Consider the following 72,089-nt stretch of genomic DNA (forward strand, 5'->3'; position numbering starts at 1 on the left):
TTCATCTTTAAGATAAAAATCTTGCTTATGTATATATATTTTTAGAGTCTATTAGAGAAGAAAAGTTACATATTTATATTAGATCGTGCCTGTGCACAGTTTGAGCCGGATGACCCACAATACATTCGCGTGACTCGTGATACATATAGTCACATTGAAAAACATGAGGATTTCGATCTTTTGTGGTCAACACGACACTATGGACCTATGGTGTTACATCTGACAATTGAGAAAAGAATAGATAGCTTAATAAAGACGCTGCTTATGAACTTGAAAAGGGAGGATGTTGCAGATCTGATACAACTGTATAATTTTGTTCATCATGGTTCCAGTCTTACGACTACTGTAGAGGATGATATGGCTTTGTTAAAGGTATTCTCACTTTTTCTGTTTATTATATATATATATATATATATATATATATATATATATATATATATATATATATATATATATATATATATATATATATATATATATATATATACATACATATATATATATATATATATATATATATAGTATATTTAATAGCTTAGATTAAAGAAGACTATATTATCGGAGGGGTGCTGCGGAAAGTATGCTAAAATGTTCAGGAAAATATGATATAAATCAAGGAAATCATGAAATATTGTGAGGGGTAGTGTCCAGGTGCAATTTTTTTTTTTGTTGAACTAATTTTTCTTTTGTTCTTTTCTTTTCTGTTCATTTGTAAGATAAAGGAATTTTTCAAATTTAAAGTTCTGTTGAAAAATCAGGATGAAAAATTATTGTTCTACAATCGGCGAAACAAGAGTAACCCTACAAAAAAGGAATAAATTTTAATTGCTTACTAAAAATTTAATTTTATTTTAAAATTTTAACTAAAATTTAGTTTAGGTTTTAGTTGCTTTGCATTGGAATATTAAATTTTCACAACTATTGTTTCAAAGTATATCGTTTCAAAGTTTTGTCTTATCCTAAAAAATGATTGCTAAAATGATATTTGAGGAATAGGCCATTGTTGTCTAATCAGTTTTTACTTCAGATGTACAGAATTATAGCGTCACTAAATATATATTATCTGTCTAATCATATTTTATCGCAACAGACAGCGAAAACCACGTATCTATTTCCCCCCTACTTTACTGCATTCCATTTAGCCGGTTTGAAATACATGTTTTAGTCAAAGAATTACTGTACTGGTTGTCCTACCCCTGACATTATTTCAACTTCCACTAACAACCCATCATACTTCCTAGCAAAGAATATCGGTAACTAATAACAGTGGAAACTGGGGCTAGTGTAAACAAAAAAAAAAACTATCACCGCCATCTAGCATCTGGCGACACGTGACTTTTTTCAAGTTTCGTGATCATTTTTCTGTTAGGAACTGTGATCAAATGCTTACTACTGACCTAATTTTACCAATTAAACTAACTAAATTAATCATTCTTATTATTGCACTGAACAAAATGCCAAATTTTTCCAAACGCTAGGTGATGTTGATAGTTTTTTTGTGGACATTAGCGCCAGTTGCCACTCTTATAGGTTACCCATACTTTTTTTTAATCCCATACTCTTTGCTCCCTCTCATGAAATTACTTCACTTTTTACTCCCTACTACTTACTTTACATTCTTTCTTATGACCTCTTTCCAACCCACTCGAGGGTCCTACTTTTTGTTTACCAATAAGCACGTTTTGCAACATATCATCATTCATTCCTAACATGTGATCTAACTGTATTAGTTTTTCTTTTTTCATAACCCTAGGAATTGGAATCCTGTCATATTTTTCATATAACTTACTGTTTTGATGTACAAGCGTTCAAAGGAATACCTTTAACTATTCTAAGGCAATTCCTCTGGAAAATTTTAGCACATCCTCAGTTTTCTGAAGTGCCGATGTTTTAGAGCCATGCTTGAAAATTGTCATTACTGTACTTTCTTGTATCCTAATCTTACTCTGTGATCAATATAGCTTATTGTAATTAGTTACTGATTATTTATTAAATAAGTGGAATTACTATGCTCTTTTGAACGTCGCATGGACAGCAAAATTAATTTTTTGCGGACAATTTGAAAATTGGAAATAGTGGCCAGTCTAGTGATCTATCATTCCTTCTCAATATGCCTATATGCCTAGAACGCCTACGGCGTTTCTGTTGTATAAAAAATTATAGTTTGGATGAAAAAAAAAGAACATTAAAGTTAAAAATCTTGCTGCTCCATAGCATCTTTTAAGAAAGATTAAAAAAAACATTTTTCTAAAGGTTTTCTGAAAATTCTTAAAAATTTCTACTTTATCCTGACGCTTCTTCTTTGGATTGGTATGGAGACGCTTTTGCATAATCTCATCACCGGAATTCCAAGGTTTATAGTAATCTAATTCTGGTGTTTTTAGTAAGTTCGGTATATTTTAATCCGCAAAAGGGAGATTAAATAACTGCTATCCATTTTGGATAATACTGCTATCCATGTTTTGTGTGAGGCATAGTCATCGGATTTGTTGTAGTTTTAACTATTTATTGACAAAAATACATAAAAAATGTTTATGCACTTTGTAGTTTTTTGTACCCCCCCCCCCCCTAGAAAAAGTAGTATCTTTAAGAATGGTTCTAACAGGAAGGTTTTTACTTTATCCTGATTCTTGTTTAGTATAGAGACACTTTCGCAGAATATCATCACCGGAATCAAATTTCGGATCCTGCAGCGGGTTGCTGCAGCTTAGTTCGAATTCCGGGTTGTGTATTACTAAGGAGAGGTCAATCCCCTTCCGCCATTACATGGCAATTCATCCTGATACTACTTCTTGTTTGGATTAGTATGGAGACACTTTCGCAGAATATCATCAGCGGAATCAAGTCCGAGCCCTGCAGTGTACGCTACTATATGACAGAAATTTATAATGCTAAATAAATTCACCAAGAATTGTCTATTCAGAAACGAAGAAATCGCAGCTTATTGAGCTCTGACGCATAATAAGCAAATGATTTATTAGTTTTCAATAAGCGTTATTATATACGCAATTCGATAATTGTAATTGCCTATTGAACAGGAAAATTAATTACGGCGATATTGAGTGCTGGTTAGTCCTAAGAGTGATTTTTGTCATTCTTCTAAAAAATTTTCAGAATCTAAAAAATTTTCATAAAAAAATACATAAAATTTTTTTTTCAGAATTATTCAGAATTCTAAAGATTCATCGTGCCTTGCCTACTCCACTTTTTACATCTACACCGCATCCATCATCCTTACTTGTACCACTGCCTTGGTACGTAAGGGATATCCACTTCTCCATTTTTTGATACCTAAAAAAACTTGTTCCTTCTCTGATATTCCTAATTGATTTAATCAAGTTTTCCGATCCTATAGAATTTGGCAAAATGCAGATGTATGGTTTTTGCTGTCTACCAGTAATATGACAATACTGTTGAATGTAATGCTTAGGATTTTAAGCAGGCGCGTAGAATTTTGTGTTAGCATTGCAGTGGTAGGAAGATTATTATAGTGTTCCAAACTAGTCTATCATTGTATCATTGGAATGATTTTTCAAGCCCCCTTTAAAAGTGCATGCCTCAGTTTTACAAAATCAAATCATAATCCCAGTGGTAGTAAAAAATTTGACGAAATGCAGATGCATGATTTTCGTTATCTACCAGTTGTATGGCAATACTGTTGAATTTACGACTCAGGATATTAAGTAGACGAATAGAATTTCGTGCTAGCATTGGAGGAGGAGGAAGATGATAATATTGTTCCAAACTAGTCTATCATTGGAATAATCTTTTAGGCTTCATTACTCACAAATAGAAAAACCATTTTTATAAAATACAAACGCTGCCCTTCTTAAAAAACTGACATTTTTGCTAGCGTGCAGCATAACTCTAATACAAGAATAACTAATCAAAAAAATAGCAAACAACAAACCTGACTCTTTCAACAATATCATTTCCATAACAAATCCATACCACATCCCTCTTCCTTAAAGCTGCATTTTAAAACTGTAAGTCTAGGGTGTAAAACATCAAATCATATTCCCAGGGATAATCAAGTTCTGATGAATCGCAGTTCACTTTGGAGATCACACCAGAAGTTATAGCAACTGGTGCTTTTAACTGGACGGATCCAAAAGAAGATATCTTAACGATCATGCACACTTCGTCGACCATTGGAACAGGATCGATCAGGGGCGTAGCTCCAACCTTTTTATTGAGGAGGCAAGAGGGGTCCATATCCAGTTAGTCTAGGGGCATGAGCTTTATAATAAATTTTTTCTCCAAATTATTGGGGGGCAACTGCCCGTCCCCCACTGAATCGATGCTTCAGGGATTTAAAACTTAATTAGATAAATGGGACTAATCTTTAATAGAAGGGTTCAATGGCATTCCTAAAAAATATCCGCAATTTGAAGGCATTAAGAACAACTAGCGCGTCTGACGGTGTAGCTGCCACTTTACAATACAACGGAAACTTTCCGACTTAAATTTCCCAGGTCTTCCTCAACGTGAAGAAACTCTGTTGTTTCAAGCCTTTGCCATAAACACATTAGTTTAATCATGCTTGAAAAACGTATGATCCTGCAAATTTGATATTTACACTTTAGAACATTAGAAACAGTGGGAAAGTCAATATTGGGAACTTAGTTAAGGCTATTTGAAATGTCGTCGGAAATTTAACTGTAAATCTTCTTCCTGGAATTGCGCTTGTAAAATGGGAATGAGTGAGGAAGCCTCTTCTGGGCTATCTGGACAAAGATTCGCCAGCGTTGCCAGCTGAAAATTCTTTAATATTTTTTACATCAACAACCTGAATGACAACACAACACATTATGCACACTTCGCTTACCAGTGGAAAAGGTTCGATTACTACATAATGGGCGTTTGATTTTACAACTCGTAATGCGTTTTATTTTTGGACGATTCACCTGTATATTTATTTTCTCAACACACAATTAACAAGGTAGTTTACTAAATTACTAATTGTATTCTTTGATTTCAGGAGTATATAGAAAAGGATTCGTTAAAGAGACATCAATTAGAGTTAGCGCTCCAGAGCTACCAAGAGTATTTGAAGCAAAATCAAGAAATTGAAAAATCAAGAGTATCAGCATAACACCTCTTTAGTTTTTTTGTTTAGTATAATTAACGAAATAATGTTTATTATCAACGGTTGGATGTTTTAGTCTGTCTACTATGGTTCTATCTTTTGCCCTATTGTATCATATTTTCAGCGGAGGTTCTGGCTTCTCCTGCGGCCCGGGAAAAAGTTCAATTAGCGCCCCCCCCCCCCGTCACCTAAAAACTTTCAGGCCAAATTTTAATAAAATTTTCATTTATTAGAAAAATTTTCGTTTATTTACAAAATTGTTCATCTATTTAAATCGGACTTTCTTTCTTTTTATGGGGAAATACATAGGAATACTGAAAATTTTTAGATTCAATTTGCTTAAACTTTCTACCAGCTGCTAAATAAAAAATGAATTTCAAAAATTGCAAAATTATTATAAATATTAGAGGTACTTTTCAAGATACGAAAAAACAAAAATCAGGATGAAAATATAATAGTTCAGAAACAAATCTGTTGATATGTTTATTTAGAAATCAAGTCATTCTTACTTTGTCCGTTGATACAAGACACATAGGTCGAGGCATGCCATCCTTTAGGACCGTGGATTTCTAGGTCAACATTTTTCAGGTGTTCCTTCGGGTCAATATCATCCTTCCTGTGAGAAGGGATAATTTCTTGATTACACTTTGAAAAAAGCTTTATGCGTTGTTTCATTGCTATACAAGGAACAATAGTTACTGATGTACATCATTTTCTTTGTTTTTTTTTTGCGATGTATATCCCTATTCTTAACTTCGAAAACTTCCTTGAAATTATTCAGAATGAACGTACAGAAAAGTAATGCGTCATGTATTTTCTTTTTCTAGATTACTCTAGATTTCTAGATTACTCTTGAGATTAGCATGTAAGAAGGAATTCGTTTCGGTGGAGGGGGCCAAGTTTCAACAAACAGGAGGATCACATGAGCAATATGGGGTAATCTTGAGATTTGCAGGGGGACTTGGTCTGTAGCGTTTCCCACGTGCATGAGTGATTGCTCTGATTCAATGATTTTTTACCCATAAGGACTATTGTTAAATCGTCTCCCATTGCACCATCTCAAAGTTTATTTTTGTGTTAGTGACAAATCTTTGAAATAAGTAATCAAGTAGCTTTTTGACGAAGAAATACTACTTTGGAAAAATTATAACCGAATTTGCGAAATAAGCTAATGGTCCGTTCAGACGCATGGAAAAACTGATAAAAAAAACTAAACGGTAGGAGGGGAAGCGTGCAAACGATAGGCGCAAATATTTTTCCGAAAAAGCAGATATCATTTACTTGTGCAGGATAAAAACTAATGGTTCTGGATAAGAATCGCTAAATCTCGAACATTTGCATGCTTAACAGTTAACATGCTTTCAACTTTCAAAAATGCTTGCTCATTTGAGCTTGTAAAATACGAAAAACCAACCGGTACCATAGGGAAACTAGAAAATTCGTAGTCCACAACCGCTCAAGCTTCCCCATGCATCTGAACGGGCTATAAGAAAAGAAAGAACCCTTGTTTCAGTGATAAATAATTCTTGGAATCCTTGGTTGTCCAAAATAAAACGATATTAGTGCAATCTTGTCAAAAACGGGCCAGATATCAATTATGTCTATTTCCACCAAGCGGAATTTGAGGAATACGTCATATATTACTTGTCTCTTACCAAGGGTTTCTGTTTGGGGGTACAAAAAACATTACAAAACACGTCTAATTTTTTTTGCATTTTCGTTGCGTTTTAACGAGTTATATAAACTTTTCTTTTTTTGGGGGGGGGGGGGGGTAGGAACTTGGAACTCCTAATTCTGGATATGACCTTGCTCTTACTGTTGGGATGTAAACTATCAAAAAGGAGATGATCTCCATTTTTAAAAGCCGAGATAATTTATGCCACAAAAACGGTATTAGTTAAAAAAAATCGAAAGAAATCAAATCCAGCAGACGTTTAACCAAAATCGTCACCTAACTAAATCTAGTACCTTTCGCTTTTGCCCTGTGGCATTTTGCTATACATTAAATTTCACAAACATGTCATAAATATGCCCAGGGGATGTTCACGCACGAAGACCAAAAATATACATGATGTATAAAATTTCTTCCCCTTAGTCTTGTCAACACTAAACTTCAACCTTATTTTCACAATTTCAACATGTAATACTTGTGACGTTTACTTCTGCAAGGAAGTAGAAGTAAATAAATAGCTAAATTTAGACAAAATATACAAAAAGAAACTACAAAACGCCAAAAAATTGTTCAGTTATTTTTGTTACTTCAGTACAAGTAAGGCGAAAATCTCGGACAGGGGTAGGGGAAGGGTCAAACCAGGTTCCCGCGGGTGCTTTTTTTTTTTGTTTCTCATATTAGCCATTTTTATGATAACTAGCTGAGGGGAAAAAAATCTACATTTCAAATATTGGTTTCAATCAAATGCCGTATTTTATTTTCCCATTCTATATCAGCTTTTTGAAGACTACAAGTTCCGGGAAAACATAAATATTTATATTTAAGACACTTGATTCAATCGTTTGCCTCATTTTATGGTATTTTCTTTTAGATAGTACCCATTTTGGAGGCCAAGAGTTCAGGAAAAAACCGGCAAATGTGTTGAAACGATTTTTTAGGGTAGTGCAAGCAAAACTTTAACACTATGAATGGGAGTTTGAGGGTAGTCGCAGTCCCCACTTCCTTCTAGGCAGGGTAAGCTCTGCCTATTCTAAGTTGTTGGGTCTATCTTAACTTTTGCATTAAATCTTGCTTGATTTCTCTTTGTTTATATTATGCACGAAAATGTAGCTTTTGTTTTCTTCCATAACGGAGAAGGCCCAACCGTAAATCGTCACTTTAACTATACTGAAAAGCCATAATCTAAAAATGTAACAGTCTAACAGTCTAGTACACGCATTTAGTACTCAAATTTGAATATATTAAGCAAGAAAAGATGAAATGCCTCCGTCAAAGATATTTAAAATTCTAAAACAACAAGTCTAAAAAAATTGAGATTCTGTCAAATTTACAATCTGACAGACTGTTAAAATTATGTTCAAGGCCAAACCAAACGAAATATGTTCTAAAACGCTTTCAATACATAACTTCCACATTTTATTTAATGCACAAGCAGTAGTTTTATCTGGAGTTGGGTAGAGGGGCTGAGTCAGGGGTCTTTGGAGCACGTGCCCTCAACCCCAAAAGGTCTAAAGTTGAGCTAATTACAGGGGTGAAGGGACAAACAGTACCATGGGGGACCACAAGTTTCGTTTGTGTCCCCCTTGTTCAAACATTAATGCTGTATTCGTCCGTGGTTTAGTAAATGTGACATTCTTCTTCTCATTTACCAGGTTTGGTGTCAAGTTTCGACTATTTATATTGGTTTATTTCGACAGATTGCCTAACTTTCCCTCCTGTTTTTTGACAAATCCCTAATGTTAAAGGTTTTACTGAAACCGGAAAACAATATTTACAAAATAAAAACGCTGTATTTATGAAAAAACTGACGTTTTGGTTAGCGTGCAGCGTAAGATACTAGCCAGTTCGCCAACTCTAATACAATAATAACTAAAAAAGAAGCCAAACGACGAACCTGACTCTTTCAACAATATTATCTCCATAATGTACTCATACCGAAACCCGCTGCCTTGAAGCTACCTTTTAAAAAGCATACCTTAGTTGTACAAAAGTAAATCATATTCCCAGCAATAATCAAGTTCTGGTCAATCGCAGTTTACTTTGGAGATTGCACCGAAAGTTATAGCAACTGGTGCTTTCAACTGAGATGGATCAAAAAGGGGATGCCTAACGATTATGCACACTTCACCGACAAGTGGAACAGGATCGATTCCTATATAACGAGCACTTGACTTAACTTTCCCAGGCTTTCCTCAAAGTGTAGAAACTTTGTTGGTTCAAACCTTTACCAGAAGCACTTTACTTTAATCATGTATGAAAAAGATATGAATACATAGTTATATCTTTACACTTAACATAAACAGGCTGAGAGAATAGAGGGAAGTTCAATATTGGAAACTTCTTTTAGTTGTAATATCGTCGAGAATTTGACGCAAATCTTCTTCCTGGAATCGTCCAAGCAAACTAGGAATGAGTGAGGAAGCCTCTTCTGGGCTATCTGGACAAAGATTCGCCAGCGTTGCCAGCTCAAACTTGTGCAATCTTTTCGACATCAGCAGCCTAAATAACAACACATGGAAAATTATGATCTCACAAAGCATAGCTAATACTCGGAAAATAAGACTAGTAACGATGAAAGAGGACTTGAGTTCATAGAAAATTAAATAATTAATTAATAAAAACAATCAAATTTTTCTCAGGGCGAACGAAAAAAGTATAAGAAGAATAAACTATAAAGACTTAGAGAAAAATGCAGATAAAACGTTAAACTAAGAAGAAAATGACCGGAAACATTAGTTCGATTCTTCTATGTTTTACTGTTTTGGTATATTTGATTTAAATATTTTGACCGGTCTACATTGTTTACGTAATCACTAATTAATGCTCAAAGTTATTAACTTACTTAGCTACTTAATTATTATTTATTAGCTATTATTGCACAACATTGTTTACACCAAAGATTTTACAAGGACATATATTACTGGAGAAATACTAAAGTGATTTTGTAGTATTCCTGAAGGAATCGAAGCTCAACAGTTGCGTCGAACTTCTGTTAAATTGGCAAATCGTACTTCTATCTGCTACTATAATACTTTTATATAGCCAAATACATTGCTTGATTCAATTGTATTATCAAATAAAATTCTAATTGTGTATGTTCTATGAAATGGCTAGAATTAAAGCTTTGACGCTTTCGGGGATAGTCCTATTTTTCTGCATTTATTCAGAGTGTAGGCATGGCCAACATCCTTCACAGCAAATAAAATAAGTGCTGTTATCACTTAATCAAAGCATAATAATAAAAAATTACATTATAATCAGATAAATCACAGCAAAGTATTATAAATGAAAAAACTGCAAATAACTTAAGGAATATTTGAAGCTATTCATAGCGTCTAGATCAACATTCTACTCCCCATGATAAGTGCATTGTCGTCGATTGGGGTGGGGAGGGTCGCATTTAGATTTTTCTATCAGCCCCTCTCTCACCCCCGGCAGATTTTGAGAAATGCCATTTTTCTGGTATTTCCATTAAAAATGTTCTTTTTAGTATTTCCATTGAATAAAACAACAAAATTGCCGTCCAACTCTCCTCCTCCCTCCCCGTTTTCGTGAATTGACGCTAGTTGTGATTGAAGCCTTATTAATTGTTTCATAGACTCTTAATGAATTCAGAAGGTTTTATAAGTTTATTCCCTTTCCAAGCTTTACGGTTATTGAAGTTATGGTGATAAGATGGTGAACGCATTAAAAATATAAAAAATAGAACAGCCAATGCCCAGGGTGTTTTTTCCAGTTGAAACAGTTTGGAAGAATAGGAAGATAAGGTTGCGCACCAAGATAAGAACATTGGAAGCTACGGTAATGACAACTGTCAAATAAGGTTCTGAGACGAGGGTGCTTCGAAAGGCAGAGGAACTATCGCTAAATGTCTTCAAGAGGAATTATCTAAGGATAGTCACAGATGCCCGTTTGACTGACTATGTTAAACAACAAACTGTGCGAAAAATATGGCTCGATCTTACTTTCTATAGCTGATAGATTGAGTAAATTTATGGTGAGAGAATGATCAGTTTTATACATATTTGACACGGTAATTGTTTTACGGTCTAGCCCCCATCCCTCCCAATTAAAATTCCTGGAAATCCCTGTGTCACTGTAATGGGGATAATTTCCCTGGAGACAACATGAATAATTCGAGAGATTTTATAATAATTTGAGTTGTTGTGACTACAGTAAAAAAAAACAAAAAAACAATTATTGTTATTATAGAAACAGAAAAGAGGGTTATTACAGAAACGATATCGAAAAAGGTTAACATTGTATATTGGAAAGAGCGATTCGAACAAAACCTGCAATAAGTTCTTTGAACTCTACACACAAAGCAGGCACAGGATTTTTCCTTCTGAGTTATAAAAAAAAAAAAAAAAAAAAAAAAAAAAAAAAAAAAACTGTTCAGCTAGTACTATATTCTGCATTTCGGCTACATTAATTTCAGGTCATCGCAATACCAAGCCACGGGAGGCCAGTACAGGCACGCCCACTCCTACTTGACCCTACTTATATCACAGCTTCACTCTACTCCTTCCGATTAAGGTCACATTACCATTAAATCCATTTGCAATTACTTTCTTATAGCTTGTGATAGCCATACCTAGACGAGGATAGGCTGGGTATAAAAGGTTGGAGCTGTTCTGGCGTCAAGAGATGGTCTGGGGTCTCTGCTCCGTCATAAACTCCTTCCCTTGTCCCCTAAAGGGAAATCCTTCTCGTGTGGCTTCATGGTCATGGTGGACCCTTTACCATCAGATCCATGACTGCAAGTGGCAACACTCGGTAACCTTAGGAGTGGCGCCCCTCAAGGAAATGACAGCCTAGTAAATGACACAGTACTGCAATCAAATCTGATTAATGGGTTTTTACTTTCTAGATTTTATTGATTGTTCAGCTGTTTCGGGCTAAAAAAAACTTTTCCTAGGCCAGTAATCTATTATGGGCTGCCTCCCTATAGTAGTATAGGTAAGTTTTGAAGAAACTGGGATGGAGGAGGAGCGTGCACGGCTGTGTTGGCCTCAGGTGGCTCGGTGCTGCAACAAGTTGTTGTTAGTAGTAGTGGTAGTAGTATTTATAAATTAAAGAGTACCCTCTCCCTTTCTATAAAAAAAAAGATATGCAAAGACTTACTGACGCACAGCAGTAATAGTCTCTCTATTTTTGAATTTACTAAAGCGTTGTGTGTAAGCAAGAGTTTTTAGAAAGGTCTCTGAGAGTTCTTGCTCTTCTTCTTCGCTTTCATTCTGAGATTTTCGGTACTCCAATAGTGTATGAACTTCCGACAACATCAGCGTTTCTGCATTCTCAAATTCTAAAAGTGGAATAAAAGAGGAGTACAACCTGTTGTGGAATCATTGTTGGGTCATAATTAATAAGATAAGCTCTGTCATGATACTATAGTAGCAGATAATTGCAAGACTGGATAGGCATACTCCCCCTTTTATGCAAGTAAGCAACCAGGACCTTATTTTAATGCCCTTATTACTTCTGGCTCCAGGGCTATTAAAAATTTTGACTATTTTGTATCAATTAAGAGAAAAGTAAAATTGTGCCTCTTTGGAACCTAATTCACATCTTCCTTGCTTAGGAACTCTTGCTAATTAATATATGGGAAATCTATAAATATCTAGAGCCATGATTCCCGACGTTGGATTCAGGCCCCACCGACGGGACATGGTTATATTTTGATGGGTCATAGGCAGGACTTGCATCTTTTGGCTTACTATACTCAAGATCTAGAGCATTAGTTTAAAAAAAAAACACTTTTCATGTGAATGACATCACATTCATCTGCATTTAAAGAGTAAAAATTGACCATGTATTGCAAAAACATCATACATTCTATAAAAGGTGTTTAATAAAGACAATATTTTTCATCTAGCATCAAATATGCCTAGAGGACGACTCGAAACAAAATTACCAAGTTAATAGCCTTTTAAGCTTCCTTTAGGTGAATACGTGTAAAATTTTGACTGATAAAAGGTTAACATCACGGGAGAGGGGGGATCAGGATTTTAGAAATTGCTTGGTGGGGCAGGATCCATAATCAGTTGGGGGCAACTGATCTAGATACTCCAGAAAAGATTAGCAAAAATTATGCTAACTAACGAATATATAAAAAATATTAGTTGGTGCTCCTTTAGTATACCTACTGTTTTTATATCTCAAACTCGAGAAGCGTTGAACAAACCCGTTTTGACGGGATGATTCAACACACGGATGTAGAGAAATACAATGTATAGCGTGGTTTTAATTGCGTATTCGATATTTAAAGTGTTGTTTTTTTTTGTTTTTTTTTGGGGGGGGAGGTACCTAGGTTAAGTTAGGTATTTAGTATATTATTTGCCCCCAACCCCCCTAATGTGCAAATATATAGCCAAAATTTGTTTCTAAACTATTATATACTCATCCTATTTTATTTTATTTCATTAGCGTTAACCAAACTAGCAATATATAAAAGAGTGGGTATACTAAAGGAGTACCAATTAGGTTAAATTCCAAAGGAAATATCCTAGATTTATACATCTTTTAACTTCCCCATTTTTTACATTGTCAATAATTTACGGGCGGGTTCTAAGCACGAGATAACCTACGATTATTTTTTGACGAATAATGGACCAAATTCCCATTCAATGCTCTTTCCAAATCACTGCCGTTGGGCCGGGATACAGTCCTGAAGTATATACAAAAGTCTGCTTCTGTTTTTTTCTTTTTTTTAAGTGTGCTTTATTTGGCATTATGAGCCATCAATTAATGAGATTTTTTTTCTACCGGATTCCTGTTTTACGGTATAAACTTACAGCGAAAAAGTTGTATCGAAAAAAAAGAAGAAAAGATCAGTGAGATAAACTTTACTGGAAACGAGTCAAATTATAAATTATTTTCTTTCGACAAAATAGACAGAGAATCGAATCGGCAATTTTTAGCGCAACGAAGAAGGGAAAGTGATAAAAAAAAGTATCAAACCTGACATTAAAATATTCTAAATTCTTTCAGGGTTCAAAATGAAATTTACAACGTTAGGCGATTAGCATATTTGGGAAGAGATGCATCAAATGGTATACTCAGCTTTTATCTAAGAAATTAATAAACACATTCCTAACATACCATTAGTTCTTTGTAACGCCACATTTACAACATCTAGAAGTAGTAAATTCTTAATAAAATGAAAACATCATATAATGTTTTCATTGCCGGTCACAACTAAAACCTCCGATGCCTAAGCCGTGTAAAATGATGTAGCAACTGTGACCACTGGATCCCAGGTGAGGACCACCGACCATTGGATTACAGTGGTCAGACCACTGAATCACAGGAGTGGAGCAACAAAATGTACAATGTCGTTTGCATTGGACGAGACTCAAACTGTCAGAAGGTAAAAACAAAATTCCAAGCTCGAACAGCATGAGTACCTTATAAGAGTGGAAACTGTGGACCACTGGATCACAGGTGTGGAGCAACACAATCTACATTGTCATTTGCATTGCAAGAGACTCAAACCGTCAGAAGGTATAACAAAATTCCAAGCTCAAACAGCATGAGCTAAAACTGGCACTAGTGCCGACAAAAACGATCATCGCCATCTAGCATTTGGTGACACTATGCATTTTTCAAGCTTAATAATCGTTTTTATCTCAGGAACTTAGGTCAGTCACTTATTACTACCGTAAGTTTACCAATTACAGTAATTGAATTAACGATTCTCATAATTAGGCTAAAAAATGTCAAGTTTCGCCGAACGCTAGATGGCGTCAAGTTTTTTGGTAGACACTAGTGCCAAATACCACTCTTCTAAGTCACCTATACTCTTTGACTCACACCGTCAAAAGATAGAATAAAATTCCTAGCTTCTAATCTCGACTAAGTTTAATTATAGATAGGCTAACAAATAAAAAAAAAACTTAGCCTTTTCAGGCCTTCCTCAAAGAGCTCAGATACAAAAATTTTACCTATTGACGAACTTGCAAAAGGTTGGTTCGCATTCTTTTCTTTCTTCAAGACAACCATGACCTAAGTTACCTGATATACCGAATGCAAGTGCTTCACAAAAATAAGAAATTATTACTGTGACCTTTTAGCTTAATTGTTATGGCTTTTTTTATTTATTTGTTACTTTGTTGAGTCTTTGTGAAAGACAAATCTACCACTCTTATAAGTCACCCGTACTATTTGACTCACACCGTCAAAAGATAAAACAAAATTCTTAGCTGCTAATTTTGACCAAGTTTAATCATAGATAGGCTAACGAATAAAAATAAAAACTTAGCCTTTTCAGGCCTTCCTCAAAGAGCTCAGATACAACAATTTTACCTATTGACGAACTTGCAAAAGGTTGAGTCGCATTCTTTTCTTTCTTCGAGACAACCATGACCCAAGTTACCTGATATACTGAATGCAAGTGCTTCACAAAAATAAGACATTATTACTGTGACCTTTTAGCTTAATTGTTACGGCTTTTTTTATTTGTTCCTTTGTTGAGTCTTTGTGAAAAACAAATCTTTCCGGAAAGAAGGGGTTTCTTTAACCGAATAAAATGAAAGTGTCCAAATGATGTTAGAGGAAAAGAATAATGTTAAAATGGATTCGAATTGTCATAACTTTAATTTAAATGGAGTTTATTTTTTCAAACAGTTCGTGGTAACGACCGGCAAGTAAGGAACGACGCGCTCAACAACAACCGGAAATCAATTGGGAAAGTTACACTTCTAGAGCTCCATAATGATAAATCTTTCATTCATTTTTCGCTGAATTTTAACCCAAGTTCTTTATTTCTTCTTCTTCTTCTATTTAACAGCAGGCGGGCTGTTTCTTTTTTAAAAAAAAGAAAGAAAATTAAAGATCTTCTTCATTAAAAATTGAAATCCCAGTTTTTCCCAATTTTTTAAGACGTATATGGTTGTGTAAGTTTTCCCTTAACCCATTTAAAGAACCAGTTTTCATTTTTAGTGTCCTTGATACTTTAACTAAAAATCAAACCTTAGCGAAAAGAGCGAAGGTTAGAGGAGGGGTCAGTCTCCGTCAGGTGGAGAATAGCTTCTGTAAGTTTTAATCTTTCTCCTTACTTTCAGTTAAAAAAACAGTTTTTTTTTTATTAGGGATCATTTAAATGAAACATACAATTCAGAGTTCGTTTATTCCCAGCACAGTTAATAGAACTAGCAGTATGATCATACCCTATCTCACCCATTATAAAAACCCAGACCAAGGTGCGAGTGCTCCAGAGAACGTTTTTGCAGATAGAAACATAAGCGGCATTAGATCTTTTCACGGGTAGACAAGTCAGATTTCTCTTCGACACGAAACAAGTGGACACCCGCTATTACGAATAATGCACTTTGTAACCATTTCTCATTGATTGACGGAAACAGACTAACCCGCTAATGCAGAAATAAGTTGGAGGAGCTTTTTGTTCATACCGAGAATGAACACCAGAAATGATCTGCGATAAACTTTATTATATATATATATATATAATAATATATATATATATATATATATATATATATATATATATATATATATATATATATATATATATATATATATATATATATATATATATATATATATATATATATATATATATATATATATATATATATATATATATATATATATATATATATATATATATATATATATATATATATATATATATATATATGTATATTTGGCGTTTTGCTGAGGACAGCCCTTGGACAGAGGTTCAAAGCATTCGTTTGAGTTCTGTTAAACGCAAAAAATTCCCTATTATTCTACCCGTTGTTAGTTATGACGGAAAGACGGTGAAGTCTTCATAACCATTAACGCTATAAGAGTCTGCCAGGTCTCAACTAAACTCAATGGGGGTAAAGAGCTCAGATCATTATTTCCCCTTTTAAGGACTTTTTATTTGACTTCTATGGAGGACAGGAAAGGTGTCGATAAAATCTTGTAATCAGACGGTCAACCAGAAAGGACGTCAGATCCCAACCGTACTTCGCCAGAAATGAGAGCCATGTTTGATGCAATCCGAAGTATGAGTGCCAATGCTTATAAGAAGAGGGGGGAGGTAAAACCTAAAAAAGGGGTATTTTTAGACCTATTTTTTTCGATTTTTCCTGGGAGGTTTTTCAGACCAATCATAGGGGGTCCCCAGCCTTTAGGTCCACTTACCCAAATAAGTTTATCCTTCTGTCCAAATCGCAGGATTAAAATACCATGACCTTTGTGAATATTCAGTAAGTAATAGTAAATATGCTTCACAATTTGTAAAGATGATAATCTAGTTCGCTGGACCCAATTGGAAAGACATTATAGGGTTGAACCTTGTCTTAGTTACAATTCTTTCTCTTCTTAAATGTCTCAGTTTAAGCCTAGGGAGGTATGTACTACTTTACCAACAATAAAAAAAGCTTTATTATTCCATAACACTATCTTAAACAGACCCAAGATCATCATTACACATCTGGCTTATAGATACACCCCATTTTTTCTAGAAGCTGATAGACTTGACGTGTCTTGTTTACATCAATCCTTACACAGCTCCTTGCTTGCATCAACGTGAGGCCATCTTTGTCATGACATCTTTGTATTAGAGTACTTTTGAACTTTAAATATAGCTGCGGAAGTATCCGGAGTCTTGAACACATTTCCCTTTCTTCTTGATTAAGTTTTTCATATCCCGGCAAGCCAACTAAAACTAAAGGTGCAGATGCATTACTTTTCCGTTGTTTCACTTTACTCGATAAGTTATAACAAAAAGAGGGTATTTTATCACTTCCCTTTTCAAAGTCGGGTAAGGCAAAATCAGGAATTTTTCGAAATTCTTCTTGTGCTCGGTCTCGAAGACATTTAGCCTTTTTATATACTTTTATACCATTCAGAGTCCTTATTCCTAAGGATCTCATGTTTTGAAGTTCTAATATCCGTCGTTTGCACAATACAGCACTGCACAAGCCTTCCATCAGAGCATCGAAATCCATGCTTTTAATGTAAGGAGAAAATTTTAATAGTGTTGTAGTTGCATTGCTAGTAAGGACTGCACTATATCGTGAGACAAGTAAATTTGCACCGCAGGGATTGATTAGTCCATAGTCCCGAACAAGAGCCTTTCTCATAAATCTATCTTTTAAAACTGAACTGTAAATGGAAGCAATGGCAAGATCTAATGAAATGCTCACATCATCAGTGACATTCAGGCAATCTGTATTTGCTAGATCTCTTTCTGCAGAATCATTATATTCATGAGAAAAATCAGCCCGACAAGCAAGGTAACCAGACATATCCTTATAAAAACTGCTTCCATAGTAAGGCCTTGGTGGTTCCAATGAGCCGGTTACATAGGGTATTGGCTCAGGATGTCGAAGGTCTTTTGGTTGGATCAAAGAACTGGCCACAAGTCCGCCATTTAAATAACAACTTTCATAATGACGGATACATTCAGACTGAGTTTTCCCCACTAAACTTAAACCTTCAGCAGATCCCGCGTCGCTTTTTTTTTCAATCTATTAAACTAAAGCTTCTTCTTCAAAAGCTTTCCAACAATCCTCAAACAAAGGAAAGTTTTTATGAAGTAAAATATAATCATGACTATTCAAGTGATTGTTGAAATTAGGGCCATGGGCAAAACACTCCAAACACAAATGCACATTCCGACATATGGCACACTTGACTATAATTTGTTGAAAAGGTTGTCGACAAACGAAACAGTAGTCGCTATCTTCCAACTTGACTTGGCTCATCATACCTGAAAACAGTGACGAACCTCGGAATGGCAGACAATTGTAATAGTTATGAAAAGGATAAATAAACAAATAAGTACACATACACTCAAATGTCAACATTGTAAATGGATCATGTCCAAGGTGCTATATTTACCAAACAAAGATGCATCAGCCAACTCTTTTAATAGTTTAATCTATTGTTTTAAACCTAAATGAATTCAGGCTGGCCAAATAGGACAACTCTTTTGCAACTTGGTATATGAATTTATCACCCACTATACATTATGATGTAATAGCTGAGTATGAAAAGAAAGAGAAAAACTACAAAACCATAAAAAAGTCGATTTTACAAAACTGCAAAATAAAACAAAAAAAGGTACTTAACAAAACTTATTTATTGTTAAATTTACTGTTTCTTATGTTTTTCACTTTTTTTAATTTGTACCTCTTTTTAAAAGGTCCTATTTATTTTTCACTCTCTTCTTTTAGTATATATTAATTTTACAATCACCAGACAAGATATCAGTCATTGGCAACAGATGGGTGGGGGGGGTAGTAACATATCAAATTTAAAAACCTCCACATCAAAGAATTTTTCCCAAAAACATCATTAATTTTGTGTTGTAAGACATAAATTACATATAAAAAAATATACCATTCCATTCTCCATTCAAAACTCTTTTGAAACACATTAGTCATTGCTATTTCAACTTTGTAAGATATCAGATTGTTCAATAAAATTCGAAAGGCAGTAAAATAAAAGTTTTTATATTATCAACAACAGGATTATGAAAAAAAGAATAGAAGAAAAAAAAAAAAAACAGGGGAAAAATCCGCCTAATAACTTTTCACCTAAAGAACGATCTAGCTTCCCACTATTTGAAACTTAACAATATTTCAATATCAACTGAAAAAGGGCAACTGAAACACTTGATTACTAGTTTTACTAGACAAATTACTAGTTTTCAAGCTTTTCAGATTATGGGCCGAATTTACATACAATTTTACTTTCCAAAGTAGTGTTGAAATGCATGCCATGACGGCCCTAAAACTATCCTAAAGTACTGGATTCCTTATCCAGGACATCAGCCATAAGTTTGAAGACCCTGAGCTAGGACATGTGTAAATAAATCATATCATTCAAATGAGAAAACATTTGGAAGTAAGTTTGGGAACAGATGGAGGCAGAACTGTATACATCTTATAGGTAAAGTTATGTGATTAATACATGAAATATGACTAAAATATAAGCATAAAGATATGAAATGCAAGTAAAACACAAGATCAACACACAATGCCAAAGAATGTTGGGAGACACTTCTTTGAATATTTAACAGTAATATTTAAACTTGAACCAAAAGCTAGAAATTTCCAGACTAATCATTACAATGGTCCTGCTCAAAAGTAGAAATTTAACCCATTTTTTTATTTTTTAATTAAGCTTTTATGCTTCAAGAGCCAGTTTTTTTCGTTTTCTTTTTTTACTCTCAAATTCATAATGAACAGCAAAGACTCATAGAGCAACTAGAATCATTACATAGGAACCAAGAGTTTGTCAGCAATTAATGATTTTGCAAATTGTCATAATGCAGGAAAATTGCACAGATGATCAGGATTATTCCCCTCCTGCTGTATAGCCCAGAGGACAATGAAAATTGCACAGCCTGTAGTTTATAAAAGAAAAATGTCTCACATGGCAGGTTTGCTTGCATGCTTTGCATAGTTGATGAGAATAGCCCAGAGCCCTTTTAAAGTTGGTGGCTGTGTCTGTTGGGAGGCAAAGATAGTTTGTTTGGGAATGTCAGCAGCTTGCTCCATACATCTAAGGAGCATTTCAGCACAGTTTATTTGTTTTGTAGCCTAACAAGATTCAAAGCAAAGAATCAAGTTATATCTCAAATTCTAAAGAAGATCATGGTAAGCGTGCTGAAGCAACTTTTGTTGTCAAAGGGAAAAGTCTTTTGGAAAAGATGAACTACCTGAATGTTTTCTTATTCCTTAAGGTATAAATGGTGAAGTGTGAAGCATCAGCATCTTATGCTTAAGGGATAGTCAGCCTGTATGAAATCAGCCTCAATATCAAAGGCAGCGCAATAGAACTGCCTAAGTACAGAGCAATGTGGGCACAATGTATTGCTTCTTTTTTTAGACCAGAGCACTTCGCATAGAAGGAGTTGTCGCAGAAACTTCAAAATGGGCTGATTTGATGGGAAATAGAAAGTTCTAGTGCCCTTTTTAATAGTCAAAAGTGATTGCACTGCACCCTCCTCCCCAAACCCATAATTTCCCAAAACACATTCAGTCACATTTTTGGATAGCCATTTGTTCAGTATAGTTCAAAGGTCCAGTAAGTAAATTCTTAGAGATGACAACCTTCGCCCCCCCTCCACAGCCCTCAGGGGAAAGGGTTGTAAGTTATACCCAGGGGCATATACGGAAGAGGTGGTCGTATAAACTTTGGGGGAGGCTTATTGGATTAGAAATCAGTAGTTCTAGTGCTCTTTTTATGAGTCAAAGTGATCAGAGGGCAACTATCCCCTTCCTCCCCATGTCCTTTTCCCCAAATGCATCCAATAGAAATTTTGAGATGCCAATTTGTTCAAAAAAAGAAATAAAGTTCAATGATCACATAACAAGGCTTTTGGGGTTGACAAAACACCACGGAGTTTGAGGGCAAGGGTTGTAAGTTATGCCCAAGGAGCATATAAGGTTTTTATGGAAGGGGTGGTCATATAAACTTTAGAGGAGGCTCATTTGATTGGAAATGTAAAGTTCTAGTTCCCTTTTTAAGCGTCAAAGGAGATGGAGGGCAACTAATCTCCAAGACATCCTCTTATCTCCAAACGCATCTGATCGAAAACTGTGAGATAGCCATTTTGTTAAAAATAGTCCAAAGAACACACAATAATCCCTTCAGGGTGGAAACAACCCCCAGAGCCCAGGGGCAAGGGCGGTAAGTTATGCACCAGGGCATATAAAGCATGTATGGAGCGGGTGGTCATATAAAATTTGAATGGGGCTCATTTAATTGGAAGTCAGAAGTTCTAATGCCCTTTTTAGGAGTCAAAAATGAAAGGAGGGCAACCAGTCGGCTCCCTAAGCCCATCATTTCCCAAACAAATCCAATCAAAATTTTAAGAGAGCTTCTTTGTCCAGCATTGTTGAAAGGTCCAGTAAATACGTCTATGGGAATGTCAACCTCCCCGCAGTCAGGATAAGGGCTGTAAGTTAGGCAATTCGTTCATTGTTTACATGTAATTAAATAAAAAAAAAACAGTTTTTTTAACTGAAAGTAAGGAGCGACATTAAAACTTAAAACGTACAGAAATTATTCCGTATATTGAAGGGGATGTACCTCGCTCTTTACGCTAAGTTTTTTATCGTTTTGAAAAATAAGGTTGTGTGACAGATTCAAACTTTAGCGTAAAGAACGAGGTATTGAGAAAGGGACAGCCACTTTCATATACGGAATAATTTCTGCTCGTTTTAAGTTTTAATGTCGCTCCTTACTTTCAGGTAAAAAAACTCGTTTTTTTATTTAATTTCTGAACGTTTTTGAATTAATGCACCTTTGATTTTGGCTCACCGTCCATGAATAATTAAAACGAAATTTGCATATTAATTTTACTTTTTTGGCTAAATGGCTTTCTCGAAATTTTGTTCTGAAGTAACTTACGAATTAACTTACGTAAAGAACTTCTATATTCGTATGTTTTATTACGTATATTAGGGAGTTTGCCCCCTAGTCGATACCTTGCTCTTTCCGCTAAAGTTCGAATTTTGCTTGAATCATAACTTTCTGGTTCACGATCGCCGGTTAATCATAAAAGTTACCTCTTTTGAAAGTGCACCTAAAAACTTAGAATAATCATTGAAGAGTTAACGTCGAGGGAGCCCCCCTTATCTACGTGGTAGGTTAACTTCCCCTTAATCTTTGATACTGATCCTTCCTATGAGTTGAAAAAAACTAGTTTTTTTTATTTGATTTCTTATCGCTTTTTAAATAATATTTGGAAATCAAGCGCCCCCTTCATAGAAATTTACATTCCCCCAATGAAACATCCTCCATGGAAGGATCCTCCCCCCCCTTAATCCCCTCCTCTGACACCTCCCCCCCCTTAACCCCCTTCTCTGACACCCCCCCCCCACATCAGAAAAAAATCTCTCCTGAAACGTCTTTATACTTCCCATTAACCAATACTATATGTAAACAATGGGCAAAGTTCATAACTTCCAGCCCTTCCCAGGGAACTGTGGGGGATTAAGTCATCCTCAAAGAAATATTTATTAGATTTTCGACTATGCTGAACAAAATGGCTATCTCAAAATTTTGATTGGGTGACTTTGGGAAAAAAATTAGCGTGTGAGGGGGCCAAGTTCCCCCCCAATTTTTTTTGGTCACTTAAAAAGGGCACTAGAACTTTTAATTTTCGTTCAAATGAGCCCTCTTACGATATTCTAGGACTACTGGATCGATACGATCACCCCTGGGAAAATAAAAAAAAAGAAAAAAAAGAACAAATAAACATGCATCCATGATCTTTCTTCTGACAAAAAAATACAAAATTCCACATTTTTGCAGATAGGAGCTTGAAACTTCCGCAGTAGGGTTTTCTGATACGCTGAATCCGATGGTGTGATTTTCATTAAAGTTCTATGACTTTTTGGGGGTGTTTCCCCCTTTTTTCCAAAATGAGACAATTTTTCTCAGGCACGTAACTTTTGATGGATAAAACTAAAGTTAATGAAACTTATATATTTGAAATCAGCATCAGAATATGATTCTACTGGTGTATCTATGGGTATCAAAATTTCGTTTTTTAGAGTTTTGGTTACTATTGAGCCAGGTTGCTCCTTACTTACAGTTCATTACCATGGACTGTTTGATGTATGTTATTGAGAAAGGTATGCATGCTTGACCTTTACTTTCCAAAAACACAAAAGGCATTCGGGAGAGCCTTTCAGAGAATGTTGAGGAAACTGTTGAACTATATCAAAACACATTATATGTATACAGGCTGTCAAAAGGGCATAACTCAGGAACAACTGAGTATATTAATTTGGAACTTTCAGAAAAAGATAAGGGAGATCATCAATTGACCCAAAGAGCAATATTTACATGCCACTACTACTACCACATCTACCACCACAACTACTGCTACCAAGGCCGTACCCAGAGGGGGGGGGGGTTAGGGAGGTTTGAACCCCCCCCCCCCCAAAAAAAAAAAAATTGTTTGTCTGACTGGTAAAAACGTAACAAAAATGGATATAAAAAATTTTGTATGCGTTTTTTAGTTGTTTTTTTTTTGTGTAGCCCCCCCCCCCCAAAAAAAATCTTTGAGTAAAACCCCCTCCAAAAAAAATCCTGGGTATAGCCTTGACTGCTACCACTAATGCTACTACTACCACACTACTACATTTACAATATTTAGGGGAAATTCAAATTAAATCAAAAGACACTATGTACATACATACTGTGTGTATCTCAAGAATTGATTTGGGTATTAAGTTGGAACTTTCAGTGAATACTTAAAGGAAAAAATCATTTGACCAAAATGCAATATGTTTAAGCTACTACTAATACTACCACCCCTGCTACATTTACTATTACTGCTATTACTGCTATTGTAACTATTTGTAAGGCTAAGAGCATTAAGACGAAAATTTCAAAAAGTATTTGAATATACAGGTTACAAAAGGACATATCAGCAATGTCATAGCAATGGCTAATTGTTCTAAGTTGAAACTTCCAGGACTTGGTGAGAGGGATGTTCAACTGACCAAAAGGCAAAACGTTAATACTACTGCTGCTACTAGGGTAAAGGTCTACTGATGATTCGACAGTTTTTGTAAAAAAAAAGTTTTTCTACTGCAGAACTCCTAATTTAAATACTTTTGATTTGAAAAGGGTTTCAGTATTTAAGAAAAGCATCTAGGAATTTAATTGTTTGATGAGAAGTTTGAAATTTTATCTGAAAAGGGTACAAAACTCCGATTTCCCGAAATTAGAGCATCTTCACCTACAAATTTGACACAGCAAAAAAGTTACCTGTTTTTGACACAGGTCGGAACCCAACTTGACACGGGTTGAAATACTTTGGGAATGCTTGTGGGTAGAACCTGGTGTATTTAACACGTATATTCTTATTTCTTTAATTTTTTTGAACTTCTTTTAATGTTTAAAAGTAGAAAACACTGATCCAAAAGTAGAAGTAATAAAACTAAAAGAATTGTTTCAAGTATATAGTATTTAGTATAACAATATCGATTAATCATGAGGAGTATGATATTGTGACCTAGATCACATAAATCTTCTTTTTTCTAAACGTTGCATATATTCCATCGGCATAGCATCTCCAAACGCTATCTGGAATTGCCCACTTCCTACCAGTTTTAATGGTCCAGCAAAGATTTGTTCAATGTTGGGAGTGCAAATATCGTCAGCATTTGGCCATTTCAAAGTGTGATTAGCGATTCTAATCCGCATGAAAATTTTTATTTTGGACTGTCTTTTGTCAGGAAAGTCTAGAATCCTGCCGACAAAATATGACTTCTCACTTTTTGTCGCTAAAGAAAATGGCAGATTACTCGTCAACCTGCAGTTCAACTTCCAACCAAAATTTGTGATTTTTTTTTAATTTCATTGATAAACGCTAAGGGAAGAGGACAATAACTTCCATGTGAACCTCTACAGTTTTTGGCAGTAGCGGGCACCCATAAGTTCGACAGCTGTATTTTCGGCAGTGGACCCTGGAATTTCGACACCAATCATTTCTTATTTGTTTTACATGTTGTGAAGTTTCCTTCACAACAGAGTCACCTATATTTTAACAAGGCCTGTTGCTGTCTGTCAAAAATTTCGACAAGGTTAGTACAAGATATTTGCAAAAGAAATAAACCAATTTATAGAAGGCATTATCTACGTCTAAATTTGACTACAGGAACATTTTTAGTGTGCCTGGAATTCTACTAAATTAAACAAGAATTTTCGACACTTGGAACCTGGTTTTGACAATGTGATTTTTGTTGCCATTTTAATTTAATTTTATCAAGAAAAAGCTAATGTGACTAGAATTCTGATAAAATCAGATGTATCTTGATGCTTTGGTGCTAATCCCAACATTTTTTCTGTGCAATAAATAACCAAGTAACAGCAGTCTGACATTGCCTACCTGAAAAACTGTTGGGGCTCCATTCTTGTCAAAAACAGGAAACTGACTGAATTAAATGTTCTTTTCTTATCTGGATGTACTGGATATTGTATCAACTGTTTCCTATGGTTGAAATACAAAAACGGCTTCAAGAAATTGTGCTCCAAGGCATGGCTAAGCAGAGTTATTCCGTTTTGAAGGAAAATTTTGACAGGGGTTCCCAAATTGCACTGTCGAATCATCAGTACTTTTACCCTAGTAATAGTGCTACTACTGTTGATACTACTACTGGTAATACTAATACTACTACTGTGACTATTATTACAACTATGCATAAGGGTATGAAGGTGAAGTTTTGAGGGGAGAAGGTGAACTGAATCACAACCTGCTGCCTGTATAAATATTGTTAAAAGAGTTTATCAACAACATCTAAGGAATATTGGTGTGTGAAGTTGAAATTAACCAGTCTTGTTGTGGGGGATGTTGAACTAACCAAACAACAATATTTGCATCCTAATGGTACTGCTTCTACTCATACTACTACTATTGCCATTATTATTACTTCTTCTAATACTAATACTGCCACTAAATCTAAGGCTACAACTATTAATTCTGCTGCTACTACTATTACTGCTGGTACTACTATTGCTGCTACTAAAGCTAAGGGTATTAAGGGAAAAAATTTGGGATATATTGAATCTATGTTGAACTAAATCAAAACGCACTATGCCCAAACAGGTTGTCAAGAGGACATATCAGGAATGCTTGATGGTATTTTGAAACTTTCAGTATGTGTTGAAGGGCAATTTGAAGAGACCAAAGGTGCCATGTGTATACTGCTACTAGTACTAACACAACTATTGCTACTATGCAAGCTAAGAGTATTAAGGTTAAGCTTGCAAGGAATATTTAGGTGGATGTTGAACTAAATCAAAATGAACTATGAGCATGTAAATTTTCAAAAAGGTGACAGAGCAATATCTCAAAAATGGTTTACAGTATTAAGTTAGACCTTTAAGGGTAAGTTACAGCCAATTTTGAACTAGCCAGAAGGCACTACGTGTATCCTATTCATACTACCATTACAGCTACAGGGTATTAAGTTGAAACTTTTAGGGAATGTTTAGGGGAAGTTTCAATTAAATGAAAAAACTATATACCTACAGGTTTTAAAAAGGGCATATAAGCATTATCATAGGCAATACTGCTCTATAATAGCTAGAAATATCATATAAACCTTTAAAGGAACTAGTTCGATTGGAAATTAAATGTTTTAGTGCCCATTGTATGCTGCTACTAGTACTAACACAACTATTGCTACTATGCAAGCTAAGAGTATTAAGGTTAAGCTTGCAAGGAATATTTATGTGGATGTTGAACTAAATCAAAATGAACTAAGAGCATGTAGATTTTCAAAAAGTTGACAGAGCAATATCTAAAAAATGGTTTACAGTATTAAGTTAGACCTTTAAGGGTAAGTTACAGCCAATTTTGAACTAGCCAGAAGGCACTACGTGTGTCCTATTCATACTACCATTACAGCTACTGGGCATTAAGTTGGAACTTTTAGGGAATGTTTAGGGGAAGTTTCAATTAAATGAAAAAACTATATACCTACAGGTTTTAAAAAGGGCATATAAGCATTATCATAGGCAACACTAGTCTATAATAGCTAGAAATATCATATAAACCTTTAAAGGAACTAGTTCGATTGGAAATTAAATGTTTTAGTGCCAATTTTAAAAAGTGAAAAGTGATTGAAGAGCAAGCAGCCCTTCTCCCAAGTCCATTCATTTTCAAAATACATCCAATCAAAATCTTGAGACAGCCATTTTCTTCAGCATAGTAGAACAGTCCAGTAGCTGTTTCTCTAGGGTTATTTGGGTACATCAACCCCCCAGAGTTATGCAATTTGCCCATTATGCTTTAAAACTAATTGCCAATAAAACACCTCAGCAATATCTTGAGAACAACTGGGGGTATTAAGTTAAAACTGTCAAGGATACTACTACTACTTCTGCTCTTACAATTTAAATAAATTAAAAGAGTGCAAGTGTACCAAAGTTTTCAAAGAGCATAGATATACTTTTTTGGGAGTGGTATTAAGTTTCATTTTTCAGGTCAACTTGAGGAGGTAGAAAATTAAATTAAACAATACTATTTTGTGTCAGGGTTAAAAAATTGTTGAAAAAGTTTCTCATACATACAAAAAGCAAGCCTATGGATTCTTAAAGAAAAAAAAACGAAAAGATACGAAATATTATTCTCTTTTCCAAGAAAAGATAAAAAATATTATTCTCTTTTCCAAGAAAAGATACAAAATATTCTCTTTTCCAAGAAAACTCTATTTCAATAAAACAAGCAGAAAGTAATTCAAAAAACTTTCTCCACAGAATAAGTTCTTGAAAGAAAAGGTAAGAGCTCCATTAAACCAAAAATGAGCAGAAATAAAGTCAAATAACCTTCCAAACCAAAAATTACAATCAATAAATAAAAAAAAACTCAAAACGAATTGAAATTACCATAAACAAAAGAGTCAAACTCAAGACAAGCAGAAATTAACATGAGTAGGGCCGATAGCCCCCATGCCTTCTTAAGATCAGAACATAATTTGCACTTTACTGAAAAAAACAAACAAATTATTGTGGATTATTGGTTTAATATATATATACTGATTTTATTCCTTAAAATTTTTAATAATTCTTTTTATTAAAGTCAAAAAGTGAAAACATTTAAAATATATCTTGTTTTCAGCAAAGTACAAATTATGTTCTAGTCTTAAGAAGGCATGGTGGTTGTCAGCCGTACTTATCTTAATTTCTGCTCGTTTTGAGTTTGACTCTGTTATTTATTGTAGTTTATATTCGTTATTCGTTTTGTGTTTCATTTATTTATTGATGTGATTTGTGGTAGTTTTACAGTTGGAAGATTATTTGACTTTATTTCTGCTCATTTTTGGTTTAATGGAGCTCTTTACTTTTCTTTGAAAAAGTTTTTTTTAAATTAATATCATAAAACAACTACTTTTTCTACACAGAGAAGACACATAGAGTAAATTTCTGGTTAGATTAAGAATTAGACAGTGACTCAATCTTTGGACTTGCTTAGTCCTGGGTTTTACTAATTATGACATTTGTTTCAGCAGATAGAAACTTTAGTCAAAGTTGTATCCTTTCATGGTATGCCAGATAAGCTTGTTAAAATAATTAATGCAATTAAAAATAACTCTATAGTTATTATTATTGTAGAAAGTGACATTAGTGGTATGTTCAGCAAAGAATTCTTGGCTGAAGTTAAGCAGCAGAAGTTAAGCAGGGCTATGTTTAATTTATGTTTATATAGATTATTTTGATGGACTTTATCTAAAGGAACAAAACCAATCTATAAGAAAACATGGTATCAAATTAAAAATCTAGAACTCAAATAACATAGACAATTTAGGTGTCTCAGATGAGACTGTTAGGAAAAGAATGAATTTTTACAGGTTTTAAGAATTCAACATGCAAGAATGTGTTTAAAAATTCATATTAAGAACACTGAGTTGATCAAATTAGAGGTTTAGAGGTTAGTTTATAGGTTTACTTACATAGGTAGCATTATCAGTAGGGATGGTGGATGCAGTGAAGATTAAAAAACAACAGTCAAGAAACCAGGTACTTTTTGCAGTTAAAAAAAAGTTAGGAAGACAACTCTGAAAGCTAGGATTAGAACAATAGAAGCCATGGTGATGACAGCATCACAGCTTCTAAAGTGTGGTAACTTCAAAAGGTTGAGGAGGGAATACTATATATTTTCAGAAAAATTGCTAAAGGATAATATTAGGCTTTCATTGGAGTGACTACATCAAACAATTTGCTGTACAAAAATGTGGCCATGTCCCACTCTTTTGGGCTATAAAGAGAATAAAGGTTTTCTTCTTCTTTTCTGAGTATATTCCCCCTTAGTAACTCCTGAATTCCCTCTTCACATTACTAGGAGTTTAGCACATCTGGAGTTACCTATTATAAGGGTGTCTCCAAGATGTTTGCAGAAGCATATGCACTCAGCTTTCTATCTAGTGACTGCATGACAGTATTGTATCCATGACATAATGAGGCTTCTGTCAGTTTCCCTGTTATTCAAAAGTCTGCTGGAATTCTTGGTGGTTATTGTTATAACCCTAATTTGTGTAACCTACCTTGCTGCCATTGTTCTTATCTTTCTTAATAAATCTGTCAGTGTCTCTGATAGTAACTTGCACTGACATGAAATAGTGCAAGCCTAGTTGACAAATAATTGCACCAAAGCTAGGACAGGCAGGTTATACTTTAGTGACAACTGATATACAAAAAAGTTGCTTTTTGGCAATCCTTACGGGGGCTAAACAAGAAGCAGCAAACCCTCAAATTGGATAGAAAGGGGTCAAAAGAGATTCACAGAAAATAGGAGTGTCTTACAGAGCATAAATGGTAGAGTTGTATACAGAGCAGGATCAGTAGTGAACTCATAAAATAACATGGGGGGGGGGGGGTTGACCAGGGTTCCCTGGGCCAACCAATGGAAAACTTTAAAAATTACATAGAAAAAATGGTATTTATGGCATTAATTTAAGTTTATTTTAGCTCTTTGAATGCAAGTTTTGAGTAGGGACTAAGGAATGAATGATAAAACCGAGCAGATTAAATAAGATTTTAAAAAAATGTAAATTTTCCTTGAGGGGGAGGGGGGGCTACAGCCCCTTTAGCTACTCCCATGGGTGCACGCTTGAGCAGGATGGAAGTCAATCACACTCAGCTGTATAGACGTCACTGAACTTGGTGGATTGAGCTGTCAGTGATAGGGGTAACAGTTTTGCCATCTCCATATTTTTGCTCAATTCTTTCTCAGTGCTTGACCATCTATAAGTTAATGCAGTAGTCATTATTTCTGGCATACCCTTGTTAAAGTGTTTGTCTTTCAGTGTATACCATCTAAGACAAAACAAATTGCTAAATTTGATTTCTTTATTTTTTAGAAGATTGGATAAACTAAGAATTTTTGGAGCATATACTAGAGCAGCCAACATACAATAGAACAGACCAGACAATAGTCTGGTCTTCACAATTGAAGCAAAATCCAGAGTGCCCTATTCATAGTGATTCAAGAACTTGGTTGTATTGTTACTTACAACCTACAGAAGGTAAAAGACAAGTCAACACTAAATACAACAACTTTTGGAACATAAGACATTATCTCCTAGCCAGTCATGATTGTTGTAGTTTAAAGTGTTCAAAATTTCAGTTGAAAAAGCTTATTTGGGTGCTATTGTAGTAACTAAAGACACATAAGTATTAATATTTTAAGGTGTTTTTTCTAAAAGCTGTTTTTTTGACAGTGCAGTTAAGATAGCATGTGTCCCAGCCAATCTACATTTTAGAAATTTAGCTCAAATTCTTGAGAAAATAAAATCCTCAACAAGGTCCAGAAGTTTGGCATAAGCTAGAACTGCTCCTTGAGATGTCAAAAAATAATTTACTGGGGATCATATGATGCAATTTTTTTTTAAATAATTCTTGTTCTAATGAGCAAACAACTACAGCTGCTCAGGCTCCAAAGAAGAGAGTAACAGAGCTCTTTTGCTTTTGAATTTGTGCTATTTTGGAATAAGTTGTCTTAAATGATAGTCTAGATCAAGTCTTCAAATCTTTTTGTAATCAGACAACCAACCAAATAAAAGAGTTGAAGAGAGAGTTTAGGAAAAAATTGGTTGAGGATGTTAGGATAAACCTAAATCTTTCTGGCATTATTTAACTCAAAAATAAAGCAGCAGATGCACAGTCCCAGATATCCTGTACAATAGTCAACCAGTTGCTGATCCTGAGCCAAAATTAGAAATTTTCAACTAACAAGTGGTGTATCACATAAGATGAAAGCAATTCTGATTACTGATACAATAGTTCTAAAGGAACTTATATCCCTCAAACTGAATAAATCTGCTGGTCCAGATGGCATTCACAAGTGTATCCTTCATGAGTGTCCTACAGTTTTGTGTCAATCTCTTTCCATGCTGTTCAAGCTATCATCAAATCTTCCAGGACTACCTCTGGATTGGAAAACTGTACATATAATTCTTACACCACATTTAAAAAGAGTAGAAACAATCTTGCCAAAAAATATCAACCCATTAGCATCACATCAGCAGTTGTTAAGGTTTTTGAAAGTAAAATCAATTCTGTAGTTATTAGATATCTTGAAGCAACCAATGTTTTGCACAGCTCCCAGCATGGCTTTTGTTCAGGAAGATCTGTTGATACCAATCTCCTTGAATCATTTACTTTATTCAATAAAGGAAGAAGCCATAGGCTTGTCACATCATATGACCATATCACTAAGTTGCTTGATATGGGAGTGCCTGCTGACATGATACTGCTTGATTTTTCTAAAGCTTTGAGACCTTAAAAAGGCCTTTGACAAAGTACCTCACTGTCACCTCCTATACAAACTCTGCAACCTTGGTCTGGGAACCACAGTTGACTGGATCAAACAATTTCTTATTGAAAGGTCTGAAACAGTATCAGTAGGTGGAGTTTTGAGCACACTTGAAGTAGAGGTTATCTGTGGTGTTCCCCAGGGCTCAGTCCTTGGCTCTTTCTTATTTAATCTGTATCTCAATGATCTAGTAGAAGGCATCAACTCAGAGATTCTACTGTAAACAAAACACAGAAGTTGTATAAAGTAATCGAAACAGCTCCTGATGCACAATCTCTGCAAGAGGACCTTGACAAGCTCAATAGTTGGATGTCCAACTGGCTGATGGAAATCAATATCAACAAAAGCCACAAGCCAACAATAGGGAAACCTACTATCCACTATGAATATAGACTAGGAGACTTACCAATCACATCATGACAGGAGGAGCATGACTTGGGAGTTGTCATTGACAGCAACCTCGACTTCCAGGCCCACTACAACAGCATTATTGGGAAATCAAATTGTATTATATGCCTTTTAAGGTGCAACTTCACTTTTGTAAATGATAAGACCCTTTGCATTCTCTATAAAGCTCTAGTAGAGCCAATCCTTGATTATGATAATTGCACTACACGTACCTTTTGCAACAAAGACATAAAAGCTCTCGAAAAAGTTCAAATATGGGTAACAGTTCTGTCCAACTCTGAAAAACTTGCCTTATGAAGATGGGCTCCGCAAGCTCAAACTTCTTTCACTAGCTCATTGACTTCACTGAGGAGACCTCATTGAGCTATACAAGCTTTGCTATGATGCCTATGAAAACATCCAGGCTACCAATGTTCTCAACTTCAGCAACATGAACCTGCATGGTCACAACCTCAAGCTTCAAGAAGAGAGGTTTCAAAACAACATTGGCTGTTGGGTGTTCAAGAACCAAGTAAAACAACACTGGAACAAGCTCCCCTTTGAAGTCATCAATGCAAACTCATTCAAGCAGGAACTGGACAAATACTATGGTGAAAGTACCTACAATTTTGTTTTCAATTTAAAAGATTTTTGTAGAGGTCCTGTGGTCTATTTGTTTTGCATTATATTATTATTATTATTAACAAAGTTTGTCATAAGCAACTTGTAATTAAATTGCATGCAGTCAAGCTTGAATAGAAACCCCTGCCTTCTTCCTCTACACATGTTTTGAGTGGAGTTCCTCAGGGAAGTGTAATGGGTCCTATACTATTTAATTTCTTCATCAATGATACTCCTTCCATTATCAGCAGTAAAACAACTATCAATACTGACAACCTGAAGCTTCTTGGACCAATCATGTCCAGCAATGATCATACCCTTCTACAAAATAATCTTTGACTGCTTTGTCAATGGGCTGAGGCTCGGCTTCTTGAATTGAATGCTGCCAAGTGCCATATCATTCACTTTGGCAAATTGAATCCTTGTTGCTCTTATTTTTTCTCATGCCACCTAATCTCCTATGTAAATAATGAGCAAGATCTGGGTGTCATGATTGACAATGAACTAAATTCAGCATTCATGCAAAGAGGTCTGCTGCTAGTGCTAGGTCAACTTTATGACTGATTAAGCATACTCTTTCTACTTGTTCCCCTAAAGTTGTTAGTCTTCTATATAAGGGACTTGTGCATCCTAAGCTTGAAGTTGGAATGTCTCTTGTCTCCTCATATTTTAAAAAAGACATAAAGGTTTTTGGAGATTTCCACAGATGTGCCACCAGAGTGATATCTGGCATGTGGGAACTTTCCTACCATGCAAGACTGCTTGTTTACAGGAGAAATGGAAAGGAGGCCATTTTAGCCTATAAGTTAATGAGGGCTAATATTCTCTCATCATTGTTCTTTACTGATAATCCCAACTCAAGAACTAGAGGTCATCACCTAAAACTTGGGGGTAAATTTTATTTCTGATATAATTGAGAGGTAATTTTAAACTGTTCTCCTACCCCTCCCCTAATGTGCAAATATATACCCTGATTTGGTAGGCCTATAGCCTAGGGGTGAGGGTAAAGTTCATTTCTGAAAAAAATGATTGTTATATTTGGAAAGAGCATAAAAAAAGGTATTGAGAGGCATTTTTACTTTATTCATAAGTCAATAATATGAAAAAAAATTTACCCTATGTCCTTTCCTTGTTTCTAGGGTTAGAACATTCCATAGATGACAGGTCTAGGCTATACTTAGGATAAGACTTTAGTTACCAATAAGTAGCATTAGTGGGGGGGGGGTAATATGTATTGAAAATGCAGTCAAAACGTATTAACTAGGCTAGCCTAGGATAGATATGATTATTTTACATAGCTTTATAAGCTATGAAGTAAGAATTACTTGCTTAACATGTTTCCTTCTCAAAAGCTTCAATTCCAGACTTGTGTCTCAGCTACTTTAGTTCATACATTTTGTCATTACCTCTGGGAAACTGTAAAATTGAAGCATCTTCATCTGTCTCATCTACAGCTGTGCTAGACATTTCTACAATTCTGCCTTTCTTTTATTAAAAATGTTTTCACTGTTGCCGCTCAGTTAGTCATCCCTGGATATGAAAATAGAAAATAGCAGAGGGCTGAGTCTCTCTAGTTCTCGCTATTTGTTTTGTTCTTAAATCAGTGTTTTTGAAGTTAACTATAGAGTTAGGCAACTACAATTTGCAGAATTTGGCTTTCTTTTTTTATCTCTATGACAATACCCAGATAGAAAACTGACTAGAGGCCAGATTATGAAAGTTTCGCGAAACAATTTTACTGTTAAAATTTGAATTTTACTGTAAACCCAAAGTCCCACTAAATGTTCAGAACTAAATTTTTAGAATAAAAGAAGTATATAAAAAATTAGCAGGAATTGGTCTTATATTTTTCTCTGCATCTTTGATGGTCCGAATAAACAGCTATATTTTTTAAAGCACTGTCGCTGAGTTTAGGTTCGGTATGAGTGGCTGAATATAGCATATTTGGACTAATTCCCAAACCCAAGCTGAAAACTAAGGCTATGCCATTTAGAAAATATTGGCGAGCCGTGAAGAAAAGCGTTTCAACGTGCTGATTGTTTTGTTATTGCATGGTTTGGTGACAACAGCTCACCGAAATTTGCCTTGTCATTTTTTTTTTTTTAATTGACACCTTAACATTTGGTCGCTACCATTGAGGTGTATTAAATACTTAATTATTGATTTTCCGGTCTAAATTCAATTAGCTGGTTGTGACATCTCTAAGTAAATTAAATAAAGAAACAGGTTTTTTTAAACTGAAAGTAAGGAGCGGCATTAAAACTTAAAACAAATAGAAATTCTTCCATATATAAAAGGGGTTGTCCCCTCCTCAACGCCTCGCTCTTTATGTTAAAGTTTTTTATTGTTTCAAAACATAGAGCTGTGAGAAAGAGTCAAACTTTAGCTTAAAGAGCCGAGCGTTGAGTAGGGGACAGCCCCTTTCATACACGAAATAATTTCTGTTCGTTTTAAGATTTAATATCGCTCGTTACTGTCAGTTAACAAACCAAGTTTTTTTTAATTTAATTTCTCAACGTTTTTTAATTAATACAGGTTTCAAATTTGGCTCACCGTACAAAAATAATTAAAACGAAATTTGCATATTAATTTTACTTCTTTTTGGTTAAATGGCTTTCTCGAAAGTTGTTTAGTTTTATTTATGAACGTTTTTATTAGTAATAAATATACGTAACTTACGAATTAAATTAAGTAGCGAACTTCCATATTCGTATATTTTTAATATGTATATTAGGGGGTTTGCCCCCAAGTCAATACCTCGCCCTTTACGCTAAAGTTCAAATTTTATTCTGATTCTTTAAAAATGACCACTTAATCACAAAGGCTGTTAATTAGATTAAATAGCTCTTATGAAAATACTAAAAATACCTTTGGCGTAAAGAGCAAGGTATTGAATAAGGGGCGAACTGAGTCACATACGCACTAATTTCTATTTGTTTTTGGTTTTGATTTTGCTACTTACTATCAGTTGAAAAATATATTTAATTTCTGATCGTTTTTAAAATAATGCTGGTAAATCCGACACCACCTTCATGGCAATGGTCCCTTTACCCACGGAAACTTTCTCCATGGACAGATCCTCTTACGTAACCCCAATACAACACCCCCACTACCATAAAAATCAAACCTGAAAACGTCTGTATACTTCCCAATAACCAATACTATATGTAAACATTGGGCAAAGTTCATAACTTATAGCCCTTCCCCAGGGGACTGTGGGGGATTAAGTCATCCTAAAAACATAGTTATTATATTTTTCGACCATGCTGAACAAAATGGCTGTCTCAAAATTTTCATCGGGTGACTTTGGGAAAAAAGGAGCGTAGGAGGGGGCCTAGTTACCCTCCATTTTTTCGTCACTTAAAAACGGCACTAAAACTTTTAATTCTGTTGGAATGAGCCCTCCTGCGATATTTTAGAACCACTGCATCGATATGATCACCTTCGGGAAAAATACAAACAAACAAATAAACACGCATCCATGATCTTTCTTCTGGCAGAAAAATACAAAATTCCAAATTTTGGCATATAAATGATTGAAACCTCTAGAGTATGGTTCTCTTATGCGATGAATATGATGATATCATTTTCATTAAGGCTCTGTGACTTATAGAGGATGTTTTCTTTTTTTTCGAAAATCAGGCAAGTTTTCTCAGGCGCTTAAATTTTGATGAGTAAAACTAAACTTAATGAAACTTATATATTTGAAATCAGCATAAAAGTCTGTTTCTTTTGATATATCTATTGATATCAAAATTCAGTTTTTAAATTTGGTTACTATTGAGCAGGTCGTTCCTTACTTACAGTTTGTTACCACGAACTGTTTGATTCGTAGCCTCTGTCGTTTAAATTGTATCATATCCATTGGCTGGTCCATCAATTTCTTTTAGGGCAATGGACTCAACAACATGAGTCAATTGCGTCGAAGAGTTTCATAGATTGCTGCTAGTGCTCATCAATGTTCCATTTGTGTAAACGCTGATTGGTCTAAATGGATTGTGCAATATACAATTTTCATACGAAAATCCGTCGGTAAAATTTGGCATTTCATTGCTATATTTCCTTTCCGTCACATGTAAATTTATGAATGTAGAAGACCAATCCAAGAAATAGTCTTCATTGGAAAAAAATTGGAAAATGAAGGTTTTCAGAGAAGTTTGTTGTGGGTAGAATTGTTCATACTGACCATGTTTCACATTCAGATTAACATTTTCCACATTGAAAAGATTTAAAGATGAAGTAACTGAGGGCCGGGATACCTTGTGGGGTAGATAATCCATCTCTCACGGGTTTGTGTATGTGGGTTTCTATGAGCAGATATCTTTTTTTTATCTATGTATTTTGTTTCTTGGCTTCTATTGTTTCTTTATGTTCTTCTTGTCCTGTGACGACGACAAGAGTGAAATCTTTTGTTTCTGTCCTGGGCAGACACTGATGAGTGATGGAGAGTTTTTCAAACTTTTTAAACCTTACCCACTTTGTCGAAATTTTAATCTCTCGCCGAGGATCTCGTAACTGATCTGAGCTTTTCCGAAACACTTCCTGTAAAATCTTTGCCAAAGGCCCATTTGTGTAGCGTAGAAGATTTAGAATCTCTGGCAAATGGCACAATTCATTTCTTAGCCAAGTGTAGTATAGAGTGAAACAGCATAGTAAACCAAATGTCACGACATTGACGAGCAGCCTTTGCAATAGCCCATTCCATGACCTAATGGTCGTGATCTAACAGCAGTGACATAGCAATCAATATCAGGACAGGACAAACAAAGTTAGTTTTTCTATTAGCCATCTTGAATGGATCAAACATTAAATGTAATCACATTAAAACTTTGGGTTATTGCTACAGAATCAGCTAATTTTGTTCTTAATGTTAGCTGATAGTGTTGTAAATATAAAGTGAACTTGGAGATATATTCGAATTGCCTTATACTATTGTTATGAATGTGATCTTGACTGGTTCTCCGTTCAGGAATACGTAAGACGGGAACGTTGCTATTGCCAACTCTTGAGGTCTCAACGAATGAAGCATAAAGAAATATGCAACTGTCTGAGGAGAATCCAGATGCATAGTCTGTGAAAATGACGCGATCCATACCACTCCTGCTAGCCGCACATTTGCCTTTGATTGCATTATATTTAAAACCAAGGACTTCCCTCAGATTATCGTTATAAATAATCTTCTCATTATCAATTGGAGAGCTAATATAAATCTTCCCCTGTTCCATTAAATAGTTAAATTAGAAGGCACTATTCATGCGATCGGAAACTTTTCTATTGATTGCACGGAAAAAATTATTAATATTAGTAAATTCTTTGTATGTCCTAGTAGCAAAGGGGTGTGAAGTATGGTGTATTTCTCTAAAGAAATACCGTCTTATTGGTCCCCAGTGGGGGGTTATCAAGCCTCCACGAGGAAAAGACCTAGGGTAGCGTGGTAGGCAGGATTCGTATCTACTTAAGATGTTGATAAAACTACTTTAATAAACTAATAGACAAAATACAATACTAGAGTACACTCGTGAACAGTCTTCTTGAAGCCGTAGAGAATCCGAGCTATAGTCAACGTGCACCGGCTGGCACAGTTAATTTGGAGGTGGCTGCTGCACCCTCCAAGCTTGCCGTCTGTGGTTGGCTAGTGGAGGTTACTGGAACTCTGTGACAGCAGTTGCTGTTGATGTTATTTTTAAACTCTCCCAGCACACCGTATATTTTAGAAAGGTAGATGTTGCTCGAACTCTCCCAGCGGTGTTCCTCTAACCACTTGTCACTGTTGGTTCTGAAAGCTGAACTGTCCACAAGTTGTCTTTTCCCCCTTCTTATCTTCCACGGGCCAAGCATAGAATTCTGGTTCCATGACCCCCAAAATAGCCTCTCATTGGCTGGCAGGTTCTTGGTCATGGTGATCCACTACCTTGAATAGAAAAGAAGGCAGAAACAAGTACTTAAAAACAACACATACCAAACTATACCCTTGAAGTGGAACATTCACTAAATACCAAAAATATACCCTTAACGTAATAAAACACTAAATACGAGAAATACACTTATATCTAACTTGCGTAAGCCTAGAAACAATCTTTACATTTCTCCCCCTATTTTATTGAAAAAAAAAATCATTTTTATTACTTTTTTTTCATACGTTTTAAATAAATTTTTATTCCTTCCCTAAACTACATTTATTATTATTCATTGTCCCCTTGTTCGACTATTCTAAAACGATTTTTTTTCATTTCTCTATAATCAATCCATAATGTCCTTTATTTGAAGAGAATCACCGTGGAAATTCCGATAAGGATTAGAAAAATAAACGCGCCGCCAGTCATGATTCCAATAATCATGGACTGTGTTGATTCAATTTTTCTGTATAATTTTGTTTTGGTCAAAATAGATTGTAGGCTATTTATACCTTTCTCAGAATATATCTCTCTCTCGAGAAAGCTACGATTTTTTTTTAAGTCTAATGATTCGATATCAGAGAATTTCTGCAATAGAATTTAAGACTTTTGATCTATGAGACATATGATTATCACATAAAATAATATTAGGGATTCCATATGTTGAAAGTATTTCCTTTACAATGAAGTTACGAATTGTTTGAGCATTAATGTTTAGGACAGGGACTACTATTACATATTTACTAAAATGCTCTACAGCTATTAGGACATGCAAATCTCCATTTGCACATTCATATGGCATGGACCCTGCACTATCTATAGAAAATGCATGAAATAAGTGCGACGGAGGAATATTTTCAGCCAAACATGGGTTCAGCATAGGACCCGTTATATTCCGACGAAGAAATGAATCACAATTTTTTACATAATTTTGTACAAGCACCGGCAAGTTTTCAAAAACTGCAAATTCGCGTACTCACTCTAGCATTTTTATTTACCCTTGATGGGCTTCTAACAATAATTTGTTATACATTAAGGCAATGGTTGTGGAGATAAGTTCTTTTGGTACCAAAATTTTACACTTATTTACACGTCTTTTATCTCCAGTACTATCGACTGCATAAACTAGCCCATTATGAATTACCAGTTCATATTTTAGAAGCCATTTTGGTAATATATTTGCTTCATTTGCCTTAATTTTTAGCCTGGGAGACTCTATACCAGATTCATGTACATGATTTCCCTGTGAGCACAAGCTTGTGCCACCTTTGCGCGCCGGAATGCCACCGTTTTCTGCATCCCTATGGATGCAACAACCCTTTTTTGTATCCCTTAGAGGGGCCTCAGTGGCTTTCCTCTGGATTAAATGACCCCTTGTCATGACTTGCTCGTGACCAATAGGCACGATAGGCCTACCCCTTACGGTCGACCGACTATTACAAATTGCAGAATTTGGGTCCAAGTCCTGAGACTCCATTTCCCGAAAATCAAATCGTTTTCCGGGTACAGTTTTCAAAAAATTGTACGCTGCTTTTATTTCTTTATCGCGCTTTTGAGCCTGTCTGAGTTCCTTCTCTTCTAGTCCAATAAAATCAACATATTCACCTTGAAGGCAGTCAAATTCCTGTTCCAATTCATCAAGATTAAATTTTCTGTATTTTTCAACAAATTCAGAACTAGGGCGGCTCAAATAGTCGCTAGAATTTTTAACTTCAGGAATTTGATGAAATGCAAATTGCTCGCTGTCTATTAAAACAGCAATACGGTATAACTTGCTATTTACGTCTTTAGCTCTGTTTAAATAAGATAGGGCCCTGCAATCTGTATAGCAATGTGTATGAGCGGACCATAGAAAGGTTTTCTGAAAATGTTTAATCCCGGAATAAAGTGCGAATAATTCTCTATTATGATTGTCATATCTAGATGCGGGTCGGCTGAGAATTTTAGAATAGCTTGCAACCATTTGAAAGCGATTGCATTTGCTGTGGTTTTGCATTTTACACAAAGTAGAGCGCTAATTGCTTTCATGCTAGCATCTGTGAACAAATGAGAATCCTCTGATTTCGATAGAAAACGGAGTAGAATTGTGTGTGGATTAGTAAGTTCGGATTTTAGTTTTTCAAAAGCCTCCATTTCGGTGGGTCCAAAAATAAATGGGACATTTTTGCGAGTTAGGCGAACCAAAAGATATGAAATTTCTGCGTAGTTAAGGTAAAAACTTCGTAGAAATGAAGTCTTGCCTAGGAAACTACGAACGTCCGAAACGTCCTTAGGTAGTGTCATCGCCCTAATCATTTTAACCTTTGACTCCTGGGGAGAGATCCCTTCGGGTGAGACTTTGAATCCTAACAGATTGACTGAATTTGCAAAAAAAACAGCATTTTGATAAATTGAGTTTAAGGTTGAATTCACGTATCCTTTCAAAAACAATTTATAAATGTCTCAAATGATCTTCAAATTTTTTGCTTTCCGTATGTATTGTTAGGTCATTTACGTACCAACTCAGAAAATAAGAGAAATTTATTTCGTCATTTGTTTTACTAGGGACGTCTCCCCAAAAATTCTAAAAATTGTCTAGGACTACTTTTAGCTCCCATTGGTGCTTTTAAAGATCGGTATGACATAACTTTAACATTAAGAAAAAATAATTGCCGACTCTCTTTGGATAAATTGCGTACATAAAAGGAGTGTTTTATGTCTAATGTGGAGAATCGTTTTTTTCCTCCCATTTCAGTTATAACTTCTTAAATATTGCGAATTTCACATTGAATATCTTTAATGCCTTTATTGATTTCTGTAAGATCAATTAAGGACCTACTGTTTTCTTTATTCCAAAGGTGTTTTGGAAAGACTTTACCCTTTTTATTAGGTTTGCCTATGATAAAAACAGATGAGTTGAATGGTGATAGACCCACTTCAATAATCTTAGCTCGAAGTATTTCCTTAACGTGTTTCATTATTACCTCCTGCATTAAAAAGGGTAATGGAAATTGTTTTTTGCTTTTAATTGTAACTGTTTCATCAATTGGAACGACAAACCCATCTAAGTCATTACCCCCAATATCATAAGCAGTGCAAGAGAATACATTTTTATATTTACAAATGAAAGTTTTAAATTTTTCACTATTTTTATCGGTTAATTTACTGGTATTGACATGTTTTAAAAATTCATCATTAGGTCATTCAGTTTTTAAATCTACCTGAGTTTTATTGCTTTGAGAAAATTGATTTTCAGCACAGGCTGTAATTAAGCCAGAGCTTGAGGCTAAGTCTTCTGGGAGAAACTCAAAATGTCCCATTAATTCACCTCTTAGTAAGGTAACTTGATATTTCGTGGGGTTAAAAAATACTAAGGGAAATGAGGAATGAGACACTTCACTGATTTACTCTGAAATACAGATTTGCCACGCTGGTGAAGGTTTGAACATCAGACAATCCCCATGAGCTACATGACTTTGATTACTAGATTGCGGTTTCACTTCAGTTATAAAGGGGCTAATATTAGCTAATTTATTTCGAACAAATAAATGGTTTACCTATGGGGGCCCCTTTATCCCCTTTATTAGCTAATATTTTTGTGGAGAATATTGAAACAATTGCGTTACATTCATATTTTTTAAAACATATTTTCTGGGGCCGGTATATGGATGACATTATTTCAGTATGGGATTATGGGGAGGAGGAATTAAAGGGATTTTTGGAACATCTTAATTGTTTGGGAGGGGATTTAAAGTTTACCGTTGAATTGGAATAGAATGTGAAACTTCCTTTACTTGATGTTCTTCTTTTGAAAAATAAAAGTATTATGTATTTTAAAATTTAAAGAAAACATACAAAAAACAATTGATTTTTGTCTTATAGTCCCGGTCACGCTCGCCAAGTAAAAATTTGTTTGATCATTTCTTTAACTGATCGGATCTTTAGTATTTGCTCTCCAAAATTTGTTGAGGAGGAGTTGTCTCTTCTAAGAAAAATACTAATAAGTAACATATATCCAGAGTGGTTAATTAACCAGACTTTTTCAAAGAGAATAAAAAGATTTCTAGAGATTTCTAAGGAAGACTTGGAGACAACTCGGGAGAAGGATGGTTTTTGTTCCTTACCATATGTACCCGGGCTAAGTGAAAAACTTAAGAGAATTTTACAGAGTAATGGTGTAAAGTTAGCTTTAAAAAGTAATAATACTTTGGGTAGTTTTCTAAATTCTGGGAAGGATCTAACTTCATTGGGGCAACAAAGTGGGGTTTATCAGATCCCATGTACTTGTGGAAGCTCATATGTGGGACGTACTAGCCAGAGTTTGGACATGAGATTATTACAACACAAAGATTCTATTTCTTCGGCTTTAAAGCAAGATTCTAAGTCTGAAGATTTTACTTCAGCCCTTTCAGAACATATTTTTAATTTTCCAGACCATTTTATTTTGTTCGAGAATGTCTCTTTGATTTCTAGGAATCGGGGCTTAAAGCAAAATTTTCGTGAAATTCTTGAAATAAAGAAAATCTTATTCAACAATATTGCTTTGAATCGTGATACAGGTGAATATGGGCTGGACTCTATCTATGATAATTTATTAAAATCTGACAGAGTAAAGTTCAATTCACCAAATATAGTTGACCTTTGTCCAAATGTTATATCATTGAACGCTAATGAGCCGAATCCAAGAAGGTCAAAGAGAATAGCTACCGCCTTTGCTTTGAAAAGAATTAGAGATTCAAACAATATGTAGTGTTAGTTGATTTAGTATATAAACTTTTGTTTTATATTGTTTTATTTTAGTTTTAATACTGATGACGGTCACTGTATATGTGACCGAAATATCTGGTATTTTTGTGAATTTCTATTACATCACTGTCTATTAAAAGGATTTTATCCCTATTTGAACTTTTATTTATCGTCATGGAAAGGCAGTGTGGTCTCCGAAATTATCTACTCTAAAAAACTAAGGAATTTCACACGTCGCGTGTGTAACTTTTATAAACTAAGTATTACAAAAGTTTAATAGTTTCTCAAGCGGTGATACAAAGAGATAAGATGTCTATGTCGGTATTAAAAGGAATATCACACCTTGCGTGTGGATTTTCAAATTAAGTATTACAAATGTTGTGGATTCTTTAAACCGCTTATTGGAAGAGCTATGATTAGATTCGTTTGAAATGCTATGAATATTTCTTTAGTCAGAAAAGGAAGGGGTTTGGGTTTTTTTTATCTGATTATGCCATATATTACACTTCCCATTGTTTAACGATGTCCCCATCGTTGTGCCCACTAGTCCTCCTTTCACTTTTTGAATTTTTAGAAAGATTTTGTCATTACAGATTTTATTGATCCAACAAAAAAATTATATGTCAGTCATAAATTTTACACACCCTTAACTATTTCATGATGTTTATATTTTCGAAATATTACTTAAAGTTCCATCACCTATTTTACTCTATTTGGCAAAGGAACCAAAGAGTTTTTCTACAGATTATAATATATTGAAAATATGATTGACTATCTAAATATTGTTTTTCTCCACCTAATACTGGAAATACCTTGACTAGATATGCTAATATTTCTATAGACTTAAATATGCTTCTCTTGTTTCTAACATAAAAATTATGCCGTTACCTTACATGATAACGATTTTCATGAATGAAAACACATGTTCCTTATTTGTAATACTACACTATACTTCTACCTAATGCTGTACTAACGTGATGCCATTGAATTTAAGTAATAACTTGTATGACTAAGCTGCAATACATATAAATGCCAATTAAGCAACTGAAAAAAGGAAACGAATTAACACACACTATTAAAAGGTTTTAACTTAGTATCTGGGAGAAGCACTGGAATGATATCACTTGTTTCATTTGTTTCTGGATATGTTTTTAATATTCACTATAATTAAATTATAGATACATAAGACTTCACACTTACTTCATTATCCCATGTGTCTCCATAGGACTTACCTACGCTGTCACTTTATTTTGGCTTTCATTGAATTTATGTATGAATCGGGTAATTTTTTATGGTTTGTCCTGTTGGTTTTTCATTTTGGCACTTTATCCTCGAGAAAAATTTAATACACGTACAGTTTGTGTTTCCCATCAAATTGTTCCTGCGTCTTTTTTCATGTCATGTACGATGGGCTGGTTTTCAAATTATTGTAAGGTATAACATTTTTCTTTGCATTAGGATCGAAACTTAATTTTACAGTCTGTTTCAACATCCTGTCCTTGATTTTTCTAAGATACATAATTGCTGAGGGATTGATCACTGGGAGTACTAGGTTAATAGTTGGGTTGGGTTTTTCTTCTTAGCTCTTTATCCTCGGGACAACTTGAAACACTTACAGTCTGTGTTTCCCGTAAAATTGTTCATGCCTGGCTCTTCTTGTTATGGACGGTGGGCTGGTATTGCGATATACAATAATAATTACGGATGGGTGGAAACTTGATCTTGGAGTCTTGTTCCAATATATTGTCTTTGATTCGTGGTTAAGATACGTAGTTTATGAGGAGTAAACCTCCGTGATTACTTTCGGTCCTTATGATTTAATGTTTGGGACCTTGCCGTTTGTATATAACTACTCGACGGATGGTATGCAGTTTTTCGACATGCTTAGGTCGGGGTGGTTTTTTAGATAATTGTAATTTGGTGCTTGCGGGGCATGCTTATTGATAATGTTATTTGGGACAGTGTTAACTGGTAATAGGTTGTGGTAACTGCGATTATCATCATAAAATTGTCTTCTGGGATTTTTTTCTTATGAGTACTCTTCGTTGGTTGACGAATGATGAAAGTAGGCTCTACTAGGTTGTATCTGTGCTAAGCTGCATACATGCAATGATTGATTTCCATTTGATTACTCCAACTCCTAGAATAGAAATACCTAGGCAGGATCAATTGTTCTCTATAACGATTATACTACAATACAAGAAACGATGGTATATAAAATAATTAGATATATCTAACGGTACTCAAGTACTGCTAATGCACTTAAGCACGTTAGGTACCGTTAATTGCATCCAATTGTTTTATGCAACATGAGGCGATGTAAAAGTATCAAGGTAATCAGTTACATTAACTAAACGAATATAAGCCTGAGTATATCGATAATATTAAATCGTTTATCGATTATCCATTACCTATAATGGTATAAGCTCAAGATTTTCTTTATATATGTCTTGATATTTGCTATCTATACTTATTGCAAACATATTGGAATACTGTTAGAGCTCATTAACCGTTTGAAAAATGACTAAGTAAAAAGAAATCATACAATACTGAACTTAGGCTTAAAATATTAATATATACTTTAGCATGTATTGACGCATATATTTTCTTTTATGCGTCCTATAACGCTTCTCTAATTCTACATCTGTACCGTGAGTAAAATGTGATATATTTAAAATACAAAAAAAATTAAGTTCCTTCTTTCTAAAGATAATTCCGACTCCCTCTAATTAAGTTTAATTCTAGTTTCAAAAAAGAAAAGTCCTTAATCAACAAAAAGAGAAATTGCATTTTAGCTTCAGTCAAACAACGATGCTTTTCGGTTTGAATTTTGCTAAGATAATTGGTAATAAAAAAGATGCTGGGTACAATGTTTCGCAGGAAGTTCTAAGCTATAAGAGAGTGTGAACGTTGAAATCCTCGAAATATTTAAAACAAAATTATTGGATAAATAGTCCGCATAATGTAGTGAGTTTGCGAACATAATTACAAAGTAGCGGCCCCCTCCACAGGACTTGGGCCAATCTTGATAAAAGCTAGTAATGCGCAGGAGTTCTATTTGTGTGATATAGTGGAATTAACTGTTTTTCTTTTCAATTATGGATTGTCTCTATTGCCATCAACATTATCTTTGAGAGCCAATTTATCCTTGCCTTTGTCTTTGTCATTTGAAGTGAACCACTGCTGTACACCTAATATGTAAGTCATAAATAAAACTATTGCTTTTTTAATTGTGTTTATTTTATATGTCCGTATCTAGTCGCACGGCAGGTAATTAGTTCGTATGTCTCCAAGGTACGTTCCCAGGGATCTGATTTTTACTGATTTTAGAAGTAATTAATTTCCAGATAACTCGAGGAAAAGAGGTTACATTTATATAGCTAAATATTTTATTTTCTCGCTTTCAGCTGGTGGCACGGTCAACCATTAACGTTCTCCCAATTGCTCTGGCGCAGGCCTCGGTGGCACAATCTTTAGCGCTATAAGCGGTGCTATCGAAGAACTTATAAGGTGTAATTTCGCAGCCTTAAGGTACAATATTACGCTCGACGTGGTCAATCTTTATGACCACAGTTAAAACAACTTTAAAATTTTCTTATCGCTACAAATGGCGCGGTCGGAAATTAGAGAAAATCATGCGAACTAAGTAGGCTATAAACTTTGTAATTTAAATTTAATTATTGGAAAGATACAGACATATAAAAAAGTGATTAGGCCTATAACCGCTAAGCTATTACAGGAAAACCCTTTAAAATATCTCATAGGAGACAATAGCCTCCCTCAAAATAGGTTAAGTGAAAAAAAAATTTATTTTGAGTTATTCAAACGCAAAAAATGTCAGAAGAATTAAGCGAACTATTAAAGGCACAAAAGTTTGTCGCCATAAATGTAGAAATAGCCAAGTCTATTCCGCAGTACAATGGACAATCAGATATCGACGAATTTATTATCCAATTGGCCCAGTTTGTAGAATTAACAAAACCAGATCTAGAAACGTTGGTTGGCATACTTCTATTAAGATTAAAAGGCCAGGCCTTAACCTTTCTAAAGCAGAGTGAACATACTAGAGGTGATGACGCCAGCTTGCCAATAAATACGGTGGTCAAATTGTTAACGGCACTTAAAGATAGATTTATCGAAACTAGTTCTACAAATAAGTTAAAACACGGAATGGTATGCTTTGACTATTCACGAAACATAAGAGAATATCTTGATAATATACGCATTTCAGTAGAAGCAAAATACGGAAAAGGTTCAGGAGAACTGTATGAAAAAGTCATACTTAATATCTTTTTGCAAGGGCTACCCCCAAAAACTATATAGAATGGTAATATCCAAAAATATTCAGACGTCGGATCTTGCAGTTCAGGAGGTAGAGCGACTGATCGAAGTTGATAAGATGGTGGCTAATCACAGTAAAGCAAAAATAAATAGCCTAGGCGAATAAAACGCAAGCATGACCTTCAAGGGCGATCAGGCGTCTCCCAATTTCTTTTCAAGGGATAACTCTCCAGTGCCACAAAGAAATAAAACTCAAGAACCCGCTAGGCAGAAAACAGTACATTTTCAGTCTGTCAAACAATTTAGTTATGAAAATAACCCTACAATAATAAGATGCTATACTTGTAATCGACCTGGGCACATCGTGATGGAGTGCCGTTTTGTCCCCAATCGCACACCAAGAATTGCTGTCGGTAGTACACAAAATTATGGCAACCATTTGTTCGGAAGAACAAATTTTAGCGCCGGTGGTGTACTAGGCTATAGCCAGGGAAGATTGCGGCAATCAGTACCTTACAACGTGTACCATCCAAATATGTACAATCCTCCCCCCAATAGACAAATTAATTACCGATTTGAAAACCCAAATACTCGCTAAAGCCAATATAATTCGAGAATGGTATATATAAATCCCGAAAATTTGCCGACGGGAAATACAAATTTTTCAAGCCGACGGCAAATAGTTAATTGGCCGACGGGAAATGAAGATTTTGAAAGCCGACGGCATTGGCAGTCAGCGCCAGCCGGCACTTACGCAAGAAATCCAAACTACCGTAATAATACATGGAGAAGGCAAACAAATGTAAATGAGTTAGATGTGCCAACGGAATCTCACATGTCTGAATATCTATTGCAGGCACCGACGCATGAAATAAATCCGCAGGGAAACGTTTCAGGCCCCTCAGAAAAACAAATTGGACCCAGAGGGCGCCGAGAATATTTAATAGGTACAAACCAATAGTAGTACCGTCTTGTAGTGATAGTAATAACAAGTTACCTATATTTAAGGATTTTTGTGGAGCAAATGTTTACTTTAAAGCCTTAATTGACTCTGGTGCTACGACAAACATCATAAACTCATGCGTATTTGATATGTTGCCTCCATATATTAGGCGACAAAGAAATTTTAATAATCCCAATTTAACTAGCGTGACAGGGCATAAATTGGATGCAAGAGGTTCAATTCGCTTAGACGTAAAAAGGGATAATAGAATTTTTCCGACAAATTTTATAATATGCGATAACTTTCCGTATGAAGCCATTATCGGCACAAATTTTTTAGGTCTATTAGAGTACTATTACACGTGGCAAACGAAAGGCTTGTCTACCCGGCTAAGGTAGGGGAAGGAGTTTCTACCTTAAGAAATTGTAACAGAGGTTAAGAAGACAACGTAGCGGTAAATTATTCAATTATTAACGGTAAATTATTGTTCAATTATTCTGAAAGACATTGCAGAGATAATGTAAATCTAAATAATAAGTGTATTGAATATGCAAAAATAAAAATAGGAGATATGCAAAAGTATAAATCGAACAAAATTAACAAGATAGCAGAATTATGCAAAAACATAGTAAAACCCAACGTGACACCACGAGATACCACAATGGCGTCCAGTATGGCCGCCAGTATGAATCTAATAGACAATGAAACAAAAGAGAAATATTACGGATTCGCGATAAAGAAAACAAAAGTCCCTCCCAAAACGATGCAAAGAATTCAAATATCACAGATGATTGAACCAGTGGATAGCAAATCCGAAATATGGCTCGCGATCCCATCAAATGAAATTCCTGAAAATCTGTTTTGCGAAGAACAGATTATATTTTACGACAAAGCAGAAGGTTTTATTTGGGTAACTAATAACCACGAAAATGATACAATTACAATAAAAAAGGGGATGTGTTTAGTTCAAATCCAAGTTTTATCGGAGAAAGATTTAATTAGATGGGAGAATTCCAAAAAAAACCTAGTAAATGGCATTAAAACCTCAATTAACAAATACCCTCTAACTAAATCGCAATTCTTAAACAAATTTAATATGGATCATATTACGGACTTAGATCTTAAGAAAAAAATTATGCGAATTATTATGGAATTTTAAAGATGTATTTTCCGAATCTGAAGATAACATCGGACTGATACCATTTTATGAATATTCAATTTTAACGACTGGTAATCCTGTAGCAAAACAGCCATATCGTGTGCCGTATAAGCACAAAGAATGGTTGAAAAATAAAATTCATGAATTAGAAAAAAATGAAATTATACGCCCCAGTATAAGTCCGTATAGCGCACCAGTGATCTTGGTACCAAAAAAATAGTGATCTTAGACTTGTATTAGATTATAGAGCCCTTAATAAACAAGTAGTTAGCGATAAATTTCCTTTAGCAAGAATAGATGAAATTCTTGACTCTATTTCAAGCAAAAACTAAATTTTTACTTCTTTGGATCTTACCCAAGGTTACCACCAAGTGAAAATAGCCAAAAAAGATGTCTATAAAACTGCATTTTCTACGGCTGAATGTGGTTCATACGAATAATTAAGAGTACCTTTTGGACTTAAGACAAGTTCAAGCGCACTATGTAGACCCTTATTGCATCTTAATTTTGTTGATGATGTCATATGCGTGGGAGAAAACGCTGAACAACACTTAGCAACATTAGCTAAGGTGTTCGAGAAGTTCAGACAGGGCAATTTAAAATGCCGGCCTGAAAAAGTAAATTTATTTCGACAAAAATAAAATTTTTAGGAGTAGTGGTGAAGCAAGGAGAGATATCTCCAAACCCTGATAAAAAAAAATGTGTTGTAAACCTCAAACCCCTAGAACTATGAAAGAATTAAGAGGAATTTTTTGCCTTACTGGTTACTTTAGATAATTGGCGCGCAATTACACACAAATTGCAAAACCCCTCACGGACATAGCTAAAGGGAACTCCCATAATTTGATTTCCTCCAAGAAAGCTAAATTTTACCTAGACTGTCTCAAAAAGGTACTCACTTCTGAACCAATATGATCGCTGCGTGATTTCAAGAACGGACAATTTGTGGTCACAACCGATGCTAGTTCAAAAGGCATTGGCGCAATTCTTTCGCAAATAATCCCGGTAGAAAACCCTAATCCTCTAATGGGAACGCCTAAACAAAAAAAATAGAAAAGTTATTTGCAATTCGAGTAGAACCTTATCAAAAGGTGAAAGTAGTTATTCCGCCACAAACTTAGAATAATTATCTATAATCCACCACTTGAACAAATTTAGACACTATTTAATTCGTAGAAAATTTATGCTACGATCATACCATAAAAGCTTGCAGTACCTACGCACATTTAAAAACCCCATGGAAATTCTAGCTAGATGGATTATGAAAATCCAAGACCTAGATTACGAATTTGAACATTTAAAAGATGAACAAAATGCATCTTGTGACTTTTTGAGTATATACCCAGAAAATATGCCGTCGGAAGATGAGGAAAATGAAGTTAACGCTATCAATGCTAAGAGCAAACATGAATGTAAGAAAAACAAAGTCAAAGACATAGTAAAAGAAAATAAGGTTAACTATTGTCCCCTGTCCTTAGAAAATATAAAAAGAAAGCAAAAAAAGTACGAAATGTGTGTAGCACTTATTAATTATTTTGTGAATGATGATGCGTTACCGGATAAATTCAAAACTCTTAGAAAAGAGATAGATAATTCTTACTATGATCTTGATGAAGAAATACTATACAGAATCGTGACTGCTGAGGCAAATAGAAACCAAACAGCAATAATACCTGTATTACCCCAAAACTTAATAACACCTGCATTCGAATATTTTCATTCAGTTATAGGTGGATATTTAGGAGAACGAAAACTTTCCATAAAGTAAAACAATATTTTTACGTGCCGTCGGGAATAACAAAACTTAAAGAATTTGTAAGTACATGCGAAGCGTCTAACTTAAGAAAAAAACCCCAAGCTTATCCTAATCCTTCAATGGGAAATAGTCCCAGTAGCGATATTCTCCTTCGATATTGTATAATTTGATGTATATGGAACAACTGGAGGCTTGCCTGTATCCAGCAGAGGCCACACTTGTAATCTTTCAGTTATAGATCACTTTTCTGGAGTTACTTTTGCAAAAGCATTAAAAAATCAAGGCGCTTACGCCATAAGTAAGGCGTTGGGGAAATTATTTTCAAAATTTGGCATTCCAAATAAGGTTTTAAGTGACAATGGAAGCAATTATGTTTCAAAAGTAACAAAAGACTTAATGAGTTTTCTTAATATAGAGAAATTCGTAACTTCTCCATATCGCCCAAAAGCTAATGGTAAAATATGAAATAGGAATAAAATATTTTCGAATATATTAAACATTTATATGAAATACAACAGGATCGATGGGGATCAACTCTTACCTTATTTAACTAACGTAATCAATACTGCTTATTCAGAAACAACCAAAGACAATCCATTTTATTTACTTTTTGGTCGTGATTTTAGAATCCCGTATGATGAGATTATTGTGTCCCGGCAATATTAAAATAACTTGGAGGATTACAAACAAGAATTCATAAATAAGATGAGGAAAACTTATAAGATAGTTAGGCAAAAGTTGGAAAAATGTAAAATAAACCATGTAATGTAAAATAAGAGTTAAGAAACCAACCCAAAGTCAAGGGGAGCATAGATTTCAAGATAGGAGATTGCGTATACCTAAAGAACGAGGCAAAGACGGAAGGCAAAAAACTTTCCAACAAGTATTCTGGACCGTACAGAATAGTCAAAAAGTACGATAACGATTGTACTTTTAAAATGGTGAACCCCGATAGTGGAAGAACTTACAAGGTGCATGTTAGCCGAATAAAAAGAGCCAAATTTCCAGAAAGATGGGTACCGCGTCCCTCCTCTTCCGATTCGTCAGATGCAGAAAATGAGCCCCCTAAATCAAGATTGGCAGAGCTAAAACCCTTTAATTTCAAGCAAGACTATTTCGAGGATGAGAGCGATGAGAAAATTTTGAAGAATTTTTAGCTATGAGAAATTTAGTTATTCGTAAAGGAAAATTCCTACTACCAGAGAGAATAAAAATGCCAAAAGATCCAAAAAGTTCATCATCGGAGAACACAGGAGAACTAGATTATACAATATCTCTAAAAAACCAATTTTTCACTGATAGAATTTCGACCCCTTGTCCCCCCCAAAATATTTCAAGACGATATGGTTTCCCCTGCAACACCAATAGAGAGGCCCCTGTCATTGCAGAAGGAATTAAACAGAGCGGTAGAAACTCCTTCCAAAGATTCAACTAAAACAAATCTGCGAGAAGCTATGGATTTAAGAAATTTCCCAATAAGAAATAGTCAAAGAATATTGTCTAAGAATAAAACTCCCAAGAGTGACCAGCAAGGACAATATCATGATATAACTGTCCAAGTGTCCAAGGTCATGATATAAGTGTCCAAGGTCAAACCTAAACAATTGACTTCATGGAGGGAAACACTAGTGCAAAGAATGCCCCAACCCCCTGAAGACATGGCATATAAACAGTGGAGGAACCCTGCAAAAACTCTTGATTCATCTCAAAGCTCTCAAGAATCTTTCAAATCTCCCGAGTTGAAAACTCAAAGCGAGAATTTAGAGAGTAAACCTTCTACTTCCAGAGGAGTAGAAATTTACGAAGAAAGGGCAGGCGATACCTCAAAAATGTGAAGCGTCGCCTATAAAAGTTCTAATGCGGAATCCTCGGAAACCAGTTCCGAAGAGTCTGACGGTGAATCAGACCATATAATAGTTAAAGAAATAGTGAAATCAAAACCGACTTCAGCAGCTGTGCACGCAAAAGAAACAGTATTAAAAGGGCAAGGATTTTTGAAAAAACCATTCCAAAAATATGATCTCATTTCGCTAGAAAAAACGAAAAAGAAAAAACCACAATAAACAGAAGAAAAAGTAACAACACAGTCAGGTAGAACGGTTTAGAAACTGGAAAGATTGAAATAACCATAAAAATACAAAAAAAGATTTTAATGGACAGGCGTCATAAAGGAAGAATAATTTAAAAACTTTTAATTTACGAGTAAAAATCATACAATTATAAAAATGCTGTAGAGGAATTTTGTTAAACATATATCAATTCTCGAAAACAAATTCTAATTAAAAAGTAACACTGCATGTGATTAATTCGAATAATTTCCTTTGATACAAAAATCTACACCTACCATTCCAGTAAGATGTGTCCAGTCCAACTGAAAGAAGTCGGAGCGTTGTCTGATGTTTCGGAATGTGGGGGGTAACGATATTGAAGTTTCCCAGGCAACAATTTTAGCCGCAAGACTGGCCCCTAAATCTCCCAATTCTAGGACAACTCCCCACTAAAAAGAAAAACATTTCGAGTGAAGTTAAATTGAAAATTTGTAGAGGTACTGTTAACTATAGGGAACAACCCAAAGGTCGGGCTAAGAGTTTCCATAAAAATAACAATATCTCATATGCCTCTCCCATATCGAACTTCTGAATTATACCCCCAAAGCAGTATGATCAACCGTAAAGCAATATAGCTTAATTCAAGATATAAGCGGCTAACGAGAAAGGTCTGATGTAGGAAGCTCGTGATCAACTTACGACGACAAGTGGTGCTGTACCACGTTTTGTGGGAAGCCTGGGGAGGAACTCAAAGCCCAGGCAGCGTTTAATTTGTAGGGTTTTGGCGGTCTCCTCGGATTTTCTATTAAAAATCAACCCTCATTGTAATAAAGACTGATGTCATCAAAAAAAAAATACCAGTACAGAAGCCTCTAATTATGGGCTGATTATGTTCATGATTTTGAATTGGGAGCTGATCATGTTCATGGTTCTAATTGTGAACATTTTCAGATCATGACAATGGAATCAAAACCCATCCCAAAGATGATAATTGATACTGTGTTCATTACCATATTGAACGCGAAGAAAAATATCATGTAGTCTGCAGCTATTAGTCATAAAAAAACAAGTACATCAGATATGTGCAAAAGAATGGGTTCTAACATAAAATGTTAAAGGGCATGAACCCCACTCTAACAACCAGGGTTTAGAACTTGCGAATACCCCCAAGTATCGTCTGGCTAGAGGGGAAGTCAAAACAAAATATAGAAGAAGGAGCGCGAAACAACTTGGCTGTTTACAATTATTAATAAGACGCCTACAAGAGAACCTCAATATCAAGTACTTCTATTCCAAGGGACCCACTCAAACAGACCTTTTACTACTTTATAAATGCAGAGCCCCCAAAATTTGCTATAACCTTGAAAAAAATCCCCAATGTGTCAAATATGAAGGCATACACCATCCTTTAGCGGAAATTCAATATTACAAACAATTTTTATTCGACCCTGAATCTGAAGAATACAAATCCATTGGCAGTAAATTATTTCTGAAACGTATTAAAACATACCAAAGAAAAAGAGACGCCTGTAAAAATAATAACAAAAAAATTAAGAGAAAATTCTAAACTCAAAACCACCTATTAGTAGGTAACTGTGGAGGAAATTAATCTCATATATATAAACCATTTTGTCTTAGTGCAGATTATAATAATTTTAGGCCTACGAAAAAGACAATATATAGATATAGGATAACAGTGTAATTATGTGCTGCTCTCTTACTTATTTATATGTTGCTTACTCGAAAAATATAATGCAAAATTAGATTGTATAGTGATTATTTGCTGAGCTTTAAAGGCATATCTCAACCAATCAGAGAGACATATCACGACCAGAATAAAGCTTGAAAGTCCTAACCTTACTTCCATGACCTTTCTAATCCTAAAATATTCCTTCTGTTTTATGCTTACAAATCAGATTTATTTTGCCAATACCACAAAATGGTTACAAAAAAACCTAAGTTAAAAGTTAAAGTGCCTTTGAAAAAAAGATAATAACAACAAAATAGTAAATAAACAAACTTTGCAAAGATAGGTAAAATTAATGACAAATTAATTCTAGAAACAAACAATAAGATGAGGATTAAGAATATCATCATAATCCTCGTTGTTCACGCAGTAGCCCAAGATATTGTAAAGAATGGAGTAATATTCAAGCATGAAATTTCATTGCTAGCTAGCCATGACGCATGGAAGATTTTTATGAAATTGGACCCCAAACCCTTCGAGACCTTGTTTCAGCAAGTAACAAGACTAGAAAAAAAACACGAATGAACTCAAAGAATCGATATTTCAATTCCTAAGCTCGGACAAAGGATTACATGCGAGTAAAATAATGCATAGTAAAGATGATAAAGAGTTTCCAAATTCAATTGTCCCAAAACAAATATCAAAATTCGTAATAGATGACTTTGATAAGAAATTGGCAAAAGTTAACACGGCACTTGGGACGATCTCCAAGGAAGACAGAAGGAAAAGATCAGTGAATAATATTGAATACTCATCGAGAGACTTTACTGCAATGAAATCCATGCAAAACCCTGAATTACTGACAACAAGGAAAGGAAAACTTTATGATGGAAATTACGCAATAATAAACGAAAAACCAATACCCAATCTAAATGAGAAAAACACCCAAAAAGTTTAAACTCATAAAATCTTCTTAATATTATATAGACAAAGACTAGAAGCCTTATTTGAATTATTTAGTACGGACATACAAAAATTAAAACAAAGTACCACGAAGATTTCTGAAGTATTCTTTCGAAGAAATAAGTACCGCAGGTCTACAGGCTTAATTTTCATTATTGGAGAGCTCGAATCCCGCCTTTTTGGTTTGACAACGGAGGAAGACCTGAACAGCCTGAGGGAAAATGTAAAAAAGTTGAATAATGCCATGAACATAACATTACGCATTCGAAAGATACAAGCCAGTGTAGCAAATTACCAGAGAGATAAGATTGAAATGATATCCAAGAAGATCTCAAAAACTTTAAGCGTAATGAATTATTTAAGGAATGAAGTGGACCGTGTGGTGACAGACGCGAGCCTTACCATGGTATCACTCGATATAATTACCATATCACTACTAAATCTGGCGACAGATGTTAGTAAGTTTGAGTTCGCATTATTTGCCCTCACGGGAGGAACTTTACCTTACGACCTAGTAGATCCTTCTAACCTAAAAAGTATGTTAGACGAAATAAAAACGCACCTAATGTTTGGTTTACATTTACCCGTAGAGCCAGAAGTAGCAAATTTATTTCTTTACTATACCAAATTAAAAGTCCGCATCACGGAAATAAATGAACAGTTATATGCAGTAGTAACAATTCCATTGATAAACCAACAATCCGTTTACAACTTGTACAAAATTTCGACCTTCCCCGCTAACATAAAGAAGACAAATTCATCCATGACTATCACACCTGAAGCAGAGTATTTGCTTGTTGATCAAGATAGACGAAAATACGCCCTAGCCAATCCACAAGACTTAAAAGAGTGCATGCTATTCAAAAACCTAGTATGCCAGCTTACGTTACCTATTTATAATGTCAAATCTCTATCTTGTATGTTAAATATATTTTTGAAAGACACCCAACAGGAAGAAATACCAGATTCATGCGAAGCCGTGATAGAAAGTACAAAACGAGAAATATTCATACACCTTAGAAATGATCTTTGGTTATTTTCTGTTCCAAGAGAAACTGTTGGAACTTTGTCTTGCTATAATAATACAGAAAGAATAAATCCCAGTTATAGGACAGAATTACTGTTACAAGATGGGGGTACGATAACCATAAAACAAGGATGTCGACTTGAAACTAAAGAGTCAACTGTTCGAACGCCGTTAATTACCGCGACCACAAATATAATAAGTCCAAAAACAATCAATTTCAAGCTAATTAACTTGGTGTAAACTATTCCCGATATAGAACGCGAGGAAATAAAAACCTTGTTACGGTCCAAAATAGAAAAAAATAAAGAGACTTTAAGGCTTATGAAAATACAAAAGGTATTAGATTCTCAGATTCCCCTATTTACAAATGAAGACCAGAGATTAACGTATGTGGATAATGGATACGGATCATTCTCAACCAATTTCTGGTGAAACATTCTACTGACCGTATGTTTCGTATTCGCGATTTCCCTGACTATGAGAACCTTATTGACTTTTAATTTTGGAAAAATCCTGAGACTAAGAAGGTGAAAACCAAGAGAAGTACACGGGGAAACGGCTGAAATGCAGAAGTTAAACCCAGAACCCCATGAGAACGTCTAAGCCAAGAAAAAGGGAAGACATTAGAAAACGAGTAGGTAAAGAGGTCTCCACTCGTCCTTGCTATGTCTTGCTCCATCATTGTAAGGTCGTTTACTTAAAACCGTGTGGCTATGACGCTGCAACATGCGTTTCTTAAACAGCACGGACGTGCGTGAACAATGCAGGCATGAAATATGTTGTAAAATTAGACCTTAAAGTTAACAATGTAACGTAACTTATATTTAAATGGTTATTTTAAATCTAATATAGAATTGAATGAGTGCTGAGAAAGATTAAATTAAATTGTGTGTAATAAAGTATGCCGAGGAAAATAATAAGTGACATTACTTAAAGTCAAGAGAAGTAATCTCTTATATAAGAGAAATAACAATGCCAGTTTGTTAAAAACAATATATGCATATTAGCATTGGAATATGCTTGATATTACCTTGTAGAATAACGTTAACCATTTATTGTAACCAATCATATTGCTTGTTATGTATTATGACTATTTGTTTTAAAGAACGTGTGATTCTGCCTCGTTATTTTATTACAGGAAGTCAATTGACATATTGGAAATCAATCATTACAATGCGTAATCCAGTGCAGATTCAACCTAGTAACATCTATATTCATCATACCTCAACCAACGAAGAGTACTCCCCATAGACCCCAGGCAACTTTCATCCAAGCTTCGTTTACGAAAATTATAGTTACCTTTGATCGTTGTTTCCTCGACCCCGAACCATATTACGTATCATGTAACATTGTATTTGAATGTCAGTATCCAGTGCATTATTGAACTATATACTCACTTGAATCCTGAGAACCCCATCGGCCAGTACAAGATATAAGTACCTAAATATCACCCATGATAATCCTTATGGACCCATGTACCATAAGATTGTATAGTTATGATATTGGGTGAACCCAAAAATTATTTATATGACGCAGATTCACGCGTCGAATCCCTTTCGACCATCTCTCGGAATCCATCCTATCCCCTCTGTGTGGAAAGTTCATATCTCCGTTATCCCATAAATGTTACGAGATAATTTCTGAAAAACGGACATGGAAACCAACCATTGAATTACAGAAACCAAAATTAACCCCAGTGATTAGCCCCTTAGTGACAATATACTCCTCCCACAAGTTAAAGACAATATGTTGAAGGAGTCACTAAAGTTTGATGTCGACCCATTCCCAATCCAAACTTAAATTCCCCTGTGATTAACCAAGGAATCACCGCAAAAGGTAATAGACGCAAGCCTGACACGAAAAATTTTATAAGAAAACTATGATCTCTAAGTGCACGAATGAACAATTTTATACGAGAATTGCATTCTCTATGTGCTTTAAAATATCCCAAGAATGATATGCTGAGAAGAAAATGAACGCAGTTCCAGTGTTCAACCCCTTAATGATAAGGCACCCTATGAACCATCCAAAAAAAGCAGATAAGAATGAACTCTGATATCAAAATTCCACACATCTGGGAGTATTATTTCCCGTTTGACAGTTGGAGAAGCAAGATAAACATAACCATGCTCAAACTGTTCGGTGAAGAAGCTATTGTAAGTGTTTTAATTTTTTGCCAAGACGAAAGGAGTGAAGCACCATAATTTATAACAGAAGGAGTGAGTGCGCTAAGAGACACGTGGGTGGTGAGATAGGTTTAAAGTTAAACATGTCACATTTTAATAGTTTTGATAAAAAATAGTTTCGAAATATAACTTCGATAACTCAAAAATTCCAATATCCTATCAGTAATGTTACATAGCAAACATTCCCAGTGAAAGTGTTCTAATGTTTACCAGTGAACGTGGTAAACCCAATATTATGTGTTTTAAATCGTTCTTATATGTAGTGTTAGATGTTCAGATAGAGTTATGTGTAGTGTTGTCGTACTATTCATTTAATGTAGCGTAGATAGGTAGCAGTGTGCCCTTTAGTCAGCAAAAAAAAATGGTAAAAGGTGAATTTTCAAAAATCTCATAGTAAAAGTAGAATAGCCTCAAACTTGTTGGAAATGTAAAAATCGTCAGTGTTAGATGTAGAAAAAATCCTTAGTATAGTAGATAGGCTAGAACCATAGATAATCTTAGTCCGGTAGATGAAATTTTGATAGGGATGTATAATAAAATAAGAAGATTAATAGAGAAAATTTTTAGCACTCCTGATTAAGCCAACATAAAAATATAAAATAACACAATGTCAATCAAAATTATATAGAATAAATAGTTAATAAATAGCAAATATTTCGAAAGCCCAAGGGCAAGCTAGTCCCAATGACGGGACGTCATTAAATAATGGGAAGGGTAATATGTACCGTGAGTAAAATGTGATATATTTAAAATACAAAAAAATAAAGTTCCTTCTTTCTAAAGATAATTCCGACTCCCTCTAATTAAGTTTAAATCTAGTTTCAAAAAAGAAAAGTCCTTAATCAGCAAAAAGAGAAATTGCATTTTAGCTTCAGTCAAACAACGATGCTATTCGGTTTGAATTTCGCTAAGATAATTGGTAATAAAAAGATGCTGGGTACAATGCTTCGCAGGAAGTTCTAAGTTATAAGAGAGTGTGAACGTTGAAATCATCGAAATTTTAAAACAAAATTATTGGATAAATAGTCCGTATAATGTAGTGAGTTTGCGAACATAATTACAAAATAGCGGCCTCCTCCACAGGACTTGGGCCAATCGTGAAAAAAGCTAGTAATGCGCAGGAGTTTTATTTGTATGATATAGTGAAAAAAAAACTGTTTTTCGTTTCAATTATGGATTGTCTCTATTGCCATCAGCATTATCTTTCAGAGCCAATTTTTCCTTGCCTTTGTCGTTGTCATTTGAAGTGAACCACTGCTGTACACCTAATATGTAAGTCACAATAAAACTATTGCTTTTCTATTTGTGTTTTTTTATATGTCCGTATCTAGTCGCACGACAGGTAATTAGTTCGTATGTCTCCAAGGTACGTTCCCAGGGATCTGATTTCTACATAACATTAGAAATAATTAATTTCCAGATAACTTGAGGAAAAGAGGTTACATTTATATAGCTACATATTTTATTTTCTCGCTTTCAGCGGGTGGTGCGGTCAACCATTAACGTTCTCCCCAAGGATGTGGCGCAGGCCTCGGTGGCACAATCCGTAGCACTATAATCGGCGCTGTCGAAGAACTTATAAGGTGTAAGTTCGCAGCCTTAAGGTAAAATATTACGTTCGACGTGGTCAATCTTTATGACTACAATTAAAACCCCTCTAAAAAATTTTTATCGCTACAAATTCACTCAAAGATAATGTTGATGACAATAGAGACAATCCATAATTGAAACAAAAAACAGTTTTTTTCACTATATCACACAAATAAAACTCCTGCGCATTACTAGCTTTTTTCACGATTGGCCCAAGTCCTGTTGAGGGGGCCGCTACTTTGTAATTATGTTCGCAAACTCACTACATTATGCGGACTATTTATCCAATAATTTTGTTTTAAATATTTCGATGACTTCAACGTTCACACTCTCGTATAACTTAGAACTTCCTGCAAAACATTGTACCCAGCATCTTTTTTATTACCAATTATCTTAGCGAAATTCAAACCGTTTAGCATCGTTGTTTGACTGAAGCTAAAATGCAATTTCTCTTTTTGGTGATTAAGGACTTTTCTTTTTTGAAACTAAATTTAAACTTAATTAGAGGGAGTCGGAATTATCTTTCGAAAGAAGGAACTTTATTTTTTTGTACTTTAAATATATCACACTTTACTCAAGGTACAGATCAAAGTTTAAACTGTCTAGTTAACATGAAGTAGCTTACGTGGTTCAACGTGAGGTCTTAATTTACAATACATTTTCATGACTTTATTGTTCGCGCACGTTCATGCTGTTTAAGCCATACATATTTCATCGTCATAGCCACATGGTTGTGCATAAACGATATTTAGAAGAGTGGGACTGGGCATGGCATGAACAAGTGAGTTAGGACCTCTATACCCACTCGCTTCATAATATCCTCTCTTTTTACTTGGATTAAGGGTGTTCTCAGAGTTATGAGCTTAGGTTCTGCATATCATTTGGTTTAATATGATCTTTCTTTGGGTTTTGGCCCCCTGGTCTCAGAAATTTTCCATAATTCAGGGTTAATAACATTCTTATAGTTAGGGAAATCATGAACACGAAACATATGGTTTATAGTATATTCCACCAAAAATTTGTTGAAAATAGTTCGTATCTACTTTCTACGTACGTTAATCTTTGGTCTTCATTAAGGAGTAGGGGAATATGGGAGTCTAACACTTCTATTATTTTTGTAAGGGGTAGGGTTCCTTTACATTCTCAATTTTAGACCATATTGAGGTTTTTACTTCCTCGTTATTAATGCTTGGAATGGTGTACGATAAATTGACTGGTTTGAAATTAATTACTTTAGGACTCATTATATTTGTGCTTGTAGTTATCAATGGGGTTTGTACTGTCGTTTCCTTAGTTACCATTCGACACCCATGCCTTATGGTTTTTGTTCCTACATCTTGTAATAGTAATTCAGTTCTGTATCTTATATCAATTCGTTCTGTATTATTATAACATGATATGGTTCCAACTGTTTCTTTTGGAACAGAAAATAGCCACAGAACATTTCCAAGATGAATGAATATCGCTCGTTTGGTACTTCCAATTAAATCTTCACAAGAATTTGGGGTTTCTTATTGTTGGGTTTCTCTTTAAAATATATCTAACATAAAAGATCCAGATTTGAGGTTGTAAATGGGCAAAGTTAGCTGACATACTAGATTTTTGAATGACACACATTCCTTTAGGTCCTGTGGGTTGGCCAAAGCATATTTTCTTCTGTCTTGATCAGCGAGCAACTATTCTGCTTCGGGCGTAATAGCCATGAATGAATTAGTCTTCCCTATATTAGCTAGAAATGTAGAAATTTTACGTAAGTCATATAGATTGCTGATTTATTAATAGGATTCTTACTACTAGAAAAAAATGGTTCATTTATCTTTATGATGTGAACTTTCAGATTTGTGTAATATAGGAATATTTTCACCACTTCTGGTTCTTCGGGTAGATGCAGGCCAAACGTTAGATTTGTTTTTATTTCGTCCAAAATACTTTTGAGGCTAGAAGAATCTACTAGATCGTAGGATAAGGTTTCTCGGGTAAGGGCAAACAAAGCGAATTCAAATTGGCTAACATCTGTCATTAGGTTGAGCAATGACATTGTCACTATGCCATGTGACATCATAGTAAGGCACGAATCTGTTATCACATTATCTACCTCATTTTTTAATTTATTCATTATACTTACCGTGTTTGAAATTTTCTTTGAGATTGCTTCTATTTTGTCTCTTTGATAATTGGCTATGCTAGCTTATATTTTTTGGACATGTAAAGGTCACGTTCATGACGTTATTCAGTTTTCTTATGTTTTCTTTTAGGACATCCATGTTTTCTTCTGTTGATAACCCAAATGAGGGAGAAGTGAGTTCTCCGACACATGGAATTAGACTAGTATATCTACAGTATTTGCTTTTTCGAAGAAATACTTCGAAGATTCTTGTTGTACTTTGTTTTAATTGTTGTATCTCTGTATTGAACAAGGCGAATAAGGCTTGTACTCTCTGCCTATACAATATTCAGAAGGATTGGTGGATTGAAACTCTTAAGGTGTTCTTCTCATCTAGATCAGGTAACGGTTCATTATTATCTTTAATTGGCTCATCAATCATGGCTAGTCTGGCACATATATATTTGCCGTCTATTGTTCAACATTTCTTTGGTACGTAAGCTTCTTTTTCCTCATTTTCAGAACTGTTCATTATGTTATTAGCACTGTACCCTTGAATTGCTATGATTTGTGTTTCCGTATGCATTATTGGGATCTTCGCTCTTTGTTTTATAAGGACTTTGCCAAGGGAACAGGTGTATGTAAATGTGGCTCCTGTGGTCCAAGCCCATCTTGTAAATGACGTTGGTTTCCGATAAGTTATGGTAATTGACTTTCTTGGTGATTGTCAATTGATTTTGTTTAGGTCCGGGACTGTATTTTTTGTGGTTTTCGATATTGAAGACGGTATTTCTTCGGCTAGTGTCTCAGATATAGGTGTGGTTACCGTGGTATCTTTCCTGCTTTCTTTTGTGGAATTTGTATATTTGTAATCTAGTTGATGGGTCGAGTATTTTTTTTTGATTTGTCTAACATTTCCAGGCTAGTAACTTGTATTCTTTGGCTTTTGGTGATATCTCACTTTTTCATTTTCGGTGATGTCTTTTTAGTAACGTTGTTCACGGCATGGTCTTGCCATAGTTGTTTAAGGTAGGTCCATATGCTTGGTAATTTATTCAACATGGCGGCGTTTCCATCATAGAGTTTGCTTTTCCTGGAAGTAGGTTTGTGAAGGTTCTCAGCGGATTTCATTGCAGTAAGTTTTTTCTTTTGTTGGTTCCTAGAGCTATATCAATTTCTGCCATTTTCCTGTGAAACTCATCTATTATAATTTTTGACTTTAGTTTAAGAATAATGGGGAGCGGGTCTCCTTTTTTCTCCTTATCATGCATGTCTTTAGTCGATTGTTAGCTCTTATCTGATTTTAAGAATTGAAATATAGAGTCCTTGAGTTTGTTAGTATTTTTCTCTAATCTCATTACTTGTTAAAACAAGGTCTCAAACGGTTTGGGATCTAGCTTCGTAAATACTTTCCAGGCATTATGGCTTGCTAGCAACGAATTCTCATGTGTGAAGATTATTCCATGCTATACAATATCTTGGGCTGCGGTGTGAACAATGAAGATTATCATGTTATTCGTTAGCCGCATCTTTTTGTTTGTTCTAGAATTAATTCGTCATTAATTTTTATGTGGATAATTTTTTTGTAATTTTATGACCGGTTTTTACACAAGAATTAAGGTTGATATTACATGGGCTATTTGACTCGATCAGGGAAATTGACAAATGAAATTAATGTCTTTTATTTGTGTTTTCGAACTAGATCTTTAAAATCTAAATTAATTATTATTTTATCCTACTCTTTATTCTTGATTGTCAATTTATAAGGAATAGTATATATCTTGGGATTTTTGCTTGTTGAATTATAGAGTACGCAACATACTAATGCACTATTAGCCTATTCATATTATGCACTTTCACATAAGAAATAATCACTCTATATACACTACGCTAGATAGCAAGGTGACCTTGTGGACGGTCATGATTAGGCTGTTGAAATGGGTGATTTAAACTAAAGGCATTTGCATTTATATCAACGTTTGTTCATTGATTTTTGACTTTTAATTTTTTGACGAAAGAGTAATCAGATTGTTCTTGGGAACTGATATTTTGGTTGAGGTTTGTGGCAGAACTATTTATAGACACAAATTCTTCAACAAATATCGGCTTTTAGTTTTAATATTGGTGCATCGTTTGGTAATACCGTCCTTAAGTCTAATGACGTCAATATATTCCTAAGTCCGTAGTTTTCTCATGACGATACATTTTCACTGAGATTTTTGTTCGAAAATTATGTTGCTTTCATTTTTGTCCGTGTTTAAGTGCATTAAATACACTACTAACTGGTTTGAGAGGTGCAGACCTATCAACGTGGCGGATATATCATTTTTTCAAATATTATATTGAATGACCTTGCGGCACCACTCAGTTAAGGAAAACGGGTTTTTTATTAACATAGGCAGCGCGCTAGTGCTGCCTAAGTAAAGAACGATGTGGGCACAATGCGTTTTTTTTCTTCATCCGGGCACTTCGTATAGAATGAATTCTCGTAGAAACTTCAAAAAGGGCTCATTCGATTGGAAATTGGAGTGACTAGTGCCATTTTTAATAGTCTAAAGTGATTGAAGGGGAATCAGCCGCCCCCCCCACGCCCATCATTTCCCCGAACACATCCAATCAAAATTTTGAGATAGCCATTTTGTTCAGCGTAGTTAATTTCCAGATAGAAAATAAATTTTTGAGGAGGACACTCCCCCACAACCCTCGAGGCTAGTGTCTTAAGTTAAGTCCTGAGGGCATATAAGAACGATGTTGGCACAATGTACTATGTATTATTTTTTCCTTTAGAACAGGGCACTTCATATGGAAGGGGTCGTCGTAGAAACTTCAAAACAGGCTCATTTGATTGGAAATTCAGAGTTCTAGTACCCTTTTTAATAGTCGAAAATGATTGGATGGCAACTAACCCCCCCACGCCCATCATTCCCCCAAACACATCCAATTAAAATCTTGAGATGGCCATTTTGTTCAGCGTAGTTCATTTCCAGATAGAAAATATATTTTGAGCACAATCCTCAGGGCAAGGGTTTTAAGTTGCGCCCTGGGGGCATATAAGGTTTTTATAGAAAACTTTGTCGTAGAATTTGAAAACTGGCTCACTTGATTGGAAATTCGAAAGGCTAGTTCCCTTTTTAATAGTCGAAAGCGATTGGAGGGCAACTAGCCCCCCCCCCAACGCCCATCATTTCCCCAAATATATCCAATCAAAATTTTGAGATATCCATTTTGTTCAGTGTAGTTGATTTCCACATAGAAAATAGGTTTTTGCGGAGGACACTCCCTCAGAGCCCTCAAGGCGAGGATTTTAAATTATGCCCTGGGGGCATATAAGGTTTTCAAAGAATGCGTTGTCTCAGAAACTTCAAAAAAAACTCATTAGATTGGAAATTCATAGGGCTAGTGCCCTTTTTAATATTTGAAAGTGATTGGAGGGCAACTAGCCCCCCCCTCCCACGCCCATCATTCCCCCATAAACATCAAATAAAAATTTTGAGATAGCCATTTTGTTCAGCGTAGTTGATTTCCAGATAAAAAATATATTTTTGAGGAGGGAAATCCCCACAATCCTCAGGGCAAGGATTATAAGTTATGCCCTGGGGGCATATAAGGTTTTTTACTGAAATCTTTATCGTAGAAACTTGAAAAAAGGCTCATTCGATTTGAAATTCAAAGAACTAGTAGCCTACCCTTTTTAATAATCGAACGTGATTTGAGGGCAACTAAACCCCTCGCACGCCCACCTTTACACCAAACACATACAATCAAAATTTTTATGTAGCCATTTTATTCAAAGTAGTTGAAAGTTTTGGAAAATAGGTCTTTAAGGATGATGACAACCCCTCCCTCCACAGCCCTCAGGGCAAGGGTTGTAAGTTGTGACCTGGGGGCATATAAAGTTTTTAATGAAAGGCAACTAACCCCCCGCCCCCATGCCCATCATTCCCCCAAACACATCTAATCAAAACTTTGAGATCAACATTTTGTTCAGCGTAGTTGATTTCCAGATAGAAAATATGTTTTTGAGGAGGATACTCCTCCAAAACCCCCAGGGCAAGGGTTTTAAGTTATTTCCTGGGGGCAAATAAGGTTTTTATAGAAGGCATTGTCGTAGAAACTTCAAAAGGGGCTCATTTGATTGGAAACTCAAAGGGCTAGTGCCCTTTTTAATAGTCAAAAGTGATTTGAGGTCAACTAGCCCCCCCCCCGACCATCATTCCCCCAAGCACATCCAATCAGAAATTTGAGATAGCCATTTTGTTCAGCGTAGTTGATTTCCAGATAGAATATATATTTTTGAGGAGGACACTCCCCAACAACCCTCAGGCCAAGCGTTTTAAGTTATGCCCTGTGGGTATATAAGGATTTTTATAGAAGGCGCTGTCGTAGAAACTTCAAAACAGGCTCATTCGATTGTTAATTTCAAAGGGCTAGTGCGATTTTTAATAGTCGAAAGTGATTGGAGGGCAACTAGCCCCTCCCTACGCGCTTCATTCTCCAAACACATCCAATCATAATTTTGAGATAGCCATTTTGTTTAGCGTAGGCTAGTTGATTTCCAGATAGAAAATAAGTTTTTGAGGAGGACACTCCCCCACAACCCATAGGGCAAGGGTTTTAAGTTATGCCCTGAGGGCATATAAGGTTTTTATAGAAGCAGTTGTCGTAGAAACTTCAAAAAGGCTCATTCAATTGGAAATTCAAAGGTCTAGTGCCTTTTTTAATAGTTGAAAGTGATTTAAGGGCAACTTGCCCCCCCCCCCACGTCCATCATTCCCCCAAACACACCCAATCATCATTTTGATATAGCCATTTTTTTCAGCTTAGTTGATTTGCATATAGAAAATATATTTTTGAGGAGGACACTCCAACACAACCCTCAGGGCAAGGGTTTTAAGTTATGCCCTGGGGCATATAAGGTTTTTATAGAAGGCGTTGTCCTAAAAACTTCAAAAAATCTCATTCAATTGGAAATTCAAGGTGCTAGTGTCCTTTTTAATAGTCAAAAGTGATTGGAGGGTAGCTAGCCCCCCCCCACGCCCATCATTCCCTCAAACACATCCAATAAAAACTTTGAGATAGCCATTTTGTTCAGCGTAGTTGATTTCCAGATGGAAAATATGTTTTTGAGGAGGATACTCCCCCACAACCTTCATGGCAAGGGTTTTAAGATATGACCTAGGGGCATATAAGGATTTTATAGAAGGCATTGTCGTAGAAACTTCAAAAGGGACTCATTTGATTGGAAATTCAAAGAGCTAGTGTCCTTTTTAATAGTCAAAAGTGATTTGAGGTTAACAAACCCCCCTTCCTCATGCCCATCGTTCCCCAAAGCACATCCAATCAAAAATTTGGGATAGCCATTTTTTCAGCGTAGTTGATTTCCAGATAGAAAATATGTTTATGAGGAGGACACTCCCCCACAACCCTCAGGTCAGTTAAGGAAAACGGTTTTTTATTATTCTTACAACGGTAAAACTTAAGTGTATATGTGATTAACAACCACACATTTGTTCGCGCACAGTTATTTCAAAGCCAGGGAACACTTTGGTTCCGAAATTTTCGTCTCCTTGAAAGAAATTTAGAGTTATTTTCTTCACGTCTTTATAGTCCCATGGGGTGACTTGGAAAGTAGTGGATTTTGTTATTGGGTTTATATACGTGAGATTTACACAGTTGTTATATAGGGTTTTAGGGAACTTTTTTCCCCTTAGAAGATTTTGTCCTCGGTCTATTAGAATGGAGAGAAATCTAAGGGACCAAATAGGTGGTGACGCCATTATCGTCCTGATCATGCCAAAGGTTCTTCGCGATAAAATCAGATATTAGGGAATACTTTGTTATTGGGATTTTTTGTATTAAAATTATGAATGCTAAGTTGGCACTTCGCCTGGTATGTTCAAATGTTCTTGTCATCGAACGTGCACTAAAATTAAAAAATCTAAACTTGCCATTAATCTTATGATTAATTATATGATTATATATGATTAATATATGATAATTATATGATTAATCTTATGATAATTATGATTAATATATGATATTAATATATTAATATATAATATATAATAATATATGATTAATCTTATGATAATTATGATTAATATATGATTAATCTGTCTTCCAAGATTTTCCTCGGAGATTTTTAAAGGAAATATAGTGTAGTAGTGTAGTGAAGTCGAGATTTTCTACTGTCTTGAGTAGTAAACCTTCACTCGAGGATTCGTTTACATTATCCATACTGTGGCTTTTCTTAAGTTCCCATAAGGTTTCAATTGCTGGGTCACGATTACTTATTTATAGGTTGCTGGGGAATCTTATCAGAATTTTCTTTCCTTAAGATTATACCTAACATTAGCAACGTTCCAAATAAGTCAGTTCTTTCGACGTTTCAATGGACCAGTGTTTTGACGCTTACTTGCGAACCGGTATCTGCAAATATGTTATTTAATTTTCGTCGATGATATATAATATTCCATTAAAGGGGACTTATTTTCTGTTGAGTTATATGGGGTGAAAAGAGAAAATTACATTTGTTTTACTTTTCTTTTTCTTTTTACTTTTACGGGCGTCTTTTTTCCTTAGGTACATCTTGTTACGTTTCACGAATAGATTACTTCCTTGAGCTTTGTACTCTTTGGACTCCGGGTCAAATATGAATTGTTTATAGTGTCTGATCTCCAGTAGCGGATGATGCACACCGTCATACTTCACGCATTCCGGGTTCTTTTCAAGTTCATTTCAAATGATAGGAGCAAGACATTTTTCAAGAGTAAATGGTCTGTTTGCGTCACACCCTTACAAAAAAAGTATTTTATATTAAAATTTTTCTGAAGTCTTTCTATGGTTAATTGTAGGCAACCAAGTTGTCTCGCGCTTCTTTTTCTATATTTAGTCTTTACTTCCCCTCTGGTTGGGCAATATTCAGGTGAATTAGCAAGTGCCAATTCGTACCTTTAAGTGTGAGAGTGGAGGCATACCCCTTGAGATTATAAGTCAGATATCAACTTTCTGCGTATATCTCCCTCCCGTCCTCGTATTTTACCAACATGGCCGCGGCATATATTACATTTTCCTTCGCATTTGTTATTGTAATAAATTCTGTGTCGATGATCGCCCTTCGAACAGTCTTCGTTTCTGCGGTGGGGGGGGGAACGTTTAATTCTGTTTTCATGATCTGAAAAGATTACGTGATAACTATAACATTTTAAACTAACAATGGTTATGCTATATTACGGTAGTTTATGGGGTAGGCAATTAATTAAGGATCCTTATAACTCATTTATCAAATCAGCCTCTTTACTTCTGTGGCATTTAATCTTACTAATATGCCTGCATTTCTTCTTCTGTACAAGTTGCTCTTCATAAAGGAATCGTTACTCAAGAAGCAGACCCACAGGATAAGAAGAACTGTGTTTCCGCTCCGTGACAACAAATCCTTCACGACTAGGACTTCTTTGCCCATTTTCTTCGCAGATTCCTTTGGAGTGGTTTACTTTTGTTAAAATATTGTAAGGGGGGGTGGGATTGTGGAACACATTTTTTTTTTAATACCAATTTAAAATAACAATGGTTATGCTACATTACGATAGTTTATGGGGTAGGCAATTAATTAAGGATCCTTATAACTCATTTATCAAATCAGCCTCTTTAATTCTGTGGCATTCAACCTTACTGATATGCCTGCATTTCTTCTTCCGTACAAGTTGTTCTTCGTAAAGGAACCGTTACTCAAGAAGCAGACCCACAGAATAAGAAGAACTGTGTTCCCGGTCCGTGACAACAAATCCTTCACGACTAGGACTTCTTTGCCCATTTTCTTCGCAGATTCCTTTGGAGTGGTTTACTTTTGTTAAAATATTGTAAGGGGGGGGGGGGATTGTGGATCACATTTTTTTAAAATATAGGTTGATTTTCATAAAGGAATTTTGGGATTTTCTCTCCAACCAACTGAACAAAACGCTGTTGGTCAACGATGCAGAACATAAACATTCCAAGATATAGGGGCCGTCTATTTAACTTCGATTTATTGGTTCACTGAAAGTAGTTAAAACGACTAAGTATCACTTTATTAATAGCTAAGGTACGTTGGGGGTTTTCACAGACTATTTTTTTTCTTTTTCTTTTTGTCGCAATGTAAGCTGATCTTCATAAAGGAACTTAAATCCACCGCCATCAACTGAAAGGAAAAAAAACTATTGGTTGATGGCTCCGAACTCAAACTCCCTACGACTGATGGTATTTTGTTTTACTTCAGTTTCTAGGTTCACTTCAATTAGGTGTTATAAACAGGGTAACTCTTTCTAATGATTGAAGCATTATAAGGGGTTTTACTAATTTATTTTCCATAGAATAAAAGTTTCTATTTTTAAGGGAGTTACTTGGTCAGACCGCCACGACAAATGGGACAGACGCACCACTGGTCGCCATTATCCGACCAGGAGCAACCCATGGCCTAGGGGTCCTTCGTTTAACTTTGGTTAATAGATTCACATTAAGTGATTGGGTATAATTTTGACAATGGTCGAAGTATTTTTATTTTGTGGATCACTTCTTGTAACGGAACAAGTCATTTCTCATAGGAGAGTGTAGGCCTAACAGTGATGTTGAGTGGGATAATAAACACCACCCGACATCAACCCGTGGCCATGGCTCCCCATGAC

The 72,089-nt window shown here is 35.1% G+C and overlaps 2 protein-coding genes across 8 annotated transcripts in view; one reads left to right on the forward strand and one right to left on the reverse strand.

The window, feature by feature from the left end:
• The window catches only part of LOC148956052 (small ribosomal subunit protein mS22-like), a 44,685-nt gene extending 39,534 nt beyond the window's left edge, over positions 1–5,151 (forward strand). For all 4 annotated transcript variants that reach the window (XM_089091089.1, XM_089091141.1, XM_089091262.1 and 1 more), the window contains exons 6-7: positions 46–372; positions 4,982–5,151. In XM_089091089.1, the coding sequence (XP_088947215.1) occupies positions 46–372; positions 4,982–5,095 (441 nt within the window). In that variant the 3' untranslated portion in view covers positions 5,096–5,151. The remainder of the gene's footprint in view (positions 1–45; positions 373–4,981) is intronic.
• Positions 5,152–8,984: 3,833 nt separating this feature from the next.
• Positions 8,985–34,581, reverse strand: LOC148956053 (DNA-directed RNA polymerase II subunit Rpb4-like). Of its 4 annotated transcripts, XM_089091524.1 has the most exons (3): positions 34,473–34,581; positions 11,886–12,066; positions 8,985–9,260 (listed from the first exon to the last, which is right to left on the reverse strand). In XM_089091524.1, the coding sequence occupies exons 1-3, from the start codon at positions 34,531–34,533 to the stop codon at positions 9,086–9,088; spliced, it is 417 nt and encodes a 138-aa protein (XP_088947650.1). In that variant the 5' UTR covers positions 34,534–34,581; the 3' UTR covers positions 8,985–9,085. The 4 variants fall into 4 exon arrangements, with proteins under 4 accessions (XP_088947650.1, XP_088947453.1, XP_088947512.1 ...); XM_089091327.1 differs by lacking the exons at positions 8,985–9,260; positions 11,886–12,066 and adding an exon at positions 16,476–18,483 and having other exon boundaries at positions 34,473–34,545; XM_089091386.1 differs by lacking the exons at positions 8,985–9,260; positions 11,886–12,066 and adding an exon at positions 16,476–18,483 and having other exon boundaries at positions 34,392–34,510.
• Between the last annotated feature and the right edge of the window lie 37,508 nt (positions 34,582–72,089).

This window comes from Artemia sp. Qi Xiang Cuo, chromosome 1 (genome assembly GCF_049724085.1).
Source record: "Artemia sp. Qi Xiang Cuo chromosome 1, ASM4972408v1, whole genome shotgun sequence".
NCBI classification, from domain to species: domain Eukaryota; kingdom Metazoa; phylum Arthropoda; class Branchiopoda; order Anostraca; family Artemiidae; genus Artemia; species Artemia sp. Qi Xiang Cuo.

What these genes read in the sequence shown, in the direction of transcription:
- LOC148956053 (XM_089091327.1), bottom strand. Translation starts at nt 18,019, where the DNA reads ATGTCTGGTTACCTTGCTTGTCGGGCTGATTTTTCTCATGAATATAAT.